Genomic DNA, 72,089 nt, shown 5'->3' with positions numbered 1-72,089 from the left:
CCTGAAAATCAAGGACACACATTCTCAGTAAATCCTCCAGAGTCTGGATGGTCCTTTCTGACTGGCCATCGGTCTGAGGATGATAAGCACTACTCAGTCTCAATTCAGTACCCAATGCAGTCTGTAAGCTTTGCCAAAATCTCGATGTGAACTTCGAATCCCTATCAGAAACAATGGACACAGGCACTCCATGCAGTCTAACAATTTCATCAATATAGAGTATAGCCAATTTGTTCGCATTATAAATTGTCTTAACAGGTAAGAAGTGAGCAGATTTAGTCAGTCTATCAACAATAACCCAAATTGAGTCCATACCTTTACTGGAGCGAGGCAATCCCACAATAAAATCCATGGTAATATGCTCTCATTTCCACTTTGGTATCAGTAAGGGCTGCAATAAGCCTGCGGGTCGTTGATGTTTGGCTTTGACTTGTTGGCAATGAAGACATTTCGATACAAAATCAGCAATTTCTTTCTTCATTCCCGGCCACCAGAAATTCAGTTTCAGGTCTTGGAACATTTTCGTATTCCCTGGATGGATAGAAAATTTTGAATTGTGGCCCTCTTGTAGAACTCTTCTTTTCAATTCAGTATCATTTGGTACACACAGTCTTTCTTGAAATTTTAGTACATTACTTTCAAATTTGAAACCCGGTCTTGGTCTAGTTTCCCTTTCTTCGATGATCTTCTTCAAGGAGTCATCCAGTTGCTGTTTTTCTTTAATCTCTTCAATCAGTGCCGGTTGAGCAGAAATAGCAGCTATTGTTCTACCTTGTTCCCGTAAAACAATTTCAATTCCAGATTTTTCGAGGTCAAAAAGTAATTCCTTCTGCCCGGTAAGCAAACAGGCTAAATTTCCAATCGATTTTCGGCTCAGTGCATCGGCAACGTTGTTGGCTTTTCCCGGATGGTACAAAATTTGTAGGTCATAGTCTTTAATTAGTTCTAGCCATCTCCGCTGTCTCATGTTCAGTTCTTTCTGTGTGAAGAAATATTTCAGACTCTTGTGGTCGGTATATACTTCACATGTCGCCCCATACAGATAGTGACGCCAAATTTTCAGTGCAAATACTACTGCAGCAAGTTCCAGATCATGGGTCGGGTAGTTCTTTTCATGCGGTCTCAGTTGTCGAGAAGCATAAGCAATAACTCTCCCATTCTGCATTAAAACACATCCCAAACCCTTATGAGAAGCATCACGAAATACAGTATAACCATCCGTACCTGAAGGTAGGGTAAGAACCGGTGCAGTCACAAGTCAAGTTTTCAATTCTTGGAATGCTGATTCCCTTTGGTCGATCCAGTCAAATGATATCCCCTTCTGAGTTAACTGAGTCAACGGTAAGGCAATTTTGGAGAAATCTTTGACAAATCTTCTGTAATATCCTGCCAAACCAAAATTTTCGGACTTCGGTCACATTTGTTGGTCTAGGCCAGTTCACTACAGCTTCAATTTTCTGTGGATCAACAGAAATTCCATCTTTGTTAACAACATGCCCTAAAAACATAACATGATCAAGCCAAAATTCACATTTAGACAATTTAGCATAAAGTTTCTGTTCTCTTAGGGTCTGTAGGGCAAGTCTCAGATGATGTTCATGTTCTTCTATACTTTTGGAGTAAATCAGTATGTCATCAATGAATACTACAATAAAGTCATCAAGGTATGGTTTAAAGATTTTGTTCATGAGGTCCATAAATGCAGCAGGTGCATTGGTAACTCCGAAAGGCATAACTAAAAATTCGTAATGTCCATACCTTGTTCGAAAAGTAGTTTTGTCAATGTCCTCTGGTTTAACTTTCAACTGATGGTATCCTGATCTGAGGTCGATCTTAGAGAACACTTGAGCACCCTGTAACTGATCAAATAAGTCATCAATACGTGGCAATGGGTATTTATTTTTCACAGTTACCTTATTCAGTTCACGGTAGTCAATACACAGTCTCAACGAGCCGTCTTTCTTCTTCACAAATAAAACACGAGCGCCCCATGGCGAAGTGCTAGGCCTGATGAACTTCTTATCTAGCAGTTCTTGCAGTTGCACTTTCAATTCCTTCAGTTCAGTTGGAGCCATTCGGTAAGGTGCTTTAGATACTGGCTGCGCTACCGGAATCACATCAACGGTAAATTCAATCTCCCTGTCAGTCAAATCCCCTGGCAGATTATCTGGAAAAACATCTGGGAATTCTCTGACTATAGGAATACTGTTCACGTTAGCATTATCATCAGTAGATACAGTCAATACAGAACACAGATATCCCTTACACCCCTTTCTAATCAATTTAACAGCTTTCACAGATGAAATCAAATACGGAGGAGGTACTACTCCAACCCCATTAAACACAAATTCAGGTAAACCCGGTGGACGGAAAACTACTTGTTTCGTTACACAGTCTATGGTAGCATGGTATTTCGTTAACCAGTCCATTCCCAATATTACATCAAAATGATCAATGTTCAGGGGCAGCAAGTCAATAAACAAATGTGCATCTCCAATAATAATTTCACAAGCAGGGTACATATATGCACAGGTCATAGATCCCCCAATGGGTGATGATACAGCTAACAGATAATTCATGGGTTCTAATGGTTTATTCAATTTTCGCGAAAAAGCATGCGACACATATGAATGCGTAGACCCCGAATCAATCAGTACATAAGCATTTTGAGTACAAATAGAGAGAATACCTGACACAACGGTCTCGGTATTCTGCACGTCTCCTGGTACTAGGGCGAACACTTGGCCCTGTCTCATGGGCTCTTTCCTGGTAGCTTTGGGGTTCGGTTTTGGTGCGACAGTTGATGCTGCCACGCTTGGTGCAGTTTTACTACTGGCTTGTGGAGTAGAGGGGCAGTCTTTAACCATGTGGCCCACCTTGTCACACCTGTAACAGGCTTCAGATATTTTGTAACAGACCCCTCTATGCTTCTTGCCACACTCAGAACAGGGTGGTATGAAACCACTCCCTTGGCTGGGGCTAGTTGTTGACCCCGTATTCTGTTTTTTGTTCAATGGGTTATGTTTGCCTTTCTTGAATTTAAAGCCCTGCCTTTTACTACGCCATTTAGACACTAGTGTTTCAGTTTTCAGTGCTTCGATGTTCGATTCAGCCATCAAGGCTCGATCAAGAACATTTACGTAATTCGGTAATTTCAAAACATTTATTCTGTCGAGTATTGCAACATTAAGGCCGCCTTCAAACTTTCTGGCCTTCTTGTAGTCAGTGTCAACCATATGTGGTGCATAACGGGCAAGTTCAGTAAATTTTGTCTCATATTCAGCAACGGACATTGTGCCATGTCTCAGCTGTTCGAATTCAGTTACTTTTCTGTCCCTAACACACTGAGGGAAGTACTTTTCAAAGAAGACTCCTTTGAATTGAGCCCAAGTCATTACAGTGTTGTCATCACGGATAAGCATCCACCACCATCTAGCTTCTTCTTGCAGAGTAAAGGTGGCCAATAGCACTTTATGTGCTTCGGAGCACAGAAAAACCTTAGACAATTTTTCTGTCTCGACAACCCATGCTTCAGCTTTTAACGATTCAAGGCCTCCCTGGAAGGATGGCGGTTTCATTTTGCTAAACTTATGGGTGAGAGCAATTATGTCCCCATCATTAACATTCACATTCTGCTCCGGATGTACCGGAGGAGGAGGTGGGAGCTGTTGATTCTGTTGTTGATCTAGTCTCTCAGTTATTAGTTCCATCATTCTTTCCAGCCTTGCCATTCTTGCCTCAGAGGATGAGGATTCAGATTCATTTGCAGTTCTCGCATTATCCATTTCACTATAGGCAGTTATCGCAGTTATCAACATAGGCAGTCATTTGTTTAAACAGATTAACACATTAGCATACATTCAGTCATGTCATAGCCACACACTTATCATGCTCATGTAATGCCCTAATCGCTTTTCTAGGACATCCTATAGCTCATTGGGACACGTGTGTGCGGTATAACTCGTGGTAAGTATCGCTCTGATACCACTCTGTCACGACCCAAACCCGCCCCTATGGGTTTAGCACCGTAACCGGGCAGTAATCCAAGATTACCGAAGGCCTGCTTAACAGTAATACAGTAAAACAGAGTACAGGGGCATGGCGGAAGCCAAAACAGTAAATAAACAATGTCCAATGAGCTGTGACACTCTGGATGCCAAAAAGACTTTCATACACATATACATGAACAGTACAGAACAGCATGTACATATATACAATCATTCAGTTCAGAGACCTAATCCCTATTAAACAGTACAGTACAGTAAACAAAATGGTTACAGAGACAGAAGGGGGAACTAAAACACCCCTAAGCCATAACTTGACAGGCTCGGAACCTCGCAGTGAGGCACAATGGTTGGCTTGACAAAACTGGAACTTACCTCGACGCTTCTAACCATGGTCTGGTGCCTGTACACCTACATATATATATGAGCAGTGAGCTAAAGCCCAGTGAATAGCATAATGCGTAAAGAGGTTAAGAATGAATGTCCTTTCAGTATTGAAAACAGTCAGTTGATTCAGTATATCAGTCATTCAGTCATAACAGTCATATGTGGTACATCCATCAGCATAACAGTACAGTAAACAGTAGGTCTTAAAAGACTGAACAGTGAATGATGGCCATCAATCAGTAAACAATAGTGGTTCTAACAAGGGAACCGACAGAGATCTCTGTAATAGTAACAGTAAACAGTAGTTGCTAAGGATGCCACAATACAGTTTAGAATATAGGACATACATTCATTCAATTAACAGTATCAGTTCAGAAAGCAGTACAGTTCAATTGTTCAGAGATAATCATTTTGAACATATCTTTACACAGTTGTTACTCACAGAGTTCTGGGCTACCGTAGAGCTAGAGCGCGTCCCCAGTCGCCAACCCCACACAGTTACAGATTGAACACGCACTAAGCTACACAGTTGGGAAAGATAATAACTTAATCCCTAATTTGCCTCGGTGTGTTCTACATCTATATCCTCATTAAGATGTCCTAAACTAGGCCTAAGAATGCCTAGGATGGGATGAGGATTCAAAGACACATTCAGAAAACATTTTCAGAATTTTCAGAAAACAGAGGTCCCGCTCGAGCGTACATGCAGACAAAGGTATCTGCTCGAGCGTATACTTTCACACTCGAGCGTTATGCAAAACAGGGCAAAAGTACTGGATGTGTGAAAATCACGCTCGATTGAGTGCTCGACACCCGCTCGAGCATGAGACACAATGTCTCGCTTGAACGTCAATTATTCCGCTCGAGCGGACATCAAAACAGTGCAAAGTATTGGGAGCGCAAATTTCACGCCCGAGCGCCAGTCACCCCGCTCGAGCGTGAGTTCAAAATCTGGAATTTCTAGATTTGAATTTCCAAGCTCAAACCAAGTTCAAATGCATTAAACCAATTCCTTTGGGCCCTTTTTCCTGGAAAACATTTGTAAATACTTAGAATAACTTGATTCAAAGCTCAATTTGTAAAATCAAGGCCCAAAAGGAAGATCAATTCAACTCAATTTGAAACCAATTTTCATGAACATAATTCAAACATAACATGCATGAATTTAAACCATTTCAAAGCTTCAATTTCATGCTCTAATGATCCAATATTTTCAAAGACAAGGTGAAAACATGGTTTATGATCAAAACATGGACATGCATATGGCAAATTTATGAAAAACAAGCTCTAAAATGCAAGAGTATACCATGCATGCAATAATTAAGCTTCAATTCAACACCTTTGAACCAATTCATGACTTAACTCTTTAATCTACCATGATCCATGCTAGAATGAACTTAAATACACAATTAAGAGAAGGAAATTCATACCTAGGTTCCTCAATTACAAGTCTAGAGGCTCAATTATGTACTTAAGCTTTCAATTTCCCTAAGCCTCCAAGCAAAATCAAGATGAAAACAAGTTGAACTCACTCCTCTCACTCTCCCCCACTCTCTAGCCGGTTTTACACTCAACAAGGCTGATGAAATGTACAAAATAGAATGAAGGCAAGTCTCAAAATGTATAAGGTAGTGGCCACTAAGTGGCACTAATGTAATTAAGTCAAACTATGCAATTTAACACCATTTAGCCTAATTTAATCATACCGAATCGATTTTCAGATAATTACACTATTAAATCACATAAATTCTACTGATCATGAAACACTAATCAATTTCTGGTTCAGCCGCCGATAAGGCCTTCAATTTGTAGTTAAACACAAAGGCATGAACAGATAATCAAACAGTCAACAGATAGACATACAATTAAACAAATATACTTAATCAATTCAGTTCCAGATTTTAGTCAGTCAGTTCAGTACTTCAATCAATTCAGTTATCAATCATAATCAGTCTCAGTTCAGCAGTAATCAGTGGTTAATTGGTAAACAGTGACGAGGGTTGTTACATTGAGTCATTGTCTACAAGGGTGAGTCTCTATTTTTCCCTTTTTTGCATTATTTTGCTTCATTGATTAGCCTTATTTGCAAGCATTTTTGGACTTTGTTATAAACTGAAAAGTGTCTTCTTTTGAGCTCCTCTTGGAGTTTTATTAAGGACAATTTTCTTTTTGAGGCCATCTACCTCCTTGTATGCTCTATCCCTCTTCGTAGGCTTCTTTTGCATCATATCTTAGCCCTACTTGTGAGCATTTTCGAGATTTTCTATAAACTAGAAAAAGTCTTGTTTTGATCTTCTAAACATGTTTGTTTAAGGACTCTTTTCTGTTTGGGGTCATCTTTCCCCTTTCATGCTTCATTTCCTCATGTTTTGAGCCTTGCATTTGAGCATTTGCATTGGCCTTGGTTTGGCCTTTTAGCCACTGAAATCCAGTGGATTTTCAGTGGCTTAGATGTGTTTTTGAGCTTCAAAATTAGAGAGGGGTGACCCTCTCACCCCTTGTTCTCTTTACTAGCATTGTTGGCCTTCCAAAGAGGCTCCATCTTGCATGTTGTGAAGTCACATTTCAGGCCCTATTTTGTGAGTTTTAAGGTTTTCCTTGACTCTGTTCGGAGCCCCTTTGGCCATATTTTATGTCTATGATGCATGTGTAGAACAATCCCATTCAAGGCTTTTCAAATGGACCTTTCATTACATGCTTCCTAGACCAATTTCAGGCTCTTTTTGGTGGGTTTTAGGGCTGTCATAACTCATTTCCAGAGGTGGTTTTTCCCTTTTGTTTATCCATCATGTATTTGTAGAGTAACCCTCTTATTGGCCTTTCAAAGGAGCTTATCATTTTTACATGCATTGACTGAGTTTCAGTGGTTATTTGGGCATATTTTGACTTGGCATACATCTGTTTTTGGCTGGTTTGGTGAGCCCTCATATGCTTCATATAGTTGTAGAACAACTCATGGTTCACTAGCTTTCCTTGCATGCTTTGTTGGACCTTGATCTTAGCACATTTTGGCCATGTCTTAAACTGATAATGTGCTTATTTTGGATTGCCCTAGCTCTATTTTTGGGTCTCATGTTTGAATGATGTTTGTTTTGCATGCTTGTAGTTCAATACCCATGCTTAACTTTGAGGTTTGAGGTCCATTGCATGCATGTGCTGAGGTATTTTCATGCTTTAGGGTCATTTTGCATCACATTTCAGAGCCTATGTTAATTCCATATTGCCATGTTTTATACTCTTTAAATGCGTTTGAGAGTCGGGCTTGTATGCTTTGTTTTCGGACCATTGAATGAGCTCTATTTCGTTGCATTCTGAGCCTTTATTTTAGGCCATTTCCCCACTGTTTCAGACCTGCCTAGGTTTGTTTGGGGTTGGTTTTGCCTTTGGTGCATTGCTTTGGGTACCTCTAGTGTAATGCACTTCACTAGTGCCGGTACCCGGGCCCCCTAACTTGCATTGTGTGACATATTTGCATGATTCGGGACCACTTTGCATGCTGTTTTAGAGCTGTATCATGTGCTATTCTATGCCATATTGCATCCCTTGCCATGCTTTGCTAGAGTTGCACTTTGTGCCTTAGATTCGGTCCCTTGCATTGGGCATGTTTGCATGAGTGTTCTTGTTTTCTTTTCATCATTGTATGGCCACTGATTTGAGTGTGGCTGAGGTCCACTCATATTGGTTTAAGTCCACCTTGCATTGTGTATGCCATGTTGTAATGTGTTGTGCATGTTATGTTGTTAGCATTGTGTATGCCATGTCATTCCTCGCATTGTGTATGCTAGGTTGTTAGTAGCATTGAGTATGCCATAGGTTGTTAGTCGCATTTAGTTCATGAGTATTATGCATGCCATGTAGTGTTAGCATTGTATATGCTAGGTGCATATTTACATTTTCATCCCTTGCATGTTTGCGTCATTCAGTGGCATTGCATCTAGGATTGCATGTTAGAATTGCATTCATGCATATCATGCATATTGCATTGTGTTTGGAGTAGGGTTTAGTCCAAACACGGGAAACGAGGGACGTTTCGTACTCCAAGTGACGAAACGTGTCTCAATTCCCGGTCGCCGCCACTCCGGCTTATCCATGATGGAGTTTAGGCCTTGTTGCGTTCATATGTGCATTCATTTCACATCGAGTCGTGCAATTTGATTCCTCGGCCATCATGCATCGAGATACGTGATTGGTGGCATGAGGATCGAGGACTACACTCCCTAGAGCTTGTGCAATGACGGGAAGAGTGGTCGTGCACACATGTGTTGCAAATACCTTGCTTTCTCTTTCTCTTGCCTTTGTTGCAGAAAAACCAGAAACTGGAGGCAGGAACTGGTCGGCCGACTAGCTTTTCTGGCAGGCTGACCACCCCTTTTGGTTTTTCCCACATAAATTGGTCGGTGGGTGGTCTCCAAGCCCAATAACTGGTCGGTGGCCCTCCCAGAGCGTCCCAGAGTGGAGTTTCAGCTTCTCAGAGCTTTGTGCAAGTTTTTGGATTCAATTGCAAACAAAGGCGAGTCAAGGCATCGCGATGGAATTTCCCGACGAGGTGACTCGAGCATGCATCTTTCATCATTCGAAACAGAGCTGAGGCGGTCCATGAATTTGCATGCTAGTTTATTTGCTTTCCTAGTTAATTTGTTAATTAATTAGGGTTTTGTAATATTTAATCATTCATTCGGACTGTAATTATTTATTCGGACCCTCCGAGCGAGGGCAATGTTGTAATAAGTGTGCATGAGTGTGATGTATGTCTTCCAACCCCACTTCTTTCTCCCTTTTATTTACCAGCTTATGATGGTTAGATTAGGGCATGTTTCAATTAGCATACTTATGCTCGCATGTTTGCATCCATTCATCTGTTTTGCATGCACCGGGCTCGGCACATCATACTAATTGCATTGTATTTCAATTTCGAGTTGAATACTTGTTAGTTGTAGCATTTCACATGCCATCTTTAGAATAGCCGAGCCTATTGTAGTCATATTCCTGCATGTGTTGCATTAGGCATTTCAGCCTAGTTAGGATCATGCATAGATTTCTAACATAGTTTCTGTTTTGGCTTGGAGTACTCGGTAAGTGTTTATGCTTTAGCATCCTTGCATGTGTGTGAGTGACTGCCATGATAGCATGCTTACCATGAGGTGATGTGCTTACGTGATATACCTGCCTGAATGCCTGTGGGTGAAGGTTGGATTATCTGAATTGGAATGATGCATTGACTGTGAGTTTTAAGCCCACTTGAGAGTGGCAAATTACCTTATTTCAAGCCCACCCGAGGGTGGCAAATCCACGTCTTAGCCTACTTGCAGGTAGCACCATCAAACCATTTTCAAAATAAACAAACATGAGATGTGTTGTTCCAATTCAGGCGATCCAGTCTATACTTATATGTTGCGCGCATCACATAGTAAATCTAGGCTAATAACCGGAATAAGAATGCATAATGTTTTCAAAACCCGATATCATGGTTAGTAGAGGCCTATCTTTGATCAGGCGAGCGGGGGTGCTCAAGCAGTGACCTTCCCCAATCGTACCTAAGTTCCCGAGCCGAGGCAACTTTGGTGATGACGGACGCGTGGCCTTAGGAAAACGAGTCAGGGTTTCCTAAATTCTCCAAAATAAAATATTTAGGTGGCGACTCTGTATCTGGCAAAGCAGTCCATGTTTGGCACTTCTTTCAAAAAATCTGTTTTCAAAAATGATTTGCCGGATTTGGACTCTTTGATGATTCATCGGTCTTGCATTGCACTCTGCGAGATTAGATACAGGACCGTGAAATTTGAGTCCTGAGCTGTAGTGAGCCCAAATGAACAAAACAGGGGGATTTCCCCCCGGGACGCTCGGGGACATCTACAGAGAGCCTTGCCATTATTCTCTCTCTAGCCATTTTGCCTTCTTCTTCACCCAATCTCTTATCTCCATCATCTCCTTTACTCTTGTGTTCTTGAGTTAAGACTATTGAAGAATTTAAGCCTCTCATCATCTTTTAGAGAATTCGAAGTTGTTCTTCAAGGATCTTCGAAGATATTCGAATTTTCCAACGACGTTTTTGAACTCTCTCACACACACTATAAGAAATGTTTGCACCATTTTTGTTGATCAAAAAATATTTGTTATACCATTTTGCAGTGTTAATTATGGCACTTTGTAATAAAAAGAAATATGAATGAGCAATTTGAAATAAATATTAGATGTAATAGTGATACCAAGTGGCGGTATCATTGTCTGTTAATGAGCAATTTCATTTTGCAGTAGGGACTAGAATAATGTTGGCTTAATGGAAGACAAGGTTTGTCCACCCAGTCCATTTGTGACTTTTTATTGGTCAATCAATGACACCACATAGGATGGTATCACTATTGTACTTAATATATGTTGGTGATAATTATAAATAAAATACTAGAAAATACAAACAATAAAAGTTACAATAACTATTATAAGGGCTGAGACGCGGGAAATTCGCTCTCTTTAAGGAGATTTAAGCCCTCTGCGGTTAGGCAAAACCTTACACCGATACAGCAGAAAAAACCTTGACTTGTCCCCCCCAGGATACAACAGCCCAACTAAGTCGTATAGTTAACCAATACTGCACAATTGGTTAAACCCAAAGCTTTACCACATACACATTTTTTTATTTGCCTGATAATCTCACACAAGTCATAACAAAGTAACAAAAAACTCCTTCACTCATATCACCCAACATAGAGATTAGCTCAATATATATAGAAGATAAGGCTTAGAAGGTTTTTCCTCCTTGGGGATTAAGAAAGGGATAAAGACTTGGAGAAGACTTGATGTGGATAAGTCTTGGCGAAGACTTGACAAGGACTTGGATGGCTTATCTTGGAAGACTATGAGTGGATAAGAATTGAGAGACTTGGGGAAGACTAGGAAGACTTATCTTGGAAGTCTTGGAGACTTGTATGGTAAGCAAACTAGGTAGAAAAGAAAAGAAAAACAACCTATAACACATTATAATATTAAAATATCTGCTAACAATCCCCCACATATTTTAATATTATAGGTAATCAAAACTGAGATTATTAGGCAAATAAGGATATTATGCATCATGGTAGGTGTGCTCTGCATTGAACCGCCATTAGTGAAACAATAATATTTACTCCAGAGCCAATAGTATGCTCAGCATTGAACTATGACTACTTAAGGGAAATAAATAATTATTGCACACACATAATATTCCAGGTGTTCACAAAAGCTTTAAAAGCTAGCACATTACGGCCTTGTGCGATCCCAGGATTCATGAGTGTGTTTGAGAATTAGTCCAAATCTCATAGGTAGCGGCCCCACTACCACACTCACATAGGTGAATTCTGTCAAGGGTGCTCCTGTAACTATGACACCCTACTTAATAAGAGCTACAGAAATTCATGAAGAGTTTTTTAATAATTCAACCTCTACAACGTTACAGGATAAATGCACTTACATCATAGAGATGGGTAAAAAGTAATTTAGTGCATTTCTCACGGCCATCATATGATCGTTTTTCTCATTGAACCCAGTTACAGGATCTCTGGTCCCTGGGTTGAGTATCCACATACATGGATCCTGCTATATTTAATGGGCTTCAACCTCATCCCCCTCGATGTATTCCAAACTCTATCTCTTGCTAAGGCCTTAGTTAATGGATCTACAAGATTATCACCAGATTTAATATAATCCATATTTATGATGCCATTATTCATATAAGATCTCACAGTACTGTGTTTTCTTCTGATAGGTCTAGATTTACCATTATAATAACGGTTATTAACTCGACCAATTGTTGCGGTGCTATCACAATGAATTAATATAGATGGAATCGGTTTTTCCCAATAAGAGATTTCATTTAACAAATCTCTTAACCAATTTGCTTCTTCACTAGCTGTAGCTAAAGCAATAAGCTCAGCCTCCATTGTTGAATTAGCAATAATGGTTTGTTTTTTCGATTTCCAACTTATAGCACTACCTCCCAATGTAAATAAGTAACCAGTGGTTAATAATGAATCACCAGACAAGGTATTCCAATCGGCATCACTGTAACATTCAAGTACTGCAGGATACTTATTATAAAACAAGCCATATTCTGTGGTACCAGATAAATATTTCATAATCCGCTCAATGGCTAGCCAGTGATCACTGCCAGGCTTGCTAGTAAACCTGTTAAGTACTCCAACTGCATAGGCAATATTAGGTCTAGTACAGTCAGTCGCATAACGCAAGCTACCAATCATACTAGCATATTCCTTTTGATTAATTACATCCTCATCATTTTCAACAGGAAATAAACGCACATGAGGATCAAAAGGAGTAAGAACATGCTTGCAGTTATAAAAATTATATTTTCTCAAAATTTTCTCAACATAATACGACTGATCAAGAGATATACCATCACAGGTTTTGGTAATTTTCATTCCCAAAATATAATTAGCCTCACCAAGATCTTTCATATCAAAATGGCTACTAAGCATATTTTTAGTTTCCACGATGATATGCAAATTAGAGCCAAATATAAGTAAATCATCCACATAGAGGCTAATAATGACATGTGAATTTTCTTCAGATTTATAGTAGATGCATTTTTCACATTCATTCATTTTATAGCCATTCTCAATCATGCAGGAATTAAATTTCTCATGCCACTGTTTAGGGGCCTGTTTTAAGCCATATAAGGATTTAACTAGCTTGCACACTTTGCTTTCTTGACCGGGTTCCACAAAACCCTCAGGTTGATCCATATAGATTTCTTCACCCAGGTCTCCATTTAAAAAGGCTGTTTTAACATCCATTTGATGAATTTTTAGATCATGAATTGCAGCCACTGCAATTAATAATCTAATGGATGTAACTCTAGTAACCAAAGAAAATGTATCAAAAAAGTCAAGATCTACTTGTTGTTTAAAACCTTTTGCAACAAGCCTTACTTTATATTTATCAATAGTTCCATCCGGTTAAAGTTTTTTTTCACAAAACCCATTTACAGCCAATAGTTTTACAACCTGGTGGTAAATCTACTAATACCCAAGTTTTATTGGATAATAATGATTCCATCTCATCATTTACAGTCTCGTTCCAAAAAACAAAGTCAGGAGATGCCAAAGCTTCTTCTAAAGTTAATGGAGTTTTCTCCACATTAAAAACTTGATAATCAGGGCCAAAATCTTTTTCTAATCTGGCTCTTTTACTCCTTCTAGGTTCAAAAACTACAGTGTCTTGGCTTTGTAAAAGAGGAGCAGAGGAACCAATTTCAGATAAAATATTTTCTTGATAATTTTGACCCCCACCATTTTTAGATTTAAAAGGAAATTTTTCTTCATGAAAAATTGCATCACCTTATTCAAAAATTATTTTGTTTTCCATATCAAAAAATCTATAAGCTGTACTATTTGTTGCATATCCAAGAAAAGCACAAGTGGCAGCTTTCATACGTAATTTAGGTCTTTTAGGGTCCACAAGTCTAACAAAAGCTAGACAACCCCAAACCCTCAAATATCTCAAATTTGGCTTATGCCCTTTCCACAACTCAAAAGGTGTAACTTTTGTTTTTTTATGTGGCACTCTATTCATAACATAACATGCAGTTAAAATTGCTTCTCCCCACAAATTTGAGGGAGCACCTACTTCAATTAGCATAACATTTGTTAAATCAATTAAAATTCTATTTTTCCTTTCTGCTACACCATTAGATGCAGGTGAATATGGTGGAGTAGTTTCATGGATTATTCCCAAAGACTGAGCAAACAAGTTGAATCCAAAAAATTCATACTCCAGGCCTCTATCACTTCTATATCTTTTAATCTTTTTACCGAATTGATTTTCGACTTCAAGAAGGAATTCTTTAAATTTTTCAAAAGCATCACTTTTATTTTTCAACAAGTATACATAAGTGTATTTTGAAAAATCATCAATAAAAGTGATAAAATATCTATTTCCACCACGTGTTAAAATTCCTTCAAATTCACATAAATCAGTGTGAATTAATTCTAACAATTCAATATTTCTCACCACATTTTTATGAGGCCTTTTAGTTATTTTTGCTTGACTGCAAACTTCACATTTCTCAAACTTATTTGTTAGTCTGGGAATTAATCCTAAACTGCTCATCACTCCCACATATCGGCTATTAATATGACACAGACGAGCATGCCAAAAATTCATAGAAGACATCATGTAAACAGAAACATGTGCTTTCTTATTGTCAACATTTAATTTAAACATTCCATCACAGGCATACCCTTTTTCCACAAATATGCATTTTTTAGTGATTACATATTGGTCAGATTCAATAGTCTGCTTGAAACCAGGTTTGTTGAGCAAATAATTTGACATTAGATTTTTTTCTCATGGACGGTGTGTACAACACATCTTTTAAGACAAGTACACATCCAGAGGTAAAATTCAGCTCAACATCCCTATACTTGAGCACCTTGGTTAAACTAGAGTCACCAAGCATAACATTCCTCTCCTCATTAAAAGGAGTGAAATCTTTGAACCAATCTTTATCATAGCAGACATGTCTATTGGCACCAGAGTCTGCCCACCACCCTTCCACAGATTGAACCATAAAAATGTCTGTAATCATAGCCACAAATAGTTCCTCGGTAACATTAGTCTATGGTCGAGACTGTTGTTTCCGAAATTTGCAAGTTCGAGCAATATGCCCACTTTTGCCACACACAAAACATGTCACATTTGTCAGATCTTGTGAAGGTGGTTCTTGGTTCCATTTCTTTTGCCTCGGGTAATTTTTATTTTGTGGCCTTCCAGTATTTTTCCAAATTTTCTTAACTGGTTTCAAGTGACTATTTTTATGAAATCGACCTTTAGATAAAGTATTTTCAGAAGTTAAATTTACCTTTGCAGTGGAATGCTCTTGTGTCATAAGCGCATCTTGTCCTCGTGCTTCCTCTTCCACCTAAATTTGTATGATTAGAGTCTCCAAGGTCGTCTCTTTTTGCTTGTGACGCATTGACTTCTGGAACTCCCTCCAAGATGATGGAAGTTTGTCAACAATACCTGCTACAACAAGATTGTCTCCAATTTTGATGCCTTCAGATCTAACTTCAGCTACTAACATCTAAAAATCTTGAACTTGCTCCACCACTGATTTTTCATCTATCATCTGATAGCGAAAAAAACAGCTTGCAGCATATTTTTTAGCGCCTGCCTCTTCAGTGTCATATTTGTTCTACAAGGCTTTTCAAATTTTCTTGGCAGTGGTGTAAGTAGTATCATAATAATCATAAAATTGATCTGAAAGACAATTCAAAAGATAGTATCGACATTTATACTCATCTGTGTTGTATTTTTTGATTTTTTCAAGATGAGCAGCATACTCCTCGTCGGTCATCTCTTCAGTGGGGACTTTGTTAGGATTTTTTTCGGTTAGGATATACGCCACCTTGAGGAGAATGAGGTAGAAAAGTACCTTGCCTTTCCATCTCTTGAAATGAGCTCCCTTGAACCGGAAAGGCTTGTTGAGATCGCCGGTATTCTCGTTGGGCTTCTCCAGTACTGGCTCCATGAACTTTTGTTATTTGAATCTCCTTAAAATTGTTGGTGATAATTACAAATAAAATACTAGAAAATACAAATAATAAAAGTTACAATAACTATTATAAGGGCTGAGGCGCGGAAAATTCGCTCTCTTTAAGGAGATTCAAGCCCTCTGCGGTTAGGCAAAGCCTCACACCGGTGCAGCAAAAAAAACCTTGACTTGTCCCCCCAGGATACAACAGCCCGACTAAGTCGTATGGTTAACCAATACTGCACAATTGGTTGAATCCATAGCTTTTTCACATACATCCTTTTTTATTTGCCTGATAATCTCACACAAGTCATAACAAAGCAACAAAAAAACTCCTTCACTCGTATCACCCAACATAGAGATTAGCTCAATATATATAGAAGATAAGGCTTGGAAGGTTTTTCCTTGGGGATTAAGAAAGGGATAAAGACTTGGAGAAGACTTGATGTGAATAAGTCTTGGAGAAGACTTGACAAGGACTTGGATGGCTTATCTTGGAAGACTAGGAGTGGATAAGAATTGAGAGACTTGGGGAAGACTAGGAAGACTTATCTTGGAAGTCTTGGAAACTTGTATGGTAAGCAAACTAGGTAGAAATGAAAAGAAAAACAACCTATAACACATTATAATATTAAAATATCTGCTAACAATATAGATATGTATTCTAAAATCAAAGTTACTAACCATTGTGAGTATGTTATGAACATAACTATTTGTGATGAGAAAAGTTATGATATGGTGTGATGTTTGTTAGAAATTTTGTGTCTATGTTATGTAAATTACCATTATATGCACATGTAGGCCTTGTTTGAGAAGTTAACTATTTTAGCCTTCATTTGGAAAGTGGTTGGCTTTTTGAGTTTTTGACTTTTTTGACTATTTTAGCCTGGGTTAAAAAGCTTGGTTTGGGAAGGGTTTTTTAACTTTTTTTGGCTTTTTTGTGAGAGAATGGTGTAATGATTATGGGTTGGATGTGATGTTTTGTTTGTTGTGGCTAAAATATTTTGTCTTTTGTGGCTATTTTAGCCACAAACCAACTTGTCAAACAATGCTTTAGTTGGTTATTTGATTTTTTGGTTATTCTAGTTTGATTAAAATAATTGTATTTGAGAAGTTGGTTGACTTTTTTTTTTTTTTTTTTGTAGTTGATTTGATGGTTATAAGAGAAAAAATAAAATGATTATAAATTAAATGTGACATTTTATTTTATTAATTATTTTAACCTATTCTATCTTTTAATGAACTATTTTATCTTAGCCCTCTTCCCAAACACCCATATTGTTTAGGGGTATGTAACTTTTGCAACAATCTAGTGATTAAACTACTATGGGGTGGTTAAATGCCTACCAAATATATTAAACTTTGGATCATCTTTCCTATCAATTACAGAAAACTGGAGCCTTCATTTTTTTTAGTCCATTTATTTAACAATTTAGTAGTAAATGCACAACAAATATTTTACAAATAAACATAGTAATGATCCTGTTCCCTTAAATGCAATTCCAAATTCTGTTTCAAATATTTGTTTAAACTCTTACACATACATCTGCGTTGATTTCGCCCATTTCTGCAGACAACCCAATTTAACCTAACCACAAAAACGATTTATATAATTGGATTGGAGGTTCAATTTAGGGCCATGTAGGCCCACCTCATTGATCAAATCATTAATTTTTAATGTTTTATGAGTAAATTATTTATAAAAAAAATTAAGTTAATTGAATAGTGGTAGTTGTATGTTTGGGCCACATTTTGTCTTTAAAAAAAAAAACAATTTATTCTTAAAATCATAATTACAATTTATTTTAAGATAACTGTGATCTAACTATATGGTTACTAATATTTGATCAACATGATATTTTATACAAATGATTTATTTGTGTGACATTAAATGTTAAACGGCTTGGATTATAGGGATGGATCCAAGTTGGGCTCACAAGGCCATAAACTTGACCCTCTAGTCCAAGCCTCATTTTTTTATGACATAGAATTTTCGGAAGACATAATTAATTTGGAATATCTGTAATCACCTACATGTTACATATTTCGATCAAGTCTAAGAGGTATTGGCAAAAATCAAACTCAAATTGTTTGAATTTACAGCTCATCCCAAAGCTAGTCTCCTTAAATAAATGCTAGGCTGCCGATGATTGTCGACATATAAATAATTGTCGATATAAATAATTTCTTGTAATCTGTTAAAATTGATGTATTATTGATTGTTGTATTGATGATTTTCTGTCTATTACAAATGGTTCCTTATATAGATGTAGGTGTAGTGGATGGTGGTGGTAGGTGAGTGTAGTAGGTGAGTGTGTGGTAGGTGATGGTAAGTGTGTGGTAGGTGATGGTAAATTATACAATGTACATTAACAGCCCCCCTCAAACTCAAGGAGGATAGGTACTAGCCAACTTGAGTTTGGAGAGAGTAACAAAACAGAAAAATAAGCTGACAAATAAAATTAAAAAATGGGATAGGAGACACTGTATGGTTGTGTCAGACCGTTGTAGAAGACACGGTATGGTCGTGTCGGACCGTTGTAGCAGACAGTTTACGGGGTCATGTCGGACCGTTGTAGCAGACACTATGTGGTCGTGTCAGACCGATGTAGAAGACAGTTTACGGGGTCATGTCGGACCGTTGTAGCAGAACAGTTTACGGGGTCATGTCGGACCGATGTAGCAGGACAGTTTACGGGGTCATGTCGGACCGTTGTAGAAGACAGTTTACGGGGTCATGTCGGACCGATGTAGCAGGACAGTTTACGGGGTCATGTCGGACCGTTGTAGAAGAGGTTGTGGTGGTTCACCAAGGGGCCGACTTAGGGAGTGCGCCATGAGCGACTTATACATGATACTGTGTATAATCCCCCCTCAAACTCAAATAGGTGTGAAGATAGAAACCTATTTGAGGTTGAAACAAAGGGATTGATAAAGCTGACCGGTGTAGAAGACACTGTATGAGTGTGTATATAGGCTGCCCAAAAAAAATATACATGGATGTAGATATCGAGCCCTCAAAAGTCGTGCCCTCAAAAGGTGTGCCCAATCTGTCAAAAGACGTGCCATCAAAAGGCATGCCCGATGCATCAAAAGGCGTGCCAGATATGATGGCGAGGCACGTGAGTGCTTTGGCCGGCGTGCCCGTTTGTCTGGCGTCGAGAGGCGCGCGATGCGCGTGGCTGCCTCGGCTATTTAACCAAAACAGAGCCTGAGACCGAGGCAGAAGCAAGAAACCTGCGAAATCCTCTGTAAAACTCTTCGTTGTGCTGAGAGAGAGAGGCTGTAACACTGTTGTGCTGAGAGAGAGAGTCTGTAACACTCGGTTGCGAGAGAAAATGGCTTCGTCGTCCCGCGGGCTGCTCACCCTCTTTCCCGACCTCAACGAGTCAACAAGAGAGAGAACTGGTGCGGTGGCACTGGAACCTCAACCAAGCACCACTGGGTTTGCTCCGTTGAACTTTCCAATGCAGTCGGTGGAGCAAAAAATGGCAGTGCAAACGGATGTGGAGGCTAATCAGTATACTTTGAAGGCATGTGTGGAGTCCATGACGGCGGTCACAAACTTGTCGCACCGGCTGCAGAGTAGGACAAATGAGGTGCAGCAATTAAACTCCCAACTGGCTCTGCTCCAACGCATGTATAAGGATGCGCGAGCAGAGATAAGCGTGCTAAGGGCAGAAAACAAGGAGCTGAAGCGGAAGGCCACCGTGATGTTCCGATTTGGAGGTCCGCCATATGCTGGAGTGGAGGAGCAGGGTGGAGTGAACGTGCTCGGCGGCGTGGAAAACACGGAGGCAGCACCGGCAAGGGCCGCTCAGGACGGAGGCAAGAAGAAGAGACCTGCGGCAGAGTAGAGAAGAAAAATCCCACCTGTGGATGTGGTGGTTTGTTTTGTTGTTTGGTTGTTGTTGTTGTTGTTGTTTTTTTCTTTTTTTCTTTTTTTTGTGGTGTAAAAGGGTGATCGGGGTGAGCCCCGACATGAATAAAATGAGTGTGATGTGCAGTTCGTCTGCTGCCTTTTTTTTTTTTTTTTTTTTTGGTTTGTGTTTTTTTTTTTTTTTTGTGTTGTGTTTGTTTTGTTTTTTTTTTGTTTTTGTTTTTTTTTTTTGTTTTTGTTTTGGTTAAAGAAAACAGAGAATATGTTTGGGGGGAGGATGTGCAGCCGGTGGAATATATTATAGAGTTTTGGATGAGTGGGTGCAGAGATGAAGATTGGTTGAAAAAATTAAAAAAAGGGGTATTGGGGAGACATGGTGGGAAAGAGAGAAAGAGAGAAAGAGAGTACATGCTTTTCTATTGTAATGACTCCTGTAGATGAGTTGCAGGTGCAAGGGGTTTATAACCCTGGGCTTCTGAGGAAGATCAGTGGTGTTGGATTTTCTGGGGGTCGAGGGGCTGGCCCTGGGGGTCGACGCCGGGAGTGATCATGTCGGGGCGTTGGTACATGTCGGAGAGGAGTAAGGTTGGGCTGATGCTGGGTTTGGTGTGGAGCCTGGAGCAGCGATCTCCATGCCTGCAAGCTCCGATCTTGAAGTAGAAAGGGCAGTTGACTCTGTCCTTCTCTGTTCCGAATATCGAAGCCAAGTGCTCCGCCATTCAAACGAAGAAGGAAACTGAGAGTGATGAAGATGAGGAAACAAAGAAAGGAGAGTTTCTGGTATGTGTTTGTGGTATGGGTTGAAAAAAAAAAAAAAAAAAAACTCCAGCGAGCAGCGAAGGCAAGGTTGGTGTGTTATTGATGTATTATTGATTGTTGTATTGATGATTTTCTGTCTATTACAAATGGTTCCTTATATAGATGTAGGTGTAGTGGATGGTGGTGGTAGGTGAGTGTAGTAGGTGAGTGTGTGGTAGGTGATGGTAAGTGTGTGGTAGGTGATGGTAAATTATACAATGTACATTAACATAATCAACTAAGGGAAATTTCCCTCAAACCAAACAGGTATACATGAGATCTAATGCTAACCTGGTTGATAATAAATAAAATAATTCTTGCAACCAACAGAGGGAAGATTCCCTCAAACCAAACAGACACATGAGATCTAATGCCAGCCCCTATATATGACACCCAACTCCACTCTCTAAGCTTCATTGCCTCAAACACCACAAACCATTTTCCAAATACCCATTTCTCACAATGTCTCAATTCCTTCTTGTTTGCTTGATCTTAGCAAATGCTTTTGTGCTTAATGTAGCATCATCTTTCCCAAACCTTCCATATCCGAGCCCGCGAAAGCTCGGAAACCACCATGTTAATGTTGTGATGTCCTCTGTTGCTCCATGTTTGAGCCCATCCAGAGCACCTGAAAGTGAAGCTGTGAACTCTGTGAAAGAGGTCAGTGCATCAGATCAAGTGACGCGGTTCCTCCCGGGGCAGCAAGTTCGGATAGAAAAGCAGCACCGTTCGATTGATAGGTCAGTTGCTGGAGGCGGAGTGATTCTTGGGGGCCTTGCCACCACTTTCTTGGTGGCTGTTTTTTGTTACATCAGGGCAACTGGGAAGAAAAATGCAGAGCCTGAAGCCTAAAATAGTGTTCTTTTTTTTTCATATGTGATTACATGTATAGAATTGAGAGTAGAACATGATTTTGCTAGCATCATTCTAAAAAGAAAAATAAAATAAAATTGGAAAAGAGAAGTCATTGTTCATTGACATAAAGTGGCTGATTGAATCAATAATCTATACTATGTATTAACGCTCCGTTTGGCAAGAGTTAAACGGGGCTTTTTTTGGCTATTTTAGTCACAAAAGACAAAATAGGTTATTTTAGCCATAAGAAACAAAATATCACATCCAACCCATAATCATTACATTATTCTCTCACAAAAAAAAGTCAAAAAAGCCAAAAAGTCAAAAAGCCAGAAAGCCCTTCCCAAACCAAACTTTTTAGCCCAAGCTAAAATAACCAAAAAAGTCAAAAAGCCAAAAAGTCAACCCACTTCCCAAACGGAGGCTAAGTAAATTGGGGTTTTTTTAACTCACAGGCCTTATGAGAGCTCCAATATCTTAATTCTAATTTTCTAATTTTTTGATTTAACAAAAAAAAAAAAATCTCATCATTTATTGTTTCTCTCAATCCAACCTCAACATTTATTAACTTTTTCCAAGCCACAATCCCTTTTGACTTCTTTCATAATTACTGCAGCACACTTTTCAATTTCTTTCATATACTATGGTTACACACAAAAATAAAGAAGATAAGAATTTAACTATAGATCTCAAAAAAAGATAACATCTAAATTTGAATTATGGTTTAGTAATATAATTATGTATTTTTTTTTTATATATATCTATCAAAGTTTTAAATCACTTAATGAGACAAATTAATCAATTTTCTAATAACTCACAGGCTTTGTGAGAGCTCCAATACCTTAATCCTAATTTTCTAATTTTTTGATTTAACAAAAAAAAAAACTCAACATTTATTGTTTCTCCCAACCCAACCTCAACATTTATTAACTTCTCACAACCCCACAATCCCTTTTGATTTCTCTCATAATTACTGCAGCACCTTTTTCAATTTCTCTCATACACTATGGTTACACACAAAAATAAAAAAAAATAAAAAAATTTAGCTATAGATCTCAAAAAAAATATAACATCTAAATTTGAATTATGATTTAACAATATAATTATGTATATATATATATATATATATATCTATCAAAATTTTAAATCACTTAATGTGACAAATTAATCAATTTTCTAAAATTATTAATTTTTTAATTTACAAAATAGATTAAAAAAAATATTAACTGATTTATTTGTTTAATAACAAAAATATTTTATAATCTCTCCCTCCTAATCTCTCTCACCAATTTCAAAACAAAAAAAAATTAAAACTTGCATTCGTTTTCTCTTCTCCAAAAAATCAGATAATATTTTTTATTAAAATTGTAAATATCTATCTATATCTTATATATTATATTATAACATAAAAAAAACTAAAAAAAAAAATTAAAATCTTATCTAATAATTATAATAATTTTTTTTTTTAATTTATAAAGTTTCGTGCATAGTACGGGTTACCACTATCTATATATCTATCTATATATATCTATGTATACTATATATTAAGCAAAAAGGAGTTTTTAACTCCCAAGGCCTATGAGAGTTTCAATATTCCAATCTGAATTTTTTAAATTTTTTATTAAAAAAAAAACTCAACATTTATTGATTTGGTCAAAATTCTTGATCAACATTTATTAATTTTTTCAATCTACATGTCTTTCCACATACTTACATTTATTGATTTAGTCAAAATTTCTGATCAACATTTAAAATCCCCTCATACAAATAATTATAGATATAGCCCGTGCATAATTATTGCAGTAAAATTTTTAATTTCTCCAATATATTATGGTTAGTGATAAGATTGTTAAATTATTTTTATAAAAAATCTTTAAAAATATAATTTATATATTAAAAAAAATTTAAATAAATGTAAATATTTATAATTATTCCGTGCACAGTACATATGATAGGCTAGTTTTAGCGATCGAAATGGTTTGGTGGGAAATGTATCTACAACAATGATTCATCTCACTAAAAACATCACCACTAATAGCACTAATACATTAAAAAAGTATAAAAAAAAAAATACAATTCCAAGATCAAAGCATCACATCATTAATAACGAGACTCACTGCCACCTAATTAGTGGGAGCACTAATTAGTGCTCCCAAGCATTTTTCATGTATCTATTCAAATAGGAAAATGTTAGGTACACTGTCTGGAACTTTTTCTCAAGTGACACGACCAATAAATTAGTGAGCAGCCATTGGGCGACACGCGTGCACTCACCATGTTCGTATTTAGGAAAATTGGCTATTTACAATTTTTTTTTTTTTTGATAACTTGATATTCAAGTTAATTTGTGTATATCTTGACTAATTTAGAAATTTTAAAATTAACAATTGAACAAATTTCGAGACCTTGGATCTTATCTATTTTTTTTTTTTAATACATTGAAAGCTATATAGTCTAAGAGAATAATATTTTACCTATGATAAGATTCGAACTCAACGCACTAATGAATTGCAGAAGTTTTGGTCAACAAAACTATTCCTAATTGATTTTTACAAATCATTTGCGATATTATCTATCACCCTTGATGCTATTGATGGGTTGCCTCTTAGCTACTACCCAAAAAAACAAATTAAAAATCTTTTGTTCAAAAGATTTATTTAATTGTAGGTTGATGCATAATTACTTTAATAGCAATACGGCTCATTGAATCGAATCATTCATTCATGTTTGACCATTGTGAAATTAATTCCATTTTTCTCTAAGATTAATAAACAAAATTAGGTGTTAATTACATATTTAAAAACATCAACTAGGCTCGACTGATTATTATTTGCTTATATGGGTTCGGTCCTTGAAGTTTATTGTACGATTCTACACTCAATTGAGATGGTGTCACATTAACATCATTTTTTTTTTTCTACCATTAACTTAGCAAAAATAAACAGATAGTCGAGATTTGTTATCAATTTATAAATGTAAGATTTAAATTGAAAAAATCTAAATTACAGGATTTAATTTGTTGTAGCAGTTAAATTTTTTTTAATTTTTTTCTTTATAGTTTTCACTTAAATTTTTATTTATGATTTCAAAAATTTTAAAACTGTAAACAAAAATGTATTTGGAGTCTCTTTGCATTTTCAAAAAGTATAAATAGTAATAAAATTTACTAAATTTTAGTAAACAAAAAGAAAATTTCTTTTCAATTATTTCGAAAAATAATTTTATTTCTTCTTCCATTCCTCACCTTTTCAGGCCGCTTATCACACCACCTTCAGCCAACCTCACTTACTCATTTTCAAAACAAATTTATAAAACACGTGTACAAAAGGTTAATGGCCATGGCCATGAAGGCCCCATATGTAGAAACTCAATGGTTCAACATATATGAGAAGAAGAAGAACAACAAAAAAGAGGAGGGTGAAGGGCGGGTGTAATGTTACAGTCATTGAAAATTTGTACAATTTTTTTTAGGGTAAATTACAAACACACTCTTTGAGATTTATTTAAATTACAAATTATCCCTTGTGGTTCTGAAAATTACATTATGCCCCCTAAGGTTTTTAATTTCATAACAAATAGGTCATTTTATTAATAAATCATCAAGTTAATTAACAGTTTTTAATAATGTTAAAATTTTATTTCAATTAATAATTCAGATAATTTTATTACTGTATAGGTGAACAGTTAAAAATTTTATTTTTTCAATTAATTCTGTTAAAAAAAAATTCTAACAGGGAGGTATTTGTAATTTCTCAAATCATAAGGGGTAATTCGTATTTTAAGCAAATCTCAAGAGGTATATTTGTAATTTACCTTTTTTTATTATTACAAATTGATGTAAAGTAGTAATAAAATTAAAAATTTGAAATGATCTAATAAGATAAAATAATAAAAACTGCATCATTATGTAAGAAATGATAATTTTTTTCATGAGTGATATAAACAATAATTTTTTTTCATGAATATAAACAAAAAATTCTACAAATTAACGTTCGAATTATCAAAAGAAAACCCGTAATAAATCTCACCAATCTAAAAGGTTATTTGGCATGCACTATATAAGTGCACTTATTTGAGTCACATCATTCTCTATTTTTCTGTACATTTTTTTGTAAAAAGTCAAAAGTATACTTATTTAGATCATTTTAAACACTCCCTAAATATATTGGTCAAATTTAAATTTAAACTTAAAAAATCTAACCCTAAATTCTATTTGTTTGTAGAGGAATTGAAGCGGCATTAGCTGGGGAGATTCTTTAACAAAGCCGTCCAATCACAAAATTTCTTACAATAAAACAAGGAATTAATTAATTAAAAACGAATTTATGAACTCTAATGTTTGAACTCACTTGACGACCTTGTTGAAAGAATCAAATCAAAATGAGAAAATTTTATATAATATTTATTACTAGTTCAACATTTGTTCAAAACATCATCTGATTAACTACAAACAAGAAAGTTTGAAATAAGGTGGAAACATGTGGCACAATCCCTGTTTTCATTCTAGAAAGCCAACTTTTCACTTTCCTCTAGAATTGCCACACTTCAAACACAGAGAGCTAACACCCAACAACCCTTCTAGAGAACAATTCAAAACTTCTTCATCATTTTTCTTTCAGAAATTCCTACTCAAATTTTAAATTCAAATACAATTTAAATAAATCATTCTAGATCTCTTAACTATTTAACAAAAATGGATCAATATTATCTCATGAAAAATGCTAGAAATCTATAATTTTAGATTCACAGATTCACCCATAATAATGTTGCAAGGGAATTGGCATTTATATCATTAGGTGTATAAAAAATTAAAATTTGACACTTACCATATCACATTTGGGTTTCAAACATTTTTATTATCTCACACAAAAAAGTGATATTCATGTATAATTTGTATACATAATTTGTCACCAAAATGATATGCTAGTGGAATTTTAGTAAATAAATATCATTAAAATAGACATTTTATTTTAAAATGATAAATCTTAATACAACAATTTATTTATTTTTTGATAACTAGATGTCCCGGCTAACTTAAGCATATCTCGACTAATCTCGGAGTCCTGAAGTTTTGTGCCCTTTTTTTTAGAATTAATTACCTAAAAATCCTATTTTCAAATGTTATGGTAACTCAGGTCCTATTTAAGATTTTTTTTGTACCAATAAGTCGTATTTAGTAAAACTGAGAATATTATCTTTTTTTATTTTTAAAATTAAAAAAAAAATATTATCAATTTTGCATAGTAATGTTTCAGATAATTGTTTCACTAACTAATGAAAAATAAAAAAACAGAGTCTAAGATTAAACGTTTTTACCATTCTACTTATTAGTTTGATTCAACTATATAGTAAAACCGAGAACATTATTAGTTTTTTCCTAGTTTTAAAATTGAGAACATTATCAGTTTTTTCATTTTTAATTTTTTTTTTGGCCATAAATGTTCTATCATCACTTCTTTATAGACACAAAATTTTCAGTTTTGCACAAAAAAATCATTCAGTTTTTTCAAATTTTTTTTAAAAAAAATATTTTTTTTTTGCACATAATTTTTTTTTTTTTTTTTAGTTTTTTCAATTTAAAAGTTGATGTTTTCAAGTTCTGAAAATCAAAATAAATGTCAAATTATCATGTTTTTTTATAAATAATCATAAATGATAAACAATTATTGTTTAAAGGGTAATTTCGATTATTAAAAATTTAATCGGACTTAAAGGTCCAAAAAATCTTAATTAAATAGAGTATAAATTCATAATTTATGAATTATGTATAAATACCCATTTATTTTATTTTATTTTAAATATAACTAACTAGTCCGTTATTTTATATTCCACCCCTTTTGTGAGATTCAATAATCTCCGACTAAGCCATTAAATTTGAATAAATTTTTTTTTAAACATCAAATCATACATTTTATAAATTTATTAATTCAATTCCAAGATTACGCCCGTCCCAACAAACATAACCTAATAGCGAGCAAATGAAAGTGGAAACTTGTGGCACAACCAATCTTGAAAAAAAAAAAACTCTAGTTTTAATCTAGAAGCTTACTTTTCGCTTTTTACCTAGAGATGTTACACTTCAAAACAGAAGGGCCCACCCCTTCTAGATGACAATTAAACAACTACTCCATCATTAATATAACCATAAAATTAAATTAGTCCACCATTTAAAAAAATAAGCCAATTACATTAAAGTCCACATTTGTCTTCATTCATTATATAATTACCAGGTCTCCTCTACTTCTTGATCACCTCATTGCCAAAGTCCACTTGTGTTTGGACATATATATATACACATACAAAGATCAATCTTCCTATTGACAGACCTTGTTGAAGCCAAAAATAGACATGGGTTTGCTCAAATTCAAGCTTTCTCTTCTTCTCTTGTTGCTGTTGGTTGGTGGTTTTACATGTCAGAGACCAAGAATTGCAGCAGCCAGGCCACTTTCTTCTTTCCTACCTCAACAAAGTAAGGGTTTACTAATCTCTCTCTCTCTCTCTCTCTCTCCCCAAAATATCATAAAAGCATATGAATTAGATTACGTTGAATGTAGTTCACACAACACAATTTGAATCTATGGGATGTACTTTATTTTTGAAATATTTTTCGAATACTTTTTCATGCTACATAACCTTTTTGATTAATTAGTGATGATATTATTGATGTGTAGGACACACAAAACTATTTGCAACACTGGGACTGGACTGCAAGTGTTGTGATGGCACAGGAGGAGGAGAATGCACAAGTACATGGGTTGAGCCTTGTTCTAAACTCCAATGCCTTCCTTGGAAGCTACATTAGCATAGTTGTATATATGTAATTTTTTATTATTATTTTATTTACTACATAGCTATATATACATTTATATATTAGAAGGTGTGCACACTCATATAAGTGTGCTTGAAATCGATAGTGTCAGATCTCTGAGTTTGATTGAATTCAATCATTACAGTTGCAATTACGAAAAGATATTTCGGAAAAGTAAAAAACTGTGACATTTTGCGTTTATACCAAGTTTATTGTAAAATTTATATAATAGTATATATATGTATGCTAGTTAAATGAAATGAAATTATAGTTTCAACTTGCAAGTTGTAACCCAATTTTGAAGTTTCAGGTTATTCCGTAATTCTCAGTTTTCCTTACATGAGTATAAAATTTCTACTAGAAATTAAAGGGTGTTAGCTAGAAATTTTTGAGCTAGGAAATACGAGCTTTCCGAATAGTTTCTCAAAAACTTAATCAATTTTTTTTATTTTTTTATTTTTATTTTATTTTTTTAGAATAATGACTTGGACCTTCTTTTTTTTTCTCACCCCCTTGACCCCCCTTCCCGGGATTGGTCACTTTTTTTTTTTCTTTTTTTTTTCCCTTCTCCTCCAATCACCACCCGCCACGTATGTGTAGGGGGGGAGTGGTGGGGGTGGTGATTGGAGGGGGTCTCAATCATTACCTTTTTTTATCAACGAAAGTCTATTATTAGTTGTTAAATTAATCATTTAGATTTTACAAACTATAAAAAATCAAAGTTTCAGAGACCAAAATTTAGGGACACAATTATTTTTTAGAGATTAAATATTTTTGTTGCGAAATGTATCGTTATTATATTTTTAGCAATGAAAATTAGACATTAGTAATGAATTATTATCTTTTTGGGACCAAATTTTTTATCTCAAAAAATAAACCATTTTGAGACCAAATTACTTTATCCCTAAAAGTCTATTTATTAGTAACATTTTTAAAATTTTGTCACTAAAAATCTTATTTTTGATTTTTCGAGACGACTTTTTAGCGACTATCCTCATGATAATATAAATTGATTTTTAAATGTCTTTTGTAACAAAATTTTCACTTTTAGAGATCAAAACATTTGATCTCTAAAACTTTTATATATTGTAGTGACATTTTCTTTTTCCAGCACATCTAAAAGAAAATTACATATATACAAATTGAAAAAAGAGTCTCATACAATAAGGTAAGGATGGTTATTTAAGCCTGTATGAGAGAGTTCAAGAACGTCGTTGGAAAATTTTAATTCTCTAAAAAATAATGAGAGACTTAGATTCTTCAATAGTCTCAACTAAAAACACAAAAGCAAAGAGATTATAGAGATAAGAGATTGGGTGAAAAAGAAGGCAAAGTAGCTAGAGAGAGAATAATAACAAGGCTCTCCCATGGATCTCCCATTTTTACTCTCAAGGTTGATAATGGAGAGGGAAAATTAGTTCTTTCCTAAGAGTTATCTCTCCAAAATCCATCTATTGTAAAGCTATGAGTGTGTGCTATTTATAGGCACCTCATGATGTAGGATAGAGTCCATGCGTAAGGCACTTGGAGAATATTCTCTCTAACCACCTTATCCAAGGAGGTGACCTCTTCAAGGATGAGGAAAACCCTCGAAGAAGAGATCAACCTCTCGGCGAACCCTTCTTCTTAGCCACAACTAGCCAATGATCCCCAATCTTTCCAAAGGGTCAGGGATAGTCCCAGATGACGTCTTGCCGCAGAAGGGTCAGGAGTAGTTCAAAAGAACGTTTTGCTGCGAATATTGCCGAGTCTCAGGGACCCCCTAGATTGTGCCATCTCGACCTGGGTATAGGCTAATTTAACCGAAGAGTGAATTTATCTTCACTCATCGTCCTCGGGATCGGGTTCTTTGTTCGGACTTCATTATGCCTATGGTTCTGGTACGTAGATCTCGGAAAGCTCCGAGTCCACAAGTGTTCTAAGACTCATTAATGGAGCGGCTTCTAGATTGCATTTGAATCCGTTCGAAGCCAAGTGCTTTGGATCTCTAGGTTCGTAGATCTGAACCTTTTCGAATCCGAGCCCAAGTAAGTCTTTAGGTTCGTGGATCCGAACCCTTTTAAGACTTAGAGCGATTCGCCCCGTTTGATGGGGATAAATCCGGGCCTACCAATCTTGGACTTGCAATGAATTCGGGCTCATCAACCTTGGACTATTAGACCTAATTAATTTAGTAGGCTCAAATTAACTCCTTTTACATTGCCCAGTGAACTAGTCCTCCTTAACCTAAATTCTTGACCTTATAGTAAGATACTGAACTGGTCCTAATTGATTAATAATACTTGTTCTCAAAATTAGATAAAAGAGGAACTTAAGTTTAATGACATTTTCACCAAATGCGGGTTGTCATGAAGTTGTGTTTTCAATTGATTACTTTTTGAAAATACGACATCAATCCTGAAATTGTGTCTTAAAAACACAATTTCATAAAATAATTTATATTTGAAAAATAAGTTTATAATTGCTTGAATTTATAAATTTTGTTTTTAAAACAACTAGTATTTGTTATTTAAAAAAAAAGAAAAAAAAAAAGAAGCAATATCAATTTTAATTGTTGCTAGTCTCCTCTCCTCTAGATGTCAACAGATGATATAGAAGCTTGTGAAAGAAAACATAAAATTGTGAAAATGGCATCTCTTTTTATTTATTTATTTATATATATATATTTTGTATTATTTTAATGAAGCCAATAGTTTACTGAGCTTCCATAAGGGTTGGAAACAGTCAACAGCAGATCACTCCATAGAATCAAATGCCATCATTACATGTATATTTTAAAAAAAAAAAATTTAATAACAATAATAATACAAGTTAGAACTTAGATGTCCTTCCTTAAGAGTTGAGTGATCGCCAACAAGTTCTACTAAAATCATATCATGGGCACATCTTGAAATCATGAGAGTCACTTAGCTCTTTTGTCTTTCTGTGTGGAGCGATGGCTTGTGTAGCCATCTGGCATGAGCTCTTTCAGATACATTGTCTCGACTTGATTATTCAATAAATGAAATGTAGTGAATGAGTTGTTGATAAAGAGCATAGAGGATGTGGGCTTCCTAATCTAATCCGCTTTTGACCTTCTCCACTTGTTCTAATGCACAAATTTTACCAATTGTAATCTTAGGCTTTGTTTGGCATAAGGTTTTTTTGGTTATTTTAGTCACAAAAAGATAAAGTAGACTAAAAAATCAATAAGACAAAATATCACGTTTAAACCATAATCATGTTATTTTTTTTTCTCACAAATCATGCATTTTATAAATAAATTTATTAATTCAAATTCTAAGGTTATGCCTGCCCTAACAAACATAACCTAATAGTGAGCAAACGAAAGTGGAAACTTGGCACAACCAATATTGAAAAAAAAAACTCTTGTTTTAATCTAGAAGCTTACTTTTCATTTTTTACCTAGAGATGTTACACTTCAAAACAGAAAGGCCCACCCCTTCTAGATGGCAATTAAACAACTACTCCTTCATTAATATAACCATTAAATTAAAGTAGTCCATCATTTTAGAAAAATAAACCAACTACTTTAAAGTCTACGTTTGTCTTCCTTCATTATATAATAACCAGGTCTCCTCTACTTCTTGATCACCTCTTTGCCAAAGTCCACTTTTGTTTCGACATATGTATATACACATACAAAGATCAATCTTCCTATATACAGACCTTGTTGAAGCCAAAAATAGACATGGGTTTGCTCAAATTCAAGCTTTCTCTTCTTCTCTTGTTGCTGTTGATTGGTGGTTTTACATGTCAGAGACCAAGAGTTGCAGTAGCCAGGCCACTTTCTTCTTTCCTACCTCAACAAAGTAAGGGTTTACTAATCTCTCTCTCTCCAAAATATCATAAAAATACAACATATGAGTTAGATTATGTTGAATGTAGTTCACATAACACAATTTGAATCTATGCGATGTACTTTATTTTTGAAATATCTTTCTAATACTTTTTCATGCTACATAACTTTTTTGATTAATTAGTGATGATATGATTGATGTGTAGGACACACAAAAATATTTGCAACACTGGGAATGGGCTGCAAGTGTTGTGATGGCACAGGAGGAGGAGAATGCACAAGTACATGGGTTGAGCCTTGTTCTAAACTCCAATGCCTTCCTTGGAAGCTACATTAGCATAGTTGTATATATGTAATTTTTTTTTTTTTATTTAGTACATAGCTATATATATATATATTAGAAGGTGTGCACACCCATATAAGTGTGCTTGAAATCGGCAGTTATAGATCTCTGAGTCTGATTGAATTCAATCATTACAGTTACAGTTACGAAAAGATATTTTGGAAAAGTAAAAAACTGTGACATTTTGTGTTTATACCATGTTTATTGTGAAACTTACATAATAGTATATATATGTATGCTAGTTAAATGAAATGAAGTTAGTTTCAGCTTGCAAGTTCTAACCCAATTTTGAAGTTTCAAGTTATTCCCTAATTCTCAGTTTTCCTTACATGAATATAAAATTTCTACTAGAAATTAAAGGGCGTTAGCTAGAAATTTTTGAGCTGGAAATACGAGTTTTCCAAATAGTTTCTGAAAAACTTGATTAGTTTTTTTTTTTTTTTTGTAAACGAAAGTATGTTATTAGTTGTTAAATTAATTATTTAGGTTTGACAATTTCTTTTTCCTCCACATCAAAAAGAAAGTTACATATATACAAATTGAAGAGATAGCTTGTACAATAAGATAAGGATGGTTTTTTAAGCCCAGCGAACTAGTCCTCCTGAACCTAATTCTTGACCTTATAGTAAGATACTGAACTGGTCCTAATTGATTAATAATACATTTTCTCAAAATTAGATAAAAGAGGAACTTAAGTTTAATGACATTTTTACCAAATGTGGGTTGTCATGAAGTTGTGTTTTCAATTGATTACTTTTTGAAAATACTCTTGACGTTGTGTCTTAAAAACACAATTTCATAAAATAATTTCTATTTGAAAAATAAGTTTAAAATTGCTTGAATTTGTAAATTTTGTTTTTAAAACAACTAGTATTTGTTATTTAAAAAAAAAAAAAAAAGAAGAAGAAGAAGCAATATCAATTTTAATTGTTGCTAGTCTCCTCTCCTCTAGATGTCAACAGATGAAATAGAAGCTTGTGAAAGAAAACATAAAAAATGTGAAAATGGCATCTCCTTTTATTTATTTATTATTTTTTAGTTTTTTTGTATTACTTCAATGAAGCCAATAGTTTATTGAGCTTCCATGAGGGTTGGAAACAGACAACAACAGATCACTCCATAGAATCAAATGACATTACATTACATTTAAAGAAATCTAATTTTTTTAATAACAATAATAATACAAGTTAGAACTTAGATGTCTATCCTTAAGAGTTGAGTGATCGCCAACAAGTTCTACAACAATCATATCATGGGCACATCTCGAAATCATGAGAGTCACTTAGCTCTTCTATCTTTCTGTGTGGAGCAATGGCTTGTGTAGTGATTTGGCATGAGCTCTTTCAGATACATTGACTTAATCTACACTATATATTGAGCAAAATTGGGTTTTTAACCCCAAGTCTTGTGGGAGCTTTAATCTCTCAATCTAAATTTCTTAATTTTTTGATTAAAAATAAAAAATTTAGCATTTATTAACTTCTCTCAATCCCCAAGTCTTACCCTCATAATAACACTTTAATGCATTAAGAACAAGTATAAAAAAAATTCTTTGAAATCCAACACATATGATTATTATCCCTCATAATAACACTTTAATACATTAAAAACAAGCATAAAAAAATTTCTTGAAAAGTTCAACACATATGATTATTATCAAAATATTAAACTTTAATATAATATAATAATAAAAAAATATTTAATTCATTGAAAAGTCCACCACATATGATTATTATCAAAATATTAAACTTTAATATAATATAAAAAAGGAAAAAAGAAGACATTTAAAAAAAATAAAAAATAAAAGACATTTAAAAATCGCAATTCACATATATAGAAAATTGTAAATATATTAAGAAAAATAGGGTTTCTAAACCCCAAGCCTTGTGGGAGCTCCAATATCTCAATCTTAATTTTCTAAATTTTTTATTTAAAAAAAAAACCTCAGCATTTATTGATTTTGTCAAAATCCACTGATCAACATTTATTAACTTTTTTCAATTCACATGCCTGCATTTATTGATTTTGCAAAATCTCTTATTAGCATTTAAAATCTCCTCATACAAATAATTATAGATACAGCTCATGCAAAGTTACTGCAGTAGCCTTTTTAATTTCTCATGTACACTATGGTTAGTGATAAGATTGTTAAATTATTTTTATAAAAAATCTTAAAAAACATAATTTATATATTAAAAAAAATTAAAACAAATATAAATATTTATAATTATTCCGTGCATAGCACGGGTGATAAGCTAGTTATTTAATAAATGAAATGTAGTGAATGCGTTGTTGATAAAAAGCATAGAGGATGCGGGCTTCCTAATCTAATCCGCTTTTAACCTTCTCCACTAGTTCTAATGCACAAAATTTACCAATTATAATCTTAGGTTTCGTTTGGCATAAGGTTTTTTTTTTTTTGACCATTTTAGTCACAAAAAGACAAAATATGCTAAAAAGTCAATAGGATAAAATATCACGTCCAAACCATAATTATTTTATTTTTTTATCACAAATAAAATAAAATAAAATAAAATAAGATAAAAATCTATCTGAAACGAAATTTTTTAATCCCAAACTAAAATAACTAAAAAATCAACCCACATCCTAGACGAAGACTTATTGACCAATGTGTGAATTCTATCAGCTTTCGTGTGTGCTATGCTTTATTAATGTTTCATATGTCAAACAGAAGAAATTCAACTTCACCTTCTCATTAGACCACATATCTAGGTGATGGGAGGGGGAGGTGGGGAATTCAACCATGACTTATTAATATTTCATATGTCAACTGTGACTTATTAATATTTCACATGTCAAACAAAAGAAATTTAAGTTCACCTTGTCTTGGCACTACTAAAGAAAGGGTCGGTTGAGTCGGTTTTTTGAGTCGGTAAATTTTACCGTCGCAAAAGGTAGCCTTTTTGAGACGGCACAGAGTTACCGACTCAAATACCAAACCTTTAGTGTCGGCACCATTGGCCGACACAAAAAATTAATATTTGATAGTATTATTTGAGTCGGTTGAATTTACCGACGCAAAAGATAGACCTTTTGAGTCGGCATAGACCTTTTGCGTCGGTAAATTTGTGCCGACGCAAAAAATTAGACCTTTTGAGTCGGCAACTGATGCCGTAGCAAAAAAAAAAATTATAACCAAGATATATATTTATTTACTTGATTATATTTAATAAATATATTTATTTATACATATACTTTTATATTAATATTGAGTGTATATACTATAAATAATATATATCTCGTTTAATATCTGAAAGAGATGTGGTGGTGAAGTGGGTGTAGTGCATTGACCTTGAGTCAACTTGTCCAAATGGGTGTGTGTTCGAACCTTGGGAGCCTCAGTGAGAAAATTATGAGTTAAATTTTTTAAAACATTTAACCACTTTTTGAGTCGGCAATCTACCGTCTCAAAAAATTAAAACTTTTTGCGTCGGCAGATTGCCGACTCAAAAACTTTTTGCGACCCCACCATTTTCGTCCCTTGAGTTGCCGTCGAAACGCCGTCGCAAAAAGTTTTTGCGTCGGCAAATCTGCTATTTGCGACGGCAAGCTGCCGACTCAAAAGCCCTGCTTTTTAGTAGTGTGGTTTGAATTCAACCATGACTTGGTAAAAAAGTTTGTATTTAGATCTTAGTTGTGTATATGATAATTTTTTTAGAAATCTTTTTTCTTTTCATTTTTCCTTACAAATCTAATATTTAAACACAATATAGGAGAATTTGAGCTTTACTCAAATGATTGTACTTTAGATTTCTAAAGAGAGGTTTAAGTTTCAAACTTATGGAGAAGTGTAGAATATGCTAACTTAACACCTTACCTTGCACAAGAAATTAAAAAATAAAAAAAAAAAAAAAATTCACAATTTTCTTTTTTCTTTTATTTATTTATACATATTGGTTCTCAAATTTATGAGGTAAACAAACACAACCTAACGACTTAACATTCTTGGAGTCTACGGATTCTTCACTGGGCCATGATTTTTTTTGGTTGGTAGAGTAGATAGCCCATCTCGACAAGTTTATAGAGTGTCATTTTGGCCCATCTGTGGAAAGCTTAAAAGTTAGGCCCATATATGGATATATATTTTAGTGGGAAATATCAAATCAGTGTAATTTCAAAGAGTAATTATAAATTAGTGATAAACTTTATAATTATTAATAATTAAAATCATAATATTTTTCATGAATTTATAATTATTAATAATTATGAAATTTATTACTAATTTATAATTATTTTTAAAAAAATGCACTGAATTGTAATTTTTCGTATGTTTTATTGACTTTGGGCCTAGAACCGAAGATCAAACCACAGGGTCTGTCCAAACACCAAACCCACATTTGTTAGTATTGCCAATTATTTTATTTTTTAAAATTTTCAAAAAAACATAATATCTATTTTTGTTTATATGTTTTAAAAAATTATATAAAAAAAAAAACAAGCAAGTTGTTGGAGGTGGTGGTGGGGAGGTGGTGTTGGCTGTGCGGAAAGTTGGAGATGATAGGGAAGAGGTATTAGTGACTAAAATTTTATTTTGAAAACAAATGAAAACAGTTATTTACGGTATTGTCTAAGATCATTACTTATAAACTAAATCTTGACAATTTATGTTTAACTTTGGAATTTTATTTTGTTATGGTAATTTAACAGTTCAAGTTTAAAATTAAAATAAAATGGCGTTATTTTGTTGTGTATGGTTTAAAATAAAAAGACATTCTTTTAATATTATTTTGATTTAATTTTAAATTTAAATCATTAAATTATGTCAATTATTGAAATGTCTTGATGGGGTAAAATCCATAAAACATGAGAAAGAAGGGCGAATGATAGTAATTCATACCAGTACCAGAGGTGTCGCAAAATCTCATCCACTTGATCATCTCACAAATTTCTTGATATGGCAAAAACAAGAGTTTTCATCACAACTGAAATGTCTATATTTTACCAATTTCACCAAATAGAATACAACAACAAAAATGAGAGAGGCTTAGATTTATGAACCCAATTGAAGTATAGTAGAGAAGTAGTAGCTACCTTCTTTGGTTTGTTGTTTCCATGGATGTAAGTTACTTTTGCTGTAAATAATACTATTTGAATAATATTATAATGATTGTATTTATATATAATCTTGTTATGGTTATATTTTTTTTCTTTTTAACAATATTTTTTTATTGTGTATTGACATTGGGAGTGGACCACTCTTATTATGAGTAGACGATAAAAAAATATTATAAAAAAGTATGATATAATCTTACTCATTTATATATTATGTTGGAATTATTATTTTAATTATCATAATTTTTTTTTTTTTGTTGATGCTCTATCATAATTATAATTGAATGAGTTTTATCACTTATTTTTGTTATAAATACAATGATAACACATTATATGATAAAGCAAATGTAGTATATAAATATAATCAACTTAATATTACTCATCTTAACCTTGGATTCTGTTTTTTTTCTTCACCTTCATTTTTACTTTATAGGTTACTGTTAGAAATCATGTGGTACACATAATGTAACCTAACCATGAAAGATACATGATACACATGGTACATCCACACATAGCCTAATCATGAGGGACACGTAATCTTAGAAATCATAAGGCATACATGGCCTTGCCATATATGTATATCTATATAAGGATTCATGCTCAACATTGTGAATACACAACAAAAACATAAGTCTTCTCTCTCTATTCATCCATCTTGAGGTTACCATTTGAAAGCTTAGGAATTTAAAGTGTGGATAAAATATTAAAAAATTCTAATAACTTCTCAATTGATGGAGATTTTTCAGACGAGACTCATAATTTAAGTATTTTCTTCAAATCGTTTCCACATCAGGTAATATAATTACCTGTATTTTTCCTTCAGTAACCAATAAGAATGGCAAGGAGCCACGGCGGTGCCGGGGATTACACTCCCCGTCCCTGATCCTTGAATGTAAAAAACTCTTTGACCCCTCCCCTGATCCCTTGCGGGGAACTCATCACCCCCTGGCCCCGCTCCCTAACGGGGATTGGGTTTCCCCGACCTTGAAAAATCCCCGATGAGCAAGAGAACACTCAATAAATCAACTAGGATCTACATAGATGCTTGAAACTGAGATCTACAGAAAAACATTCAATGAAGTAACTCAACCAAGTAGTTGTGATTGCCATTGGCTTCAACACTTACGATTATGTCTACGATTTAGATTATATATATATATCAAGAAACAGAGTATTGAAGAGAGAGATGGAGAGAGTGAGTGAGAGAGAGAGAGAGAGAGAGAGATTATGAAATGTTGTGTATTGATCCCTTACTTCCTCCAAAACCCAAATCGCACTAGCATACTTCACCAATCGAGCTGAACGACGAGCAAGAGAACACGAGCGTCGTCACATCGACGGTGGAGAACCTGCTGGGACAAAGAGGGAGGTGAATCAATGTTTAGAAAAGTTTGATTTTTTTTTCCAACCTCCTCACCACCACCTCATCATCGCCGATCTGACCCACCACTTCTCTAACCTCTAAACTCTGTCGATCTGAGCGAAGATGGCGTTGGTTAGCGTTAGGGGTGCTGCGAGAGGAGAGAATAGAGAGAGAGAGAGAGAGAGAGAAAGAGAGACAGACAGACAGATGCAAGGGGGTCAGTCAGTTTACTTGTGTGTGAGTGCGAGGTGAGGTTGTGTAATTATGTTTTAGGGTTTGGTTTATATATATATATAGGGGTATAATCGTAATTTCACATCGAGAATATGGGGATGGGGACGAGCAACGTATTACAGTCCCTGCTCGAAAATTGTTAGGAATTCATTTTCGAATACCATCCCCAGCCCGTCGGGGGTATTTTTTGGGAAAAGACCATTCTAATCGGGGTCGGGGAACCGAGTGCCCGTCGATAAGGGTTCAAATTGCCATCCCTAGTAACCAAGTAACTTGACCTAGAGTTATGAAAAAAAAAAAAAAAAAACAAACAAACTTAATTAACAAAGATAGAAAAAAAAATAGACTACGTTTAAAATCCACAAAACATAGCCTATTAAGACTAAAAAAGGATGGATAACATCGAAAGAAAGCAAGTCAAGATTGATAAGAGAGAAATAAATAGATAATGATTGTTTTTGAAAGGTGATAATGCAATGCAGTATGGAAGATGGATCAGACTGATCCACATACTCTACGGGTTTACTGGCCTTCGTCTTCTTGGAGCACCCCTGAAAAAAGGTCTAATGAGAAGGTACCAAAACTGGAGTAGTTCCTCCCTACAGACTCTCCCACAATTAAGTTAGATAGGAAGTGATCGGAAGAAGAGCATAGAAAGTTGAGAGTCGAGAGAGAAAGATGTGGAAAAGAGAGAGAGTATAACTTGTTTTTAACGTTCTTCACAAGCTTCCTTATATATTTTTCTAATTATTTCCTTGTCCATTCAAGCTGTCTTATTGGCTGAAAGTCTATGGTATACTCGCTGTCGGTCATGGCAGTTTTACCATACCAAGGAACGAGAGGTTTTATTGTATTTAATGTCATGACAATCTCATTTAATGCTTAATACTTGGGCTCAAGGACTCTGCAGGATTTTTGTCTGTCACATGGTTAACTCCCAATCTAATGGGGTGTTTAAATATCACAGGACCTAAACCAGTATGGATTCTTCGGTGGGCCTGCTGTTAAGTTTCACCTATTAGGTTATAACTAAATTACCGTTTGGGCTACCCAAAATAATTGTAAGTTGGGATGTCCTGGGCCATGTAGGTCATGCCCAAGAAGAAAAAAAATGATAGAAAGAGATTAGAATATATAAAGAAGTTATTAGTTAAAAAGTAGGCATGACTCATAAGGATTATGTGAAAGTGATATAACTATGAAACGAGACAAAAGGACGAGGGTTGGTTGTTGGTTTCTTTTTAGACTGAAATAGAAGGAAAGAAAAAAGAAAAAGGAATGAAGATAAAGTAAAATAGAGATAAATATAAATTATAACGAGAGAAGTCCGATAGTAACAGGTTAAATTGGTGCAATAGTACGCTTTGGATGCGATGATGCACATGGTGATGAGTAAAAAAATATGTGGACGAAAAATGGCTTAGTGGGCGGCAATGATAAGGAGGCCGCTCGTTAAAAAATATATTTTTTTGACTTTTTTATTTTATTTTTGTGTTTGAGTGTTTTGAAAAAAATATATATATATATTCAAAAAGTTTTAGATTTTTAATTTCAACTCAACAAGACAAATAAAAAATTATGATTTTTTTAAAAAATTCAGAGAAGGCAAAAATAAGCCAAAATAAGTATTCTTTTTTGGCTTATTTTCGTCTTTAATATTTTTTTAAAAATTTTTTTAAAAAATTTATACTTTTTAGATTGTTCTCAACAAAATGGACCGAAAAAGTAAAAAAAAATTGACATAATTTTGGAATAAATCACTAAAAAAAAAATTAGAAAAAAAATGTGGCTTTTTTTTTTTTTGGGTTGCCAAAGTGGGCCTATATGCTCAAATTAACTATTACAAGATGATCTATGTATATATAGGTCTCTCAATGAAATACTAATCAAGTAATAAATACATAAAATAATAAGAAAACAAAATATTTTTGAAATATATATTAACATACATGAAAAGATGCATTCAATTCCTAAGTCAGTTGAGTCCACTTTCGAACAAACTAAAGTCAGCAGCAATGCTTGCTTGGGCCACATCCACTTATGTTTTGACAGTAGCCATTGCCTATGCTAAACTGCCATCACATTACCAACTAAACATCTACATTTGTGTGGTGAAAAAACTTCATTATTTTCATTAACACTTGTTCGGGAAGTGATTTTTTTAAATTATTTTTTTATTAGAATATAAAATAAAATAAAATAATTAATATTTAAGAAAGATATTTTGAATTTTTACAAAAAAAAAAATGAAAAAGGTAGAGTGGATGAGAATGAACATTTGACTTTGTAGAATGGATAAAAAGGAATCATTACTTCTTTTTTTAATATAAGTTGATGTTTTTTTTTAGCTAAAATAATTACTTAGCATTGTTGATCAAGCACTTAATTTCACTAATACAGAATTAATCATAAAATCAATCATAAAAATTATTAATAGCCACACAAATCAAACAGTGAAACTCGTAATTAAAGAGATTGTCTCACTCATATTTTTTTATCTGCAAAAGTATTATGAATCCCAAAAAAAGAAAAAATCATTTAAAAATACGTTCGAATTTATGATTGACAGATCAAAAAAAAACTTAAGATTGACTAACCGGTTGATCAACCACTTTTTCGTACAAAATGTTTCGTGCTCTACATCATTATTATTTTATTTATATTTTTTATAATTAATTCTTTGATCAATTTTATACATGTAAAATTATTGATTTTGGAGGACTCATTAACAACCCATGTGGCCTAAAATTAACAACCCATGTGGCTTAAAATTGAACACACGTGTAGCATGTGGCGACCCAGAGTGGCAACTGATGACTGAACCGCTCTTCCATGGGACGCAATCCTCATTTGTCACTTTGTGACTCCTCACATTTGGACCCATCAACCATTGTCACTATCTCAACACACTCCACTCTTCTCTTCTTTTGTCCACTAAAAAATTTCCTTGAGTATTCAAATTCAATTTGGCTTTGTGTAGAGGCATTTGTTTGTGTAACGCATAAGAAATGCACTCAATGTGAACCAACTTTAACTAAAAAGTTATTTCGGATGATCTAAATAAGTGTACTTTTTGATTTTTTATAAATGGGTTGGGTTTGAAATGATGTGATAGAGAGATGATGGATTTAAATAAAATGATGTGACTTAAATAGGATATTGACTTTTTGATTTTTTTGTGTTATGCCAAACTTAGCTTAAAATATTGTAGTTATTAAATTCAGGTAACGTGTTCTTAATTGAAAAGTTAAGAAGTCTTACTTAAGTTATGTGTGTCTGAGATGCATTTTTGTAGTTATTTTTTATTATTAAATTGTTTAATTTTAATGATTTTTTTTAAAAAAATTACATATTTAAGTTCTATTTGACTAGATAGACTAAAAAAAATTTAAAAAAATAATTTACAAAATGCTTATTAAAGACAAAAACAATCCAAATATTTTAAAGATTTTTATAGAAAAAAATTACTTTTTAAATCTTTCTACATTTAGACGGATTTGAAAATTAAAAAAATAAAAATAAAATTGACACAAATTTTTAAAAAAGTATTAAAGATAAAATAAATAAAAAAAAAAAAAGGCGTTGGTCATTATTGAGTTTTGGACTATCCCAATCACAGTGCCTAGATATTATTGCGTTTAAATATTTAGATTTACATAGATTAAAAAAAGATGATTTGTGAAAATTTTAATTTAAATTTTATTCACTTTTTTACTTCACAAATTTATTTATTTATTTATTTTTTACATATTTAAGATCCAAACACATATTTAATGAATATGTTTAGTGCAACTTATTGCAAGTTGAAAGTCAATATTAAAAAAGAATAAACTAAAACCACTCATTTTCTTACCTTATTTAAAAGTTTATCTAAACTATTTTTGCCTCATAATAGAAACCATATATAACTCTTACACAAAATAAGATAGACTCCCAAAACACTACAGGAAATTGGAGTTTTAGCAGCATTTTACGACGCTAAAAGCTTGAAAAACGTCATAAAAAGTTACAGCGACGTTTAATATTTTCATCGCTGATACGGCCGCCGCAATAGCTTTGCAGCGTTTGAAAAACGTCGCTAAAAATATTAGACGGCGTTTTTTTAAAACGCCACAAAAGCTTTGACATCTGTTTCAACTTCCGTTAGTTTGACGTCATTTAGTGGCGTTTTTTAAAAAACGTCACTTTTTTTCTTTTCTTTTTTTTTCTTTTTTTTTTGGGGGGGGTTACTGCTGTTGCAAAACCAGAATACAGAATACTATACATAAATGAATAGCAGCTCAGCCTCCTAAAGAATTTCTGTAATTTGAATGTCATCTTCCAATCAAAGAACATGAAGGCTACATTTTGTTCTCAAAATTTCATAATGTAAAAAAATAAAAAATGTCAAGTTACATGTAAGAGTAGTGTGCATCAAATACACACATATATATGAAGCACCTTTTCCAATAGTTATGTGCTTGGCGGTGCTCCCTCTTATTAGCCATCAATAGAGATGCAACTATAACAACCTGTCACTAATATGGGACCCAAACATGAGTCTTACATCCCACCCCCTCTCCCAACTTTCAATCTTTTCCCAAAACAACTCGAAAACTCCTAAGACAATACTTTAATTGTTGTTCCAAAAGAGAATTTCTCCAGCGGCCTTCTTTCATTGAGTTTGTCATATCTACTTCTTCTTCTTTCCTTTCTTTGATATGTGAATCTGCATTTGACAAGAACAAATAACATGAATATGCCCAAATAATCATATAGCAGGTTCATTCATTAAGCCAAAATAATCACCCAACTCCAGACCCTCACATCTGAGATTCAATAGCGCGCCACCTGTTATGCAAATCCAAATTAATTTATGCTGGCCAAAATTATGTATTGAAATATTATGTAACATACCATCACAAAAGATCATTTCTTGTATCACTGATAGGTGGATGCTGAACTAGGGTTACAAATCGTTTCATTAATCAATTCATCATTGACAATGGATATCATTTCATATAAATTAATTTATTGTAATCTCTCTCTATTATTGTACACAACTTTTCCAACCCAGACGACTACCAAACAAATAACAAAAAGAGACTATAGAACTCAACATGACATAGTAACCGTTATATGCACTCCTACTTTCCATTTTCCAGATCTAGAATTACATTCGACATACCAGGTGACAATGATACTAAGGTATGTAATCAATAAAGCTCCAACATTTTTTTTTTGATCGGCAAAGAAAAATTTCATTTAACAACAAGAAATTAAAGGTACAGGAAGACGACATGCATCGAGAGAGATTCGGAAAGTACAAAAGTACCCCTACTACTGCTACTCGCATCCATACAACCAACCCCTTGGCCTCTCAATTTTTTTTTAAAAAAGTTAAGAAGGACTTAACTAGAAAATAAAATACAAGAAATCCCACAAATTCAACCCACCAAAGCAACCCACCAAAACTTGATTTTTCCAACACCGAAACAGCCCAAACCGCCCAAACTAAAATCTAATCAAACAACCCACACAGTCCCTACACGCCTGTGCAGCTACAACACACAGGCCTCTGCAGCTACAACTCCCAAAGTCCTCACCACCCATGCCTATGCTGCTGCTCACGCCTCCCCTACGCTGCTGCAACTCCCTACTCCCAAAGCCTACACCAACCATTGCTGCCCACACCACACCTATTCTGCTGCAACTCCCAATACCCACCCTTATGCTGCTAATCCGGCCTAGAAGACTCCCCACAGCCACCACCAGAAAACTTCCCTGCTGAAGAAGACTCCACAGCCAACACCGGAAAACACCCCTGCTGCAACTCCCCTACTGAAGACACCCAGCCAACACCCCTGCTGCAACTCCCTGCTCCAACATAATTGACTTGCAACCGAAAAGTTTAGGCATAATTTGGTCAGGAGAATACCTTCAGAAGTGCAACAAAATTAGGAGATCGATGGAATGCAGCAAGTATGAATTCTAAGAGCCTTTTTTGAACCTGCATGCATAAATCACAATGTATTGTGAATGTTTCAAGTACAAAAATAATTTCAGCATTTAGATAACAACCGGTAGAGATATGTGATGTCATACAAGTAGAGATAAAGAAAGAAGCAGCAGAGAAAAGGGAGAAGAAGAATGAGAATCAGATAGGGGATAGAAGCAGACACTACTACAAAAACAGATAAAGATCACACTTTTTTGTGTGATGTATGTTATTTTATTACACCTTTTAAGTTTTATTAAAATGTGATTTTTGGGAGTGTGATTAAAAGGGATCATTTTTAATCACACTTTTTAAGTGTGCTTAATAACATTTGGATCACACCTTTTAAGTGTAATTAAAAATATTTAGATCACATCTTTTAAGTGTGATTAATAACATTTAAATCACACCTTTTAAGTGTGATTAAAAATATTTAGATCACATCTTTTAAGTGTGATTAATAACTAATAAAATCTGTGATAAAAAGAGGGTTCGACAAATTTGAAAAATAATTAATATTATTTTTGTATGCACATTTCAAGAATGTAATACACACTATATGCTATACTTTGAATCATAACCACATATTAAATGAAATAACGTCATATATTTCATAAATGAAAATTAAATGTTCAAAAGTATATACAAAAGAATTAAATAAAAAAAAAAATTTAATTGTGCTTACATATATTAAAAAATGAAAAAAATTTTAAAAAAAATTAAGTTCTTTAATTCTTTGACCATATTTTGCATCTCTCAAAGAAATTTCTAACCTAAAAAATGAAAACACAAATTAATTTAGAAATCGCAGAAGTATATGAATAAACTAACTATTTATAGAGACTATTCTAGTCTTCCTTCTATAGGGATCACAAAAAACTTCCACCTATCCGAACATATATTTAGTAAATGAGGTAGATGAAACCATAAGCAAGAAAAACTCTTTCTACTTCACCAAGGGGAAATTGTAACAGTTCATGATTTTCATCTAAAAGCCAGGTACAATGAATCCAAGTCTGATAGTGGCAAGATATTAAAAAATTAGATTACAAGCAAGGCGCAAGCATGGTTATTAACAATAAGAATTTTGTAATAAGTGACAGGTGCACATACCCATATATTTTCAAAACTCAAGCCCTCTAAAAATAATAGTGCATGGACATGTTTTTAAGTGCATTCATGAGTGAGCCACAGGTCACATATAGTTTAACATGAAATAAAAATAAAGGGGATTTGATATCTTACTTTAAATATTCCTTTCCATCGTATCCACCAACAGCATAGATTGCACCATTAAGCTCTGCCGATGCACAAGCAAATCTCTAAAAAGGCAAAAAAACAAAAACAAAATAAGCATATCAGCAGCCTACATGTTAAATTACCATTCCAAGCATTACACCTTAGTGCAAAACTGATGCACGGCTAAAATAATACAAGGTGCACACATCTAGAAATAATTAATGCCCATAAGGGACCACAGTACAATCTGAACAATTAGCATGAAGAAAGCCATATTGAAGGTTATATTCCTTAAACACCGTATTCTAATGTTTTGGTTCTGCAAACAAATTCCGTATGTTCCCTTACCATCAAATGTATCAATAACTACTATTATATTACCTGAATATATCATAAGCAACATAAAGACTACATAAACCATTATACCCTTCATTAATTTAGTTTAAAATATTACAAGCTCAAGCATGGATTTAACTTCCAAGATATGCGGCAAGCGAGAAGCCTTACAAGCAAATTCAGGTAACCTGGTATTATGCAGCCCAACATATTTTTAGGAATTACCTTTTGTAGCATTGACCGTGAAGAAATCCAGCGACCAACATCTAAATCAAACATTTCAACATCTGCATAGCAATCTACCCCATTTGCACCACCCATTGCAAAAATTATGTTATTTAGAGTAGCACCTGCTAAGCTTCCCTTTTCACCATTCAAAGAAGGTCGCAGATTCCACTAGATATTGGCCGCATCATATGATTAAACTTCATGGAAATAAATTTCCAAAGTTAGTGACATAAATATTTAAGTGAATCGGAGAGAAAAAAGTGCAAGCTAATGCCTGTGTCAACCCACAAACTACCGTTTCCACCACCAAATACGTAAAGCTCACCATTCAACCATGCAATAGAGACATAAGCACGGCCATGGTTCATTGGCTTTATAGATTTTATCACACCCGTCGTAGGAGAGTAGGAATCCAACGCCGATAACCATAATACACCATTGTATCCTCCGACAAGATATATCAACTCATCAAGATCTGGTTCAGGATTATTAACTGACTCCATCGCCATTTCATCAACGCATACTACAGAAGGATGTGATGTGCATTCCAACATCATACATTTTTGTTTTAGTTCTTGAATTTCTATTCTTGCCTCAGCCTGAAATGCCAGTACAAAGGTATATACATAAGCACGTCCACTTTAGGCAAAGGACAGAGGCAAAGCTTATTGCCCTTTAAAGAGGGAAAGCCTAAGTTGACACCTATGGCATTAGTGTCAGAATTTTGAGCTAATTTGAGATACAATGATAAATAAAAGAACAAGGAAGTTACAGATGATGAGCAGTAATAAACTGACAAAATTAGGTCCAACAAACATCACTATAAGGGTCACTTCTATTTTGGATCAGTGGAGTTCTTTGTTATCAGAGTAAGCTACTTCAGTAAACAATCCTATCGAAGCTTATCCATTTGTTTTTGACTTTTATGTATCTTACTGGCCTAGTGTAGTTGTCCAATCTCCTTTGTAATATTTTCTTATACCACTTATCTTGATTTCATTCCACATGTATGTGAAGGTTAAAATTGCTCTGATTCTAACACATCCTTCAAACTCTAGCTTTCGCCCTAATCTGAAATTTTCACCAACAATCCTTGTGCATTCTTTTTTGTCGCTAACTACTGAAAGAGGCCAGGGTGAAGGAAAAAACTGATCAGGTTTTTGGTGCAAGGTGCAATTGCTAATTTTAATACGTGAAAAACATTTACTAGAGAGAATTGCAAACTTAAAAATCTATGAAATAAAAAGACATACCAGCTTCTGCTCCAAAACTAATTTCCAAAAACTACATCAAACAAATATAATATAATTTCCAAAAACTACACGAAACAAAGTGAAATGATCAACATAACATACATAATCAACAAATCTTGAACCTAGATATTCAGATTATACAGAGCTTAGAATTAGAAATCTAAACTCGAGAGATTCATGTATCTAATTGAGATAATAAAATCATCAACCACAACAAGCAACGTAAATTATAGTTCAAATTCTAATCAAATTGTTTACCTAAACCGAAGCTTGAGTCCCAACTAACGCGATGGCAGTCGCAGCAGCGCTTATCGTGTCTAGAGCATTGTTGTTCGTGCTTCTCATCTCTCTGCTTTTTCTCTTTGCTCAATCAAACAATTAACCTAATTTCACTCAACAATATTATGTTTCATCGTTGATCAAATCTCGCAGAGGCTATAACTTTCTCGAGAAAATTCAACTTAGAAAATCGAATTTCGAGTCGGAAAATTCATACTCCAACACTATGTATATATAAGGCTAACAAATAAAAATAAATAGATATACTCAAAATAACTCATGAACAGATTTAAACTCCTAAATAACTCAAACTCCCAATTATTGCTGCCTTATCGATCTTCATCAATTCTCCCCACTAAGAAGAACTCCCATCTGGAGATTAAAGAGAAAGATAACACTCAAATTATTCAGAATTAAAGTATCAAAGTTTGTCCTTAACAATCGGAGTGGCATCAGTGATGAACCCAGAGCATATTATTCTTATATTTCAAATCAATGATGAGCCCAACACCATTCCAATTAAAAAAACTTCAATCACTTCCAATTCCTTTGAAACCAAAAAAAATAAATAAATAAACTAAAATAAAATAAACTTGAATTTTAAATTATTTCTCTTCCTTCATCAATCCTATGAAGTTGTAGGACAAGAGGACGTCTGGTAACAATTCCTACATATAACAGTTTCAAATTATTTCTAGAGTTCAAAGGATTTTATAAGTTAATGAAAATCTTAAATTATATACACTACAACCATGTTGTAACATTAGAAAAAATGTGGAAGCATTATTACCAGATCCCCAAGGGAAAAAGTCCTTTCCAACAACACTTTCCAACGCTGAAGATTTCCCAGAGCTTTACAAATCATTAAAGAGATGGGATGATAAATGTACAACATATGAAAGACAAGCTGAAATAATAATTAATGTGCAAGAACCCTCTATTGGCATCCTGAGGCCATTTATCAAAGAAAAATGCTAGGGACCCCAAATATTTTATCAAATGTTCTATCAAAGCAAATCTCAAACTTTTCAGATCCAAGGCCACAAGCACTACAACCAAAAAATTCACAAAAAGCAGCAACAAAATCCTAACATCTTCTCACCAGTAAGTCCATATCAATGAAGAACATCAAACGAATCACTCATACATGACAAGAGAACAGTTAGAACATAGCAGATCTAATAAAACAGAGCAAAGAAGAAGAAACGCAAAAAAAAAAAAGCTTACTCTTGCCATGCACAGAGAATGAAAACATAGGCAAAAAGGACTCTCCCGAGGATCTTGATCCTTCTTCCCTCCTCGGTCTCGTAACCCTGCCGATTTGTGCAAATCAACCTAACCATCTTCCTCTGCAAAATCATCACAATCAGAATCAGAATCAAGAAAAACAAAAAATCGTCAAGAAATTTCAACCAAATCAATGCAAGAATCGATGGATTTAGAGTTAGATCTGAACAAGTAATCGGAATCAACCCAGGTGAATCTCTCAAGGAGCATGAGGAGGCAGAGAAAACCCTAGATCTTGGAAGGAGAGAGAAAACGATAGAGACAAATGGAGAGAGAAAACGACAGACGGAAAGAAAAATTGAGGATAACGTTGTGGAACAGTGTTCATAAGAGGATAACGCGCATCTTTTAATCTTACTTTACCTCTTCCACAGCGTTTTCCAGAAAAACGTTGTCTAAAAAACGCGGTTATAGTCAGTTTTTGTTGTAGTGAAATAAGATTAAAAAAAACATATGAACAACTTTGATAAATTCCACCAAACAACCCTAATACAATATAAAAATGTGATAATCAGTGAATCAATAAAAAATTAGTTGGTGATCCTATAGTATTATTCCACACCTCAAGATATGACACTTATCTTGTTGTCTTCTAAAAAATGACACAGAAATGGTAGAATCCACTATTTCTACTACTTAAATTCAAATTAGGCTTTGTTTGGCATACTCAAAAGTTGTACAAAAAGTCAAAAAAAATTACTAAAAAAGAAAAAAAATATATCATATTTTTTGGTAGTGTACTTAAGAAGCCCTAGTTGTGGAAATTATGGAAATACCCCTATTTGGCCCGTTTTGGACACATGTTTCAATAAATGTATGTATACATTGTATGGGGATATATTTTCAGGATATCAACACGTGGCAAGGTGACGTCGACGTTTCAGCCGAGGTGCCACGTGTCTTGACTGAGACGCCGAGATGATCTCGGCTAGGTCGAGGTTATCTCCGAAGATATCGGAGTCCGGGATAAGCGGATAGGGGACAAGAGTCCTAGCATAGAAGAAGACTCAAGTTTGGATAAAGATAAGGCTCTTAGAGAGTTTATCCCTATCCTACTGGGAGTCCAAGATTAACAGTAATCCTAAGTCCATTGAAGCTAGGCTTCCTGCTGGGACAAGGATTGAGATAACTATAAAAGAAAGGCACCCCCGATGGGTCTAAGGTACGCAATTTATATTCTGAATAATGAGTTTAACACTATTGATTATCTTTGAGAGATATACTGACTTGATCATCGGAGTGCCCCCGGGTGGACGAACCACCGCCGGAATCTTCTCTTTCTACAGCAGGTTAGCCAGGTGTCATCTATTCTGCCAATGTTCTCCAACTGAATACTGAGTTGGGCAGTGTGATCGAAAAATCACTCACACACATTGAGATTCCAAACTTGCACAACACCTGTCTGAGACACTTTCCTAATCTGTGAGCTTTCACACCGGTGAGAGGACGATGGAAGCTTTCACACCGGCGAGAAAACGATGGAAGCCGACATCGTACAACACACATCGTCGCCGACAGGAACTCCTCCGAATAGCAGATCGGCTCCTAGCTGTACTTCTCCTACCGAAACTTGCAGCAGAAGCAAAAGGATCATTCAAATCTTCATCTCTCTATCTCTTCTTCCCACTTTCGACAAAGGTAACAACTCTAACCCTTAATTCCAGTTACGCTCTTTAAAAATGGGTGATTTGGAGCACACATGATTTTTTTGGTTTTCGAAACACACTCCTTCACATTTTGGTTTTCATATCAAAGCCCCTAAATCGGGGCTCTTTCTCTTAGTCATCCATAAACCTATAGTCTCACCGTGTAGGGTAAAAAAAACCTAGATAACAACCAAAAATATTTTCACGATGAACTGATGAACCATATTTTCAATTTATTTATTTATTGTATTGGCCTTCTTTTGGTACTTTTAACCATGTTCTCAAAGGTATTTGAGTGAAAAATTAATATCCTTGAAATTTTTTTTAAATGCTCTTTGGTTGTGGAAAATGGTTGTTTTTAATGCAATATTTTATTTTTGTTCTAACTCGGAAATGAAATTTGGGACATTGGACGGCCACTCAAAGTTTTTTGTTTTTTTTTTTGCCGAAGGATTTTAAGGAAGATTTTTGTAATTCATTTTCCTTTCCACTGTTTTGCATCCAAAGATTTTCTGTTTAAACTGTCTATCCTTAAGATATATGAGGGATTTCTTATTTTTTTGAACATTGGACGACCACGAAGGGTTTTCCTTTTTTGTTTTTTTAAACCATCTTCTTTGATGAAAATGTAAATTACCATTTGTGTTTGTTTAGAAACAACACAATGTACATTCGTTTTTGTAAGAGTGCAAAAATGACCCACAGCTCATGGGTGGCCCAAAGCCTGCTCGTGACCTGGGGTGGGCCGGACCTGTTTAGGCCCGTTTGGGCCCAAGCCTGAGCCCAGCCCGAGCTCGAGTCCCCAGGCTTGGGCCTGGGCCTGGGCTTGGGCCATCATTTTGAAGCCTAGTTCGGCTCGTGGCCCAACCCGTTGGCTCGCTTAAGGCCCACTCAAGACCGGGCCCGCCCCAAGGCCCAGTGTCCTTTTAAGTGGAAAATATTAAAATTTTGGTAAAAAAAATAGTCAGGCCCACCCAAGCCCGATGCCAAGCCCACCGGCCCACTCAAGGCCCGAATACCCCTGGGCATGGGCCTAATTTTTTTGGCCCGTGACCCAACCGAATCGGACCGGAATTTTGGCGGGTGTAACGCCCTCAAAATAATAACATTAAACCCATCAATAAAGACATGAATTGGTAATAAAGATAAACATTCTTCTATTCATCAGGGTAGTTTCTTACAAGAGTATTACATGTTAACAACAAAAGCAAATGCCCTACGGGCTTACAGCTTTCCAAGTTAACACTTGGTTACAACAAAAGAGTGCTAACTCATTTAGAATTTAAGCCCTTGGCTTGAGATTACATGTAATACATCAAAATAAAACAACAAAAGAATCCGCCTGCCTCTAGCCTCCCAAGCTACGTCCTTGGAGGTGGCATGCTACCTGCACCTGAAAATGATATTCCCATATAGGGTGAGCCACAGCCCAGTAGAAATATACTAAACCAACCATGAACAATGACTAAAAGATTAGCAATTGATAGATGGCCAACACTGATACATCCACATAAATCACGTTTTATGTCATACGACTTATGAGTCCAAGTTACTTTTCATTTTCCCTTTTTCAATAGATAAGCATATTAGCTCCATCATCATTTCAGCAGATATGTATAACAATTATATCCCACATTCACAGATAAGCCTATAAGCTATATCCACATTTCACAAAGATAAGCATATTAGCCCTATCTTCACTTCTCTAGACAAGCATATGAGCTGTATCTACACTTCTCAAAGATAAGCATATGAGCTCTATCTTCATTTCTCTAGACAAGCATATGAGCTATGTCTACGGAGTTCATCCCCTATCTTCTCCCAACACTATCCGGTTTAGAGGTACATCCCCCATCTTCCCCTAAACCGCGGAGTACATCCCCCATCTCCTCCTCTACACACAATGCATATAAACACAAGGGTTCTATACACAATCAATCAATACATAAATTTAATGTATTCAATCCACCGTCATATTCTATGACACATTCAATCGATTAGTTTTAGTTTGCCTAATCATCATGCATTGTCTACAACAATCACGACTATCCTCCACCGATAGCCCAAAGCAGTTATTTCTAAACAGAAAATAAATGCACAAATGGATATTAAATCAACATTTCACTTCGGTGAGTGATAAATAATTCAACTACACCCTTTAACCCCATGCATTCCCAATCTCAACCATTCCATTTCATAACCTCATTTCTCACAATTAATTATCCCAATTAATCAACAATGTAATTAGGTGATTTTTCATAATTAACATTACAACCCTTAAGGTTCCATTTCATCAATGATTCAACATTTATTCCATTTCTCTATGCCAAACATGCACCTAGGTTTATTACGAATAAAACCCCAACTTTTGTAAAATTACACAAAGGCCCCAAACTCTCACAAAATTACCAAACCAACCCCAACATCTCAAAATACTAAAATTTAAAGACAAAATCCATAAAGAGGAATAGGATATCCCTACCTCAAATCCGGAGCCCCAAAGGAGAGGATGACAAAACCCAACGTGCTCCAAAGACCAAGATTTTCAGATCAAAACGACGCCCTCGACGATCAACACGACTTTTACAAAGACCGAAGGTGAGGAACTCACCCTAGCTAGATCAAAATCTAGAGAGAATGCAAGATTTTAGAGAGAGGAGCTCTCAAAATAGCTTTTAGAAAAAGTAGGAGAGAGAAAGAAATGTAAAAAGTGATTTAAAATCACCCAGCGGATAACTCATATACGTATAACCCGCTCGAGCGGAGAACACGACGCTCGAGCGCCAAGAACAAAACTCTGGACACGCTTGAGCGCAATAAGGCCCGCTCGAGCGCCAAGACACAAGAATAAAGCACTTCCGCTCGAGCGCAAAAACCAGTCCGCTCGAGCGCAGATTTCCACCTCCCACAACTTACACCCAGAAAGTACTACCCGCTCGAGCGCCAAACGACCCGCTCGAGCGCCACCGCTCGAGCGTAAACAAACCCGCTCGAGCGCAGAAATCACATCTGCAGAAGTTTTGCAGGAACCCGAAATACTGGAGGTGTGCAATACCCGCTCGAGCGCAAGAAGACCCGCTCGAGCGGAACGCCTAAAAACTGAACGACAAGGAATTGAAACCAAGGCCTAACCAACCTGTAACAACCCTGCCCAACACATCCTATAACTCAAATACGAAGTAAAAAGGATGTAAATAAGATACTAATCAACTGCCAACATCCACGGATAAATGTCCGGATCACTGTACAACAAGGGTAAACTCGGGATCGCTATAACCTCCCCCCCTTAAAGAATTTCGTCCCCGAAATTTAGCACAAGTTTTCAAAAAAAAAAAAACAAGTTTTCCTCCATTTTAAACAATGTTACACTTTAACATTCAACAATTCGACCCATTACCGGTCAATTCCATCCCTTTAACATGAGGCATTTCACAATATGTAAACAACATATGTACTTTTAACATGCATCAACACTATGCTTTTCCTGTCCAATTTCAACAATATATTCAACATATATAATGTTACATTCAACTTCCATATAAGGCAAGTTCCAAAACGCACTTCCAATAAACCAAAACATTTTCAATGTTTCACAACTTAAGACATATATAAAGCTCTTAAGTTCAATAATAATTAAAAATCTGAATACAAGATTACATATCAACAAACAAGTCCGGATATTTCTCACGGACTTCCAACTCACGTTCCCAAGTGGCTTCCTTCACTCCGTGATGTTTCCACAAGACTTTCACCAAAGGAATGGTCTTGCCACGCAGGACCTGATCCCGCCTATCCAAGACCCGAACCGGTCTCTCCTCATACGAGGCATCCTCATCTACCTCTAAATCGGTCCAATCCAACACATGTGATGGATCTGGCTCATACTTCCGAAGCATACTCACATGAAACACGTCATGAACTCCGGACAACTGCGGCTGTAAGGCTAACCGATAAGCAACCTCGCCAATCCTCTCAAGGATCTCAAAAGGACCAATAAACCGAGGGGATAACTTCCCACTCTTCCCAAACCTCATCAGGCCTCGCCTAGGTGATATCTTCAGAAAGACATGATCACCTACCTCAAACACCAAAGGCCTCCTTCTACGGTCAGCATAAGATTTCTGACGACTCTGGGCTGTAACAAGCCTCCTACGGATAAGTTCAACCTTCTCCGTCGTCTCCCTAACCAACTCCAGACCCAACAAAGGTGCATCACCCACCTTGGCCCAACAAACTGGAAACCTACACGGTCGGCCATACAAGGCCTCAAACGGTGCCATACCGATACTAGACTGAAAACTGTTGTTGTAGGCAAACTCCACCAATGGTAAGTGCCTCTCCCGCGTCCCACTGAAGTCCAGGACACAACCCCGAAGCATATCTTCAAGGATCTGAATAGTACGCTCGGACTGCCCATCAGTCTGAGGATGATAAGCCGTACTAAAGGTCAACTTAGTGCCCAAGGCACTCTGCAAGCTCTGCCACAATCTAGCAGTAAAACGAGGGTCTCTATCTGAGACGATCGTCACTGGGACTCCGTGCAACCTCACTATGTCCCGAATATACAAGTCGGTAAGATGATCTACCAAATCTCTCACGCGCATAGGAATGAAGTGCGCCGACTTAGTCAACCGGTCTACAACCACCCAAATAGCATCACTACCCCGCTGAGTCCTCGGAAGACCTACAACGAAGTCCATAGTGACATGCTCCCACTTCCACTCGGCAATAGGCAAGGGTTGCAACAAACCCGCTGGCCTCTGATGCTCGGCCTTCAATTGCTGGCAAGTAAGGCATTTCGATACGAAAATAGCCACATCTCTCTTCATACCCCCGCCACCAGAACTGGCGACCCAAATCCCGATACATCTTAGTGCCTCCCGGATGCACCGCAAGGCGCGAATGGTGAAACTCTCGGAGTACTTCCTCTCAGCAAGACTCCGGCACAAACAAACGGTCTCGGTATCTCACACTCAGGTCGGGATACACCGTCAAACCCTTCTCAACCTTTCCACTGGAGATCATCTCTCGGATGGATTCTACCTCAAGGTCACCTCTCTGTGCCTCTAGCACTCTAGTCACAAGTGTAGGCTGCGCAACAACAGAAAACAAGGCCGCAGCCTCAACAGATTCGCCCAATAGCAAATCAAACTCACCAAGTGTTCCCAACATCTCCCATTCCCAGATGGCTATACAAGCCACATCACTAATGGATTTCCTACTAAGGGCATCGGCCACAACATTGGCCTTTCCCGGATGATAATGCAACTCAAAATCATAATCCTCGATGAACTCTATCCACCTCCTCTGTCTCAAATTCAAGTCTCTCTGTGTAAACAGATACTTCAAACTCTTGTGGTCCGAGAACACCTCGAACCTCTCACCATAAAGGTAGTGCCTCCAGATTTTCAAGGCAAAGATCACAGCCGCTAACTCTAGGTCATGTGTAGGGTAATTCTTCTCGTGTATTTTCAACTGACGTGAGCCATAAGCTACCACTTTCCCTTCTTGCATCAACACACAACCCAAACCCTCTCGTGAGGCATCACAATAAACCGCATAACCCAACCCTCTCTCCGAAATAATCAACACCGGAGCGGTGGTCAATCTAACTTTCAGCTCTTGGAACGACTTTTCACAAGTCTCACTCCACACAAACTTGACTCCCTTCCGAGTCAGTCGAGTCAACGGTGACGCTAACCTGGAGAAATCTTTCACAAACCGACGGTAATACCCAGCTAATCCCAGAAAACTGCGGATCTCAAACACACTCTTAGGCTGTGCCCAATCTTGCACTGCCTCAATCTTGGATGCATCAACAGACACCCCTTCCCCGGATACCACGTGGCCTAAGAATTTGACTTCCCTCAGCCAGAACTCACACTTCCCAAACTTGGCATACAGCCTATGGGCTCTAAGCAACTCAAGCACCACTCTCAAGTGTTCCTCGTGCTCCTCCTCTGAAGGCGAATAGATAAGGATGTCGTCCACGAAGACGACCACAAATCGGTCTAAGAACTCCCGGAAAATCCGGTTCATCAAGTCCATAAAGACTGCCAGTGCATTGGTAAGCCCAAATGGCATCACCAGAAACTCATAATGGCCATACCGCGTACGGAATGCCGTTTTCGGAATATCCTCTTCCCTGACCCTCAACTGGTGGTAACCCGATCTCAAGTCTATCTTAGAGAAACAACGGGAACCCTTCAACTGGTCAAACAAATCATCTATACGGGGCATAGGGTACTTATTCTTAACCGTAGCCCAATTCAACTTCCGGTAGTCTATACACAATCTCAAGGCACCATCTTTCTTTTTAGCAAAGAGGGCCGGTGCTCCCCACGGTGAAACACTAGGGCGAACAAAACCCTTATCTAGCAATTCCTGGAGCTGAACTTTCAACTCAACCAACTCTGCTGGAGCAAAACGGTAAGGTGCCATAGAAATCGGCGCCGTGCCAGGCACTAAATCAATAGAGAACTCTATCTCTCAGTGAGGTAGCAAACTAACAAGATCTTCGGGAAAGACATCCGAATACTCACAAACCACCCTCGGCAATACAATCTGGGTCTCAACACACTCACCACTCTCAAAGCTAGCAAGTAAACCACTAAGCTCACTCCGCCCTCGCGAATCATACCCTGGTGGCAAAACACTACCAACCCGGTCTCCCAAGAAATGGAACCACTCCCCGCTCAAGGTACATAACGTGACCCTCTGGCGGTAGCAATCGATAACAGCCCGGTATGACGATAGCCAGTCCATACCCAAAATAACATCAAAGCCCTTCATGGGCATGACGACAAACGGAAAAGGAAGCCTATAGTCGGCGACCTCTATATCACAGCCTCTAACAACCTGTTTCAGAATCAACTCACCACCAAGAGGTGACACCACACAAATAGGAGATGCTAACTGTGCTAACTCCAATTCCAAAACAGATGCAAATGCAGCAGATACAAAAGAATGAGATGCACCTGTGTCTATCAACACACTAGCAACCGAGTTGCAAAACAGAAAAGTACCTCTCACTACCGATGGAGCCGGTACTAAATCCTGCGCGGTAACAGCATACACGCGCCCCGTAGGCCCCTGGTCTACCTGCTCACCTCTAGGAGCAAACGACTGCTGCACTGATTGGGACGATGAAGCCCCCGGATTGGCCCTCGAGGCCTGCACAGACTAAGTTGGCTGAAAACCCTGCGTCTGCCTGGAACCAGACGCTCCCGAAGTGGCACTCAACTGTGGGCAAAACCTCTTCAGGTGCCCAGGTTGTCCACACTGATAACAAGACAAGGGCTGCCCCCTGCCCAAACTCTGACTCTGCGGTCTACCTGAAGAAGAAGCAGCTCTCTGACTCCCACCCTTCTGCGGGCAAACAGAAACCTTGTGACCCAGCTGGCCACACTTGTAACAGGTGAAATCCCCCTGACCACCTCTCCCGGAGCCTGCACTCGGCACGGGGAAGGTCGATCTAGCAACACCACCCTGCGACTACTGAGGGTTAGAACCCCTCTGCCTCCTGCCATCGCCCTGGCCATCTTGGCTCCTCTTGGAGCCTCTCTGCCCCTCATCCTCCTCCTGCATCATGAGCTCCATATGAGCTGCAGCGTCCACTAGGTGTCTGTACTCCCGGATGTAAGACCCACCAACCCTCAACTTCAGGCCCCGCCTCAACTTCCACTCAAACTCATAGCAACGGTGTTCCTCAGACGCCACCAGTTCAGGTGCAAACCTGGACAGACTGGTAAAAGTAGCCTCAAACTCGGCCACTGACAAGCCCTGCTGATTAAGCCGGCTAAACTGATCCCTCAGCTTCTCCCTAGCTGCTGCAGACAAAAACCTCTCCTGAAAAGCATTTACAAACGCCTCCCAAGTACCACCAACACGAGCTTTCTCGTACTTCCACCATTGACCCGCATCTCCCTTCAGCTGGAAGGATGCCAAGGTCACTTTCAGTGCTCCGTCCTCGATGCCAAGCATCTCGAACGTCTTACTCATTTGCTCTAGCCACTCATTAGCCTTCAGTGGCTCCTTCGGATCCCCGATAAACTCATCCGGATTAGACCGAAAAAACTCCCTCTTCAAGAAAGAAGGCCCTGCCTCAGCTGCCTGATTCCCAGCTCTAAGAATACCCAAAGCTCCTGCTATCTCTCTGGCCAAGGCACCCATAGCCTGCTGACCCGCTGGCTCGGCCACATTGGCCTGGCCAACTCCCTCCTGCACTGCCGGAATCTCACCCGGTAACGGTACTTCCTGCCTCGCAGGTCTACCACGCCTAGCACCTCTTCCTCGTCCTGACATCCTAATAAAGGTAATACAGAACGTTAGCACATTCATAAATGTGCCGAAACTAAACACTCACGTCCTAATGCATGGACAACAGTAATTCACTCCACGTAAGCACATAAACACATAAGCACTTACGAATTTCATTTCCGGATAATGATAGTCCCGAGGCGTTACTAGAGTTATGGTTAGAAACAGCATTGATCAAGTGCTTTTCCAACAAGACTCCCAGAAACCCAAGGATCCAATCAACATCCTAGAAATTAAATCCCATACCCACATAGTCACATAAGCATGTTATCAATTAAGCACGTAGCATATGACACTACATTTAAGTCTCTATCAAGCGAGACAAACCCATTGTGATACTAATCACTTCCCACGTACCCAAAGTATTCGAACCCGGTACGCTCTAATAGCAAGTTGTAACGCCCTCAAAATAATAACATTAAACCCATCAATAAAGACATGAATTGGTAATAAAGATAAACATTCTTCTATTCATCAGGGTAGTTTCTTACAAGAGTATTACATGTTAACAACAAAAGCAAATGCCCTACGGGCTTACAGCTTTCCAAGTTAACACTTGGTTACAACAAAAGAGTGCTAACTCATTTACAATTTAAGCTCTTGGCTTGAGATTACATGTAATACATCAAAATAAAACAACAAAAGAATCCGCCTGCCTCTAGCCTCCCAAGCTACGTCCTTGGAGGTGGCATGCTACCTGCACCTGAAAATGATATTCCCATATAGGGTGAGCCACAGCCCAGTAGAAATATACTAAACCAACCATGAACAATGACTAAAAGATTAGCAATTGATAGATGGCCAACACTGATACATCCACATAAATCACGTTTTATGTCATACGACTTATGAGTCCAAGTTACTTTTCATTTTCCCTTTTTCAATAGATAAGCATATTAGCTCCATCATCATTTCAGCAGATATGTATAACAATTATATCCCACATTCACAGATAAGCCTATAAGCTATATCCACATTTCACAAAGATAAGCATATTAGCCCTATCTTCACTTCTCTAGACAAGCATATGAGCTGTATCTACACTTCTCAAAGATAAGCATATGAGCTCTATCTTCATTTCTCTAGACAAGCATATGAGCTATGTCTACGGAGTTCATCCCCTATCTTCTCCCAACACTATCCGGTTTAGAGGTACATCCCCCATCTTCCCCTAAACCGCGGAGTACATCCCCCATCTCCTCCTCTACACACAATGCATATAAACACAAGGGTTCTATACACAATCAATCAATACATAAATTTAATGTATTCAATCCACCGTCATACTCTATGACACATTCAATCGATTAGTTTTAGTTTGCCTAATCATCATGCATTGTCTACAACAATCACGACTATCCTCCACCGATAGCCCAAAGCAGTTATTTCTAAACAGAAAATAAATGCACAAATGGATATTAAATCAACATTTCACTTCGGTGAGTGATAAATAATTCAACTACACCCTTTAACCCCATGCATTCCCAATCTCAACCATTCCATTTCATAACCTCATTTCTCACAATTAATTATCCCAATTAATCAACAATGTAATTAGGTGATTTTCCATAATTAACATTACAACCCTTAAGGTTCCATTTCATCAATGATTCAACATTTATTCCATTTCTCTATGCCAAACATGCACCTAGGTTTATTACGAATAAAACCCCAACTTTTGTAAAATTACACAAAGGCCCCAAACTCTCACAAAATTACCAAACCAACCTCAACATCTCAAAATACTAAAATTTAAAGACAAAATCCATAGAGAGGAGTAGGATATCCCTACCTCAAATCTGGAGCCCCAAAGGAGAGGATGACAAAACCCAACGTGCTCCAAAGACCAAGATTTTCAGATCAAAACGACGCCCTCGACGATCAACACGACTTTTACAAAGACCGAAGGTGAGGAACTCACCCTAGCTAGATCAAAATCTAGAGAGAATGCAAGATTTTAGAGAGAGGAGCTCTCAAAATAGCTTTTAGAAAAAGTAGGAGAGAGAAAGAAATGCAAAAAGTGATTTAAAATCACCCAGCGGATAACTCATATACGTATGACCCGCTCGAGCGGAGAACACGACGCTCGAGTGCCAAGAACAAAACTCTGGACACGCTCGAGCGCAATAAGGCCCGCTCGAGCGCCAAGACACAAGAATAAAGCACTTCCGCTCGAGCGCAAAAACCAGTCCGCTCGAGCGCAGATTTCCACCTCCCAGAACTTACACCCAGAAAGTACTACCCGCTCGAGCGCCAAACGACCCGCTCGAGCGCCACCGCTCGAGCGTAAACAAACCCGCTCGAGCGCAGAAATCGCATCTGCAGAAGTTTTGCAGGAACCCGAAATACTGGAGGTGTGCAATACCCGCTCGAGCGCAAGAAGACCCGCTCGAGCGGAACGCCTAAAAACTGAACGACAAGGAATTGAAACCAAGGCCTAACCAGCCTGTAACAACCCTGCCCAACACATCCTATAACTCAAATACGAAGTAAAAAGGATGTAAATAAGATACTAATCAACTGCCAACATCCACGGATACATGTCCGGATCACTGTACAACAAGGGTAAACCCGGGATCGCTATAGCGGGAGCTTTGAGGCCCGACATGGGCCGGGCCAAATTTACACCCCTAGGTTTTTGCCTCTCCTCAGAAACAAGGTAATGTACACTCTTTTTTCCCTTCCAAGAAATTGCCTACGATACATTTGAACACATTTTTCATTTTTTTTTTCTAGCCATTACTCTTTTTTCATTTGTGGTTCTCCTAAAACAGACCATGGCTTCCTTTATGTCATCTGCCACGTCTACGCGGCCAGGACCCTTGTGTGTCTGTGGTTTTGGCTATTGTCTTGCGAAGATTTCAAGATCTTTGAGAAATCCAGGTTGTGCCTACTACCAATGTGCTCGTGCAGTAGTGAGTCATCTCAAGTTTCACAAATTACATATTCTTTTTAAACATTACTAATGCCTTTGTCTACTTCGGCCATGTTGTAGTTAGATTGGCTTGTGTGACGAAAATGGCCAAACGCACATCCTTGACTTTCACACCTTGCGGACATTATATTCCAGTTAAAGGGTGACTTTATCAACTTTTAACACTCCTTGCGTGTCCTTCAATGTGTGACCTTCGTGTTAAACTTGTTTGTTGTTATTTTGCTATTGTGTACCTAATTTCCCTTTAGAAATGCTACCTTGTCTATGTAAATTATGCACTGCTTATTAAACTTATGGTTTTCCAATTATTACGGCAACTTCTTCTAGCTTTTTGTTTGTTACATTGTTATTGCTTGTGCTATTTTTTCACTTATGCAATTATGTTAATTATTACACATGTAGAACAACTTTTGTTTTCCCGCACCATATTAGCCATATGGATCTATCGCAAATGCTAACCACCCCTTCCAAAAATTTGTGAAAGCGGGCTACGAGTCAGTCCCTCACCCAGGGTAAGAATCAGTCCCAGACCCAAACACAGTTGATAAATGTCCACAAAGCAGTATAGGACTCCAAAAATACCCGCATTTTCTTAGAACTCGTGGTCAAAGAGCACTATGCAAGAATTTTGAAACTATTACTGAGAAGGTACATGACGTGAAACAAATGCAGAACAAGTATAATTTACTAAAAAAGAATTGGCAGTCATGGGCAAGACTTATAGACACAAGACACGGACTGACATGTATAAGTTATGATGAATCGAGTGGGTTGATACAAGCGTCATTCGAATGGTGGGAAAAAATGGAGAAGGTATGTTGCAGTATTTTTCCCCCCAATCCGATATCCATATGTTCATTGTTGTAATCACTATCTGCTTGTTTTTACTGTATGATTGAATGGGCATTGTTTACTGACCACCCTGATTGATTTTTTTAATTATGTTGTCCAAAATTGAGAAAGGTTATTAGACATACATTGATTTGGTTATTTCTTTTTCTTTTTCTTTTTTTTTTTCTTTTTTTGTAATGGGTTCTGTATGGTTTAATGGATTCTTGCACTAATGTATAAAAATTCTCAGTTTTGTTGCTTATTTCATTTGATTAGTTTATGCTTTATCCAAATTGGTTTGTGTTGCAATAATTTTATTTCATTAATTTTTTATTTGGTTATTTTAGTTGCTATTTATTTCAGTTGGTTACTTTTTTTACCACCCTAAAAGTCATTGGTGTTGCTGTCTAGTTTCAAATTTTTTTGTTCTATTTTTTCCTTGTGTTGCAGATTGACAAGAATGTTGTCAAGTTCCGAACCTAATCATTGGAGCACTTAGAGTTAATACGGCAGGTATACGAAGGTGCAACAACAGCAAGGAAGAATGCATGGACTCCTAGTCAAGCTTTGAACCCATTTCAAGTGGATGAGGAGACTTCGACAATAGAAGATGACTTTAAGGACAACAACGGGTTGCCCCCTTTTGAGGCTGTCCATGACACAATTGATGACTTGTCCCTTTCGGAGCTTGTCCATCATATAGTCGACCCTTATGTGCACGGAGAGTCATCAACAATTCTGGTGGAAGACGTATCAACTGGTGGCAGTAAATGGAAATACACCGGGAAAACCCCCATGCAACATAAGAAAGGGTAATCTGAGGGTGCTTCGCTATTGGCAAGTAGCATGGGAAATCTATGCATGTCTATGAAAACACAAGACATATGTGTTCATCATGATTATGCTAACTCTTATCAGTAGATGATTGATAGGTTGTATACGCTTGAGGAAATAGAGACATCTGACCCCGCTTATTAATTTTGCTATATCTTTGATGGACAACCCAGTAAGCCAATGTATATTATTGAAGATTTCGATGGACGAGCAGGTGATTCATGGGTTAAAAAGGAAAGAAGCCAACTTGGTGGCCCATTAGGCCCCACTCATATACCAAGCTCGAACGGGTGGTTTTGAATGGGTTGTTCATCCCATTGCTTTTGTGTGTGAGGATTGAAAGAATGTGAACAATCTATTGGAGCATTTCAGTTTTTTTTTTCTTCCTTTTTTTTCCTCTTCCGGATGGTATTTGCAACATTAAGGAGTTGTTCATTTCTAATTTTCTTTTTTTGTTTTTTTTGTTTTTTTATTTTTCTGTTATGTTGTTGTCCTCAAAACGCATAATGATTGGTGATTAAGGCCGAAATGTACATCATTGAGGCCGTTAATTAGAATCTCTTAACTTCACTTGCTGGTCAAACCGTATATTTTTATGTGTGTTGAGTGTCAATCAAGTTATACATCGTCGGAGCATAAAATGAGCAAAAAGACAGAATTTGGCAGAGTTGACTTTTCCCGCACGTGCGTTGACTTTTTCTGGGAAAGTCAAACCGACGTTTTAAACCTGTTTGGACGAGATTGGAAGGAGAAAAAGAAGAGAAAAGGGCTGGATTAGGGTTCTGAAAGTTTTTGGACCTAAAGAGGGAGGCGAGGGTTTGCAAAAGAGGAAGAAACAAAAAGCTTCAAGGATGTCTCCCATGGTGATTCCTTCTCCTTCTACTTCCTTCCACTCCTCCATGAGTGGCTAGTCTTCTTTTCTAGGGTTTTGATGAAACCCTAGCCATGTAATTATGTAGTTTTCTCTTTTGATTTTATATTATGTAAGGTTTGAACCATTGTATGGTGTTTTAGAAATTCTTTATATATGATCTTCATTATCTTTTCAAATATTTAACTTTCTGTGATTGTTGAATATTATCCATACATGAGTTTTCTATTCCTTCACATTCAAGGTATGGGACGAACCATGCTACGAGGAACGAGTCGTATCACTACCCTAGTTTAGAGTGAACGATTCGTATTACTTGAGATGGTTCGTGCTCGTACATTGAATGTGATGATCTTCTTGTTAAATGCTTTGAGCTTGTAGTTGTGAAGCATTAATTCGTTCAAACCATAGCATAATTAATTTCAATTGGAAACCCTAATTATGTGGTTAGTGGTGAATTCTCAACCCTAGGATTTTTCCCCAATTTAGTAAATCCAATTTCATTTATTATTGATAATTTAATTCCTTAGTTTAATTTATTTGTTATTAAATTAAGTTATGATCATTCAATCTTTTTATCAAAAATTAATTTAGGAATTTAACAATTAAATTAGTTTAATTTCACAATAGTCCCTGTGGATCGATACCTGGACTTGCCATTATTCTGATAGAATTTGGTATAGTTTAGTATTTAATTTTGGTGTGTTCAACGACCCATCAACTTTTGGCGCCGTTGCCGGGGACTTCTGGCGAAATTAGTTAATTTAAAGTTACATTCTTATTTTAATTTTTAGTTTAGGATTTTATGCTTTTGGTGTTGCTAAGTGTGCAGAGTGTTTGAAATTGGAGCTATCACTGAAGTGCAAGCGGAGCGCAGCCGAGTTTTTTTTTTAAAAAAAAAAACCCGCAGTGCTAAAGTGAGTAAACAGAAGCAAACACTCACAAGCAAAGCACCAAAGTGCTAAAACAGAAGTCAAAACTCAGACAGAGGTTGGGGACAACGTCTACACGTCAACCATCCGGAAGACGAGTAAAGCGTTTTCGTTAAACCGCTGTGAGTATTTCTTCCTTTGGTATTTTGATTTCATACTTAGTGCACAGAGTCGGAACTTGTTGTGTGTGTTTGGGTAGTGTATGCACGGGCGTCGTTCTTGTCGCCCTGAATTGTGGAGTTTGGACCTTGAACTAGAAAGGACCCTTAGGAGACTTAGGACCTCTGCTCGTATTCCTAGGCTTGAATATTCATACATTGAGCCATTAGAGATGGCAGATCCTAATGTCCCAAATGTGCCCAACCGGACACTTAAGGATTATTTTACACCCACTGCATATACATCACCATCATGCATCCAATTGCCCAACACCACTGCTGCTCATTATGAGATTAAGTCCAGCACCATACAAATGCTCCCATCATTCCATGGACTAACTCATGATGACCCTTATAAGCATTTGAATGAATTTCTGGAAATTTGCTCGACAGTAAGGATCCAGAATTTCACAAATGAGGCCTTAATGTTGCGATTGTTTCCATTCTCGTTAAAGGATAAAGCCAAACACTGGCTAAATTCTTTACCTGCTAATTCAATCACAACTTGGGACCAATTACAGCAACGGTTTTTGGAGAAGTACTTTCCCATAGGTAAAACCAACCAGCTTAGGCGAGCCATCACAAACTTTGCTCAAATAGATGGCGAGCAATTCCATGAGACGTGGGAAAGACTTAGAGACCTTCTCCAACAGTGTCCCCACCACCAAGTGCCTGATTGGCAACTTGTTCAAACATTCTATTATGGCTTAACTGAGCCACACCGCCAAATGGTGGACTCGTCCTGTGGTGGGACATTTATGTCTAAAAATGATACCGAGGCATGGCAATTGTTTGAGAACTTAAGTGATAATTCCCTTCACCATGCCTCCGCAGCCCGGCAAGTCCGGCAACCCGTAGTTGGAGCCCCGAAAAGAGGGGGCATTTATGAGGTCGGGAAAAACCTAGAGTTAGCCCAACAAGTAGAGGCACTATCCCGCAAGATAGACCACTTATTAGCTACGGGACATGCCCCTACCCAGCAAGATCAGCCTCAATTCCGTGAGGCATGTGTTATATGTGCAAGCCCTGCTCATGACTTGAGTGAGTGCCCTTCGGCATCACAATTTCCGGAGTTAGTCCAAGAGCATGTGAATGTGGCTCAAGGATTCTCCAACCCGAGTAATGACCCATACTCCAACACATATAATCCGGGATGGAGAAATCACCCTAACCTCTCATGGAGACCCCCTTCACAAGGCACTTCTTATAATCCTCCACCACCAAGGCAGAATTTTAATAATTTTGCCAACCAATCATCCTACCAACCACCGCAACCTTATCGACCCCCACAACTGTACCGGCAACCACAACCCCTGCCTGTTCCTCAGGGCAACTCTACCTTTGAGACTCAGGTGTTGGAAGCTCTTTCAGAACTTAAGGGGTTAGCACCGATAGTTCACTCCCACACTCACTCTATTGCCAAGATAGAAACCCAATTGGGTCAAATAGCTAACTACATGAATCGAAGAGAGGAGGGAAAATTACCAAGTCAAACTGTGGCCAACCCTAAGGGACAATATAGGGCAGAGAGTTCGGGTGGGAATGGTAAGCAACATGAGCAAGTGCAGGCGGTGGTTGCTTTGAGAAGTGGTAGGGAGTTAGAGCCTCAGTCGGTTGCGCCAGATGCAACTAGAGTTAAGAAGGGTGACTATGGGGGTACACCTAATGAGAGCAAGGGTGAGGGGGAAACACTTAAGAGGGATGAGTTAGTCCCTAACACTCCATATGTGCCTAAGGCACCCTTTCCCCAATGCCTCGATGCACCGTCCCCTTTTAACAAGAAGGCGGCATCTATGGAGGCAATGATGGATGTCTTTAAACAAGTAAAAATCAACCTTCCCCTGTTGGAGGCGATTAAGCAAGTACCATCATATGCCAAATTTCTGAAGGACCTTTGTACGCAAAAGCGTAAATCTAGGACACATGTGTCCCAAAAGGTCCTACTCACGGAGCAAGTAAGCTCCATCTTATTGAATGACACACCTCCTAAGCTTAAGGACCCGGGTGCCCCAACCATTGCATGCATTATAGGGGACCATTTCATTGATAGGGCCTTATTAGATTTAGGGGCTAGTGTCAATTTATTGCCGTACTCTGTGTACGAGGAATTTGGGCTTGGCGAGTTGAAGCCCACTACTGTCACTCTTCAATTGGCTGACCGGTCCCTTAGAGTGCCACGTGGCATGATTGAGGATGTGCTAGTTAAGGTTGATAGGTTCTACTTCCCTGTTGACTTTTTGGTGTTAGATATGGAACCGGTAACCAGTTCTAAGAAACAAATCCCGGTGATCTTAGGTCGACCTTTCTTGGCTACGGCCAATGCATGCATAAATTGTCGGACCGGGGTTATGGAAGTTTCATTTGGCAACATGCAAGTGAAACTTAATGTTTTCCAAGCATCCCAACAACCTCATGAGAGAGAGGAGTGCTTATTAGTGGATGTTGTGGATGAGATTGTGGAGGAGGCTTTGCCCTCCATTCTTGTAGAGGACCCTTTAGAGGCTTGTCTAGGTCATTTTGGGTTTGAAAATTTTGATATTGATGGGTCAGTTAAGGAGGTTTTGAAATTGTTGGATGCGGGTATCATATACCCCATCTTAGATAGCAAGTGGGTGAGTCCCACACAAGTGGCGCCCAAGAAATCGGGCATCACCGTTGTTGAGAATGAGGAAGGAGAATTAGTCCCCACACGAACCACTACTGGGTGGCGAGGCTGCATTGATTATAGGAGACTAAATTCCTCGACTAGGAAGGATCATTTTCCTTTACCCGGGGGCTTGATGGACCCATTTTATTATGATTGATAGATTGATTCCTTATTCTCTTTTCTTTTCCTTCTATGATTATTTTGTTTTTCGTTGTTCTCGTCATGCTTTATTTGCGCCTAGGAGACTTTAAATCCTCTAAAGGTGTAATTCCTTTAGTGTAGTCGTGCCCGAACGGCATCTGACGGTCTGGTATAGCCACCTAACCGTGTTTGTAGTGAGTTCCTAGGAGACCAACTGAGACGGTGGAAACTAGAGTTCGAATGGCAAAGCCTAGAACACAAAGGTTTGGGATTTCCGAGACTAGAGTCTGGTTTAAATACCCAGGGGTGTGGAGATTGCTTCAAAACTACCTCGGCTTGAACTCTGTATGGCAGCCCCATAGGTTGAGGTAGCTTTATGCGCCTCGATTCTGGATACCGAATCAACCTAGTCTGTCACCCTGTTGGAGATTAGGGAAAGTTACAAACACAGTTAGGGAGAAAAGTAGTACCCGTGGTTTTCGCGTGAAGATTACACTTTTAGCGGGCATTCCGTTATTTTCTTATGTTTTATATTTATTTCGGATGTCAATTGAAGGTAGAAATACTTAGTTTTGATTAAAAAAAAAAAAAAGTGTTATGCTTATTCAATTAAAAAAAAAAAGTCTGTGTTGAACTTGTCAAAAAAAAAAAATTTGTTGTTATACATGTTCAATTGTAAACAAATACAAATATAAGATCAAAAAAAAAATAAAAAAAAATAAAAAAAAAAAATATTTCCCGCATGTGCGGCACTGTGCACGCACATGCAGCACCATTTGAGCAAAACATAGTTGCCCTCTGCTAAATAAGCAGGCGCGGAGGGCAACTGTGTTGACCACGCCGCACGTGCAGCTTGGGCCCCGCACGTGCGGAACGCAAGTTTCTTTAAAAAAAAAAAAAAAAAAAAAAATTAGCGTCTGGGGTGAAATCGCCGCACGTGCGGCCTGGCCCCGCACGTGCGGGACATTTGTGATTGAGAGCTTGCACACCCTGCTATTAAAGCAGGTGCGCCGCACCTAACATTTGTTTTATTTTATTTATTATTTTAATTTCTTTTTTCTTTTTTTGTTTTTTTTTTTTGTTTTTTTTTAAGTAAATAAATTTTAAATAAATACATAAATAAATTTTAAAAATAAATAAATAAATATACAATTATTTTATTTCTAATTATTTTTAAAAATAAAAATAAATTTCGATTTTTTATTTATTTATTTATTTATTTATTTATTTTCTATTTTCGTTACAAAAAAAAAAAAAAAACCTTTAAAAATCATGGTGCTAACATTAATCTTAATTTAGTTTTTTTTTTTTTGCTATATTTGTTTAGTTTTCTTGTTAGTTTAATTAGTTCGTAGATTTTGATTTTATTTTTGTTTTTATTCTACTTGTGTAGTTAGTGATGTTATTTTTATTTATTTATTTATTTTTTTCTATACTGTAATTGTTCATTTAATTAATAAGTAGTTTAGCATTTTATTTTGTTTTATTTAATTTACTTCTCTTCTATTAAAAAAAATAAAAAAATAAAAAAACGAAAAAAAGAGAGAGATTAGTTTAGGTTATTTTATTCTATACTTTAGTCTCTTTTGTAGTTTAGTTATTTTATGGTTTAGTTTAGTTTAGTTTAGTTTATAAGTTAGTTAATTTAATTTAAGGTCATTTTTATTCATTTATTTAATTATTTTCGTTTTTATTTACAAAAAAAAAAACAAACAAACAAACAAACAAACAAACAAAAATAAATAAAAAATAAATAAAAATAAAAAAAATAAAGTGTGTATATGTTACTCTTGGCCTACCTGGATGTGCACCTACAATTCTGGTAATTTTCTCTCATTTTTCTTTACTTTTCCATTGAGGACAATGTCATATTCAAGTTGGGGGATGAGGGTTATATTTTCTTTTGTGCATTCCTATTTGGCTCGTAATTCATGCTTATACCTGTTTCACTTGACTGCATTACTTCACCTGATATGGCTTTTTGCTAGTAGGGTGATGATATTTGCATATGTTATTTGGAGATCATAGTAGACTTGTATGAAAAGGATTTATTGGGTAGATACTTGCATGCCATGTTTGCACGAGGAGAGTTGTCTATGTTTGTGATTTTAGTACACTTGTCATGAGTATGCCTTAATTCACATGAGCACACTATCATAGCAGTGATCTTTTTATTATAATCCCTGGTGTACATCATTGATAATAGCTAGAGTTACAGAAAAGAATAAATGAGGAGCCAAGATTCTAAAAAAAAAAAAAAAAAAAAAAAAAAAAAAAAAAAACCTTGACTAGTTTGGGTCCGTAGCCTTTTTAACTCGAGTTATTAAGCCCGTAGGGGTGTCTCTACACCTAGTGCCCTAAAACCGTCTGGTTTGGGAGTCATTGGCCCAAAACTTGCTACATGGGTTAATTAGAAAGCTTAAGGGATTTAGACATTGCACAGTTAAGGAAAAACAAGAAGAATGATTTGTTCGGATTCGTAGCCTTTTCAACTCGAGTTATTAAGCCCGTAGGGGTGTCTCTACACCTAGTGCCCTAAAACCGTCTGGTTTGGGAGTCATTGGCCCAATGCTCGTTACACGGGTTGATTAGAAAGCTTAAGGGATCAAGACATTGCACAGTCATTTAAAAAAAAAAAAAAAAACTTTTTAAAATCTTGGCTGCAACAGGTTAGCTTTTCTGTATATGATGGGTGTTATTATGAGTTACACTGGGTTATTATAGTAGATAGTTAACTAATATGGAGATTGCACTTTACACCGAGGGTACTCATGACTTGTCTACTAGCATGCACAAGTATAGTGAACTTTACTTTTGTATTAACTGAATTGTGGTTTTGACTCAATAGGTTCCTTCATGCTTGTCCACTGTGTCTTTAATGACTCATGATGTCTACATATCACACTGTAGTGGCACATAAGTTGATTGTTAGGTGGAGTAATGTGGTCATTTGTTGTTGAGTATATATGAATATGTTAATGTTTGTGGGTATCATTTCTGGAAACCCTCACGAGACTTTACTCGTCCACTTGGGGTAACCTTGTGGTTTAAAGGCTTGTTGCATATGCTAAATGCAACCGTTTTCCCACGAAAGAGGAAATAAATAGA

The 72,089-nt window shown here is 36.6% G+C and overlaps 2 protein-coding genes and 2 long non-coding RNA genes across 6 annotated transcripts; 3 read left to right on the top strand and 1 right to left on the bottom strand.

The window, feature by feature from the left end:
* Window positions 1-21,055: 21,055 nt before the first annotated feature.
* LOC114323512 (uncharacterized) lies at window positions 21,056-21,445 on the top strand. The gene has a single exon (XM_028271124.2). It carries the CDS (start codon window positions 21,056-21,058, stop codon window positions 21,443-21,445), a length of 390 nt encoding a protein of 129 aa, XP_028126925.1.
* Window positions 21,446-27,694: 6,249 nt separating this feature from the next.
* On the top strand, window positions 27,695-28,552 carry LOC145801107 (uncharacterized). Its single transcript, XR_014342009.1, has 2 exons — window positions 27,695-27,917; window positions 28,120-28,552. It is a non-coding gene; the product is annotated as an uncharacterized LOC145801107 (long non-coding RNA).
* Window positions 28,553-31,845: 3,293 nt separating this feature from the next.
* Window positions 31,846-32,684, top strand: LOC145801106 (uncharacterized). Its single transcript, XR_014342008.1, has 2 exons — window positions 31,846-32,068; window positions 32,262-32,684. It is a non-coding gene; the product is annotated as an uncharacterized LOC145801106 (long non-coding RNA).
* A 10,718-nt stretch (window positions 32,685-43,402) lies between these two features.
* Window positions 43,403-49,942, bottom strand: LOC114259961 (uncharacterized). Of its 3 annotated transcripts, XR_014342006.1 has the most exons (6): window positions 48,360-49,942; window positions 47,123-47,447; window positions 46,846-47,016; window positions 46,291-46,367; window positions 44,986-45,057; window positions 43,403-43,776 (listed from the first exon to the last, which is right to left on the bottom strand). XR_014342006.1 is itself a non-coding variant. In XM_082891372.1 (5 exons), the coding sequence occupies exons 2-5, from the start codon at window positions 47,174-47,176 to the stop codon at window positions 45,039-45,041; spliced, it is 321 nt and encodes a 106-aa protein (XP_082747498.1). In that variant the 5' UTR covers window positions 47,177-47,447; window positions 48,360-49,942; the 3' UTR covers window positions 44,927-45,038. The 3 variants fall into 3 exon arrangements, 1 of the variants encoding a protein (XP_082747498.1); XM_082891372.1 differs by lacking the exon at window positions 43,403-43,776 and having other exon boundaries at window positions 44,927-45,057; XR_014342007.1 differs by lacking the exons at window positions 43,403-43,776; window positions 44,986-45,057 and having other exon boundaries at window positions 45,478-46,367; window positions 46,846-47,447; window positions 48,360-48,484; window positions 49,608-49,942.
* Between the last annotated feature and the right edge of the window lie 22,147 nt (window positions 49,943-72,089).

Source organism: Camellia sinensis, chromosome 10, assembly GCF_055761805.1.
Source record: "Camellia sinensis isolate YWXY chromosome 10, ASM5576180v1, whole genome shotgun sequence".
Lineage (NCBI taxonomy): Eukaryota > Viridiplantae > Streptophyta > Magnoliopsida > Ericales > Theaceae > Camellia > Camellia sinensis.
Note: the sequence above shows the minus strand (reverse complement) of the source record. Positions and strands in the feature narration are given on the sequence as shown.

Bases quoted from the DNA above. Each gene is read 5' to 3' on its own strand.
- LOC114323512 (XM_028271124.2), top strand. From the start codon at position 21,056: ATGTCTCAATTCCTTCTTGTTTGCTTGATCTTAGCAAATGCTTTTGTG.
- LOC114259961 (XM_082891372.1), bottom strand. From the start codon at position 47,176: ATGGTGAGCTTTACGTATTTGGTGGTGGAAACGGTAGTTTGTGGGTTG. The intron at 47,017-47,122 runs GCATTAGCTTGC...GCCAATATCTAG, and splicing joins TAGTTTGTGGGTTGACACAG to TGGAATCTGCGACCTTCTTT. The intron at 46,368-46,845 runs GTAATTCCTAAA...TTGCCTTTTTAG, and splicing joins CACGGTCAATGCTACAAAAG to AGATTTGCTTGTGCATCGGC.